Below are 72,089 nucleotides of genomic sequence, written 5' to 3'. Positions count from 1 at the left end.
TGAATTTTCTGGCACCCTGCATGAATTTACACATAAACATTCTCTCCCTTTGGTAGAAATGGAGGCAATCAAACCTATTTACAAACATTTGGCAAATCCTGAGCTACTAAAGAAGTGTTTACTTGCGAATGAGTCCTTCAGTAATGTCGTGTGGTGACGTATGCCCAAAAATTTATTTGTTGACCTTACGACTCTAAATTTAGCAGTGTCTGACGCTGTAATAACTTTTAATGGTGGGAACTATGAAAGACTTACGATTCTGGAGAAGTTAGAGGTAAGATTTGGACAGAAGACAGCTAAAGGACTGCGGGAACTGGATGAGCTTCGTGTACGTGAAGCAGAGTTAGCTGCTCAGCGAATGAAAGAAGAAACAAAAAAGAAAAGGGAGAGGCCAGTCCTGGAGTGCTGTGACACTGAAGAAGACACAGACTACGGGCCAGGGCAATTCTAGTACATAAAAGACGCAGAAATGTAAGTCTGTTTAAGAATTTGTTGTAAAAAAGTTTCAAACATCAGCACCTCTGAACTACACTTTTTGCAATAAATGACCCGTTTTCTAAAAAAGTACTGATGGTAGAGACATAAAATTTTCACAGCATGCCAAGTGTGAGATTAAACGCATTTGGAACTAGAATAATTAAAATATCCTGAGTATTTGTTTTTATGTTCATTTATTTACAAAATTCTGTCAAAAATTTGAGTGTTTGAAAAAAAATAACATGCCCAAAAATACAATTTTAGCACTAAATCTTGTTCATTGAATCTAGAAAGGTGCATTCAATAATTATGGAAAACTGTAAGTTGGTGTCTTAAAATGTTTCCAAGGTAATGGGTCAGTAAAATTCGATATTACAATATCCTCTTAACTGCAGCTGCAGCAAATGCAGCATCTCTAGGTTTCATATACTCAACAAGTCATTGGAAGTTATCACCAAAAATAATGAGCCACGCTGCCTCTACAGTCGTTCAAAATTGTGAAAGAGTTGTCGGTGCAGGATTTTGTGCACGAATTGACTTGGCGATTATGTCCCATAAATGTTCGATGGGATTCTTGTCGGGCGATCTGGCTGGCTAAATCATTCTCTCGATTTGTCCAGAATGTTCTGAGGAGGCGCATTCTCATAAATAAAGAATTCGAACGTTGTTTGGGAACATAATGAGTGGCTGCAAATGCTCTCCAAGTAGCCGAACATAATCCTTTCCAGCCAATGGTCGGTTCAGTAGGACAAGAGAACCCAGTCCATTCCAGGTAAACAGCAAAAACTATTATGGAGTCACCACTAGCTTGCACAATGCCTTGTAGACAACTTGGGTCCGTGGTTTCGTGGGATCTGCGCCACATTTGAATCCTACCGTCAGATCTTACCAACTGAAATCGGATCTCACCTGACTAGGCCACGATTTTTCAAGTTGGCAAGCGTCAAACCGCTATGTGACGAGCCCAGGAGAGACGTTGCAGGTGATGTCATGATGTCGGCAAAGGAACTCGCGTCGGTTGACTGCTGCCATAGCCCATTAATGCCATATACCATCTTATGGTATTAACGGATGCCTTCGTCTACTGTTGCTAGTCTATTAGCACTGACAATTCTACCTAAACACCGCTGCTCTTGGTCGTTAAATGAAGGCCGTCGGCCGCTGCGTTGTCCGGGCATGGCGGGAGGTAATAACCGACATTTGGTATTCTCACTACAGTCTTGACACTGTGGATCTCAAGATATTGAATACCCTAACGAACTCCAGGCGCCTACCTCCAAGTGCCATTCCACGTTCAAAGTCTGTTAAATCCCGACGTGCGGCCATAATCACTTCAGAAATCTTTCCACATGAACCACCTACGTACAGATGACAGCACTGCCAATACAGTGCCCTTTTATACCTTGTGTGCACAATATTACCCGCCATCTGTTTACGTGCAGTGTATTTTTAGCCACGCAACTGTGGTGCTGAAGCTGAAAGATCAATGTGAAGCCTGCACTGTCTTGTTTCGTTGTGTTTTGTGCGAATTTCATAACGGGCACTATTGTTTCCCAAAGTTCCCGTTCTATTTCCACAAATATCGATGGGCTGTTAGAGATCTGGCCCATTAACTAATGACCAGCCGCTGTAGCCGAGCGGTTCTAGGCGCTTCAGTCTGGAACCACGCGACCGCTGCGGTCGCAGGTTCGAATCCTGCATCTGGCATGGATGTTTGTGATGTCCTTGGGTTAGTTAGGTTTAAGTAGTTCTAAGTTCTAGAGGACTGATGACCTTAGATGTTAAGTCCCATAGTGCTCAGAGCCATTTTTTTCTAGGGGACTGATGACTTCAGATCTTAAGTCCCATAGTGCTCAGAGCCATTTGAACCATTAACTAGTCGCGGTTCTATCCACCTAGATGTCACACAATCTGATAGTAGGGCCCATGGAGGATCCCAACTGGGAATAAATGGGAGGGGGTATCAGTTCCAGGATTCGCATTACAACCCTTGGAAACCTCCTCAAAATCCTGCTCATAACTTCGAGACTGGAAACATACTAATGTACTTCTAGGACATCGCTGTCTTCTGCATGGTTATGGAATTCCGTATTGAGAGCATATGTGCCAACATCTTATTAAAGCATTCTGTGAGTCCATTCGTCTGTGATAGGTTGACAGATGTCACCTCATGGGTGGGGATGTCACAATGTGAAATCACCTCTGCTAGTAGTTTCGACTGGAAAACATTTCCACTATCACAGATGATCACATGAGCTGCTCGTTGCTTCAAAGTGACATTTTTTAAGGAACCTTGCAATTTCCACAGCTTCAACAGTCGATACAGCTTTGGTTACAGTGCAGCAGGTGTGGTAGACTGAGTAGAACATTATCCATCGCTTCCTGTTTGTTGACTTGGAGGGCCTCCCCAAGAGGTCGATTCCTGTTCTGTGAAATGGTGTTGCTGCAGGTGGAATTGGTATCAGATGCCCCGGAGGTAGCTGCGGCATGTGTTTCCATCGCTGACCTTCCTTATGGTGATTCACATATTGTCTAGCAGATCGGTATCTATGTCTGATGCAGACTATACTCTTCACGAATCCCAGGTAAGCAAATATTGGAACATTGTGGGCAAAATTTAGGATTGCTGGTCGTACATGAACTGGTATTTCTTTCTCAATAGATCCTATTTCCTCTTATACACCGTCTAGTTCATTAACAGAAATTTTCCTTTGCTGAGATAGACATTTTAAAGTTTTCTCAGAAATGCTGGATCGCCCCCTATTCAGCAGTAATATCGTCCAGTGCAGCAATGTCTGAGATCTCATCTATGCTGCTGTGTTCCGCCACTGGATTCTTTCAGAGGCATTCGGCGTCCCTCTGTTCGTATCTGTTTTTATACATCACTGTGATGTCATACTTCTGAAGGCTCATTGTCCATCTCGCCAGTAAACCCGACGGATCCTTCAAACTAGTCAGACAGCGCAGACAGAGACGCTTATTATGTCCCTCAACGTAGGTTAGGGAGAGTCCTAAGGCATGTCAGAGGCGGCTTCCCTACGGGGGACAACCCTGTTAGGAAACAGATCAGAAGGGAAGGTAGATCTTTTAAGCCCTGGTGCCAAACTACCTAGACGAAGATATTCTTATTTAAAACGCAGTCCCCTAGGGTAGAGGTTGTGCGATGAGTTGGTTACACATGAATATAAAAAAGAAACTACAACTCGTAAGTCTCTTAGGAATAAGCCTTATTATTTTGAAACATGAAGACAAGACCATGGTAAAGGAAAAAGAGCTCAAGTTAAAGAAGACTAAAAAAAAAGCTCTTATAACAGAAACAAAGGTGAAACTGAGCGGTACGAACGATTTGGATAATTACACATTAATTTCTATTGGAATCACACAAACGCAATGAAGAGTGAGCAGAGTAGGTATTCTTGTACATGGAAAATGGGAAAGAGAGATAGTTCTTTATATCTACGTAAATAAATGGAAGGATGGTGAATGCTACATATGGAATTGATAGAGGACATTTTTGTGTTATAAGGAGTACGTGCTCCTGAAGAACGAAAAGTGGAGATTCTGAAATATTTCTAACAACTGAGAAAAAGATAAATAAATATAATAAAACTGATCATACGTTATTACTGCGAGACTTAAATACACGAACAGGAAAAGTACCAAAGGCAGAAACAGTAGGCAATTTCGTGAAATAACTTTAAATGAGAATAGTAATACATTCATCTACATCTACATCCATACTCCGCAAGCCACCTGACGGTGTTTGGCGGAGGGTACCTTTATCGGTTCTCCCTTCTATTCTGGTCTCGTATTGTTCGTGGAAAGAAAGATTGTCGGTATACCTTTGTGTGGGCTCTAATCTCTCTGATTTTATCCTCATGGTCTCTTCGCGAGATATACGTAGGAGGGAGCAATATACTGCTTGACTCCTCGGTGAAGGTATGTTTAAACTTCACCAAAAGCCCGTACCGAGCTACTGAGCGTCTCTCTTGCAGTCTTACACTGGAGTTTATCTATCATCTCCGTAACGCTTTCGCGGTTACTAAATGAACCTGTAACGAAGCGCGCTGCTCTCCGTTGGATCTTCTCTATCCCTTCTATCAACCCTATCTGGTACCGATCCCACACCTGTGAGCAGTGGGCGAAAAAGTGTACCGTAACCTACTTCCTTTGTTTTCGGATTGCATTAAGAGATTTTGCTACATTTAGTCGATCGAAAATTACAGTTCCACTGTTTGGAAATAAATTAACAAGCACACCTGAATAAGGAAGAAGTTAACGATCAATAATTGATTACTATGAAGGTAAATAAACATAAGCTCTTAAATCCGGGATAATAATATATTTGCATATAATGATACAGGTCCTGATCACTTCCTAGTTCCTTCAAAGACTCAAGTATGGGAAAGATGGAAGAAACGAAGAAATAAAAAAAATAAGTTTATGTAATATGTAAAGGATTGTAATAAAACGGACAAAATAGGGGTGAAACAGTACAATCAGATTTAGAACTATTTTCAGTTAATGGCAAGACAGAAGAAAATAGAAGAAAATGAAAGTATCATGTTGACAGAATGACAGAAAATAGAATTATCGTCTTTCCAGAAAGAGAGAAAATTGGGATTCTGTGGTAAGATCTTACGGGTCCAAACTGCTGAGGTCATCGGTCCCTAAGCTCACACACTACTTAATCTAGCTTAAACTAACTTACGCTAAGGACAACACACACACCCATGCCCGAGGGAGGACTCGAATCTCCGACGGGGGAAGCCGCGCGAACCGTGACAAGATGGCTGGGACCGCGCGGCTACCCCGCGTGGCGGAAAGAGAAAACTAGGTAGACCTCGTAAGAGAGAAATGGATGATTGACCCGAACAGGTGGATACAAGAAACAGATGATGATGAATTTATTAATGCGCAAAACAAGTGCAAGGCATCCTTTCTCATTCGTGGAGCAGTTCATCATGGACTGGAAGAGTACTGTGGAAGCAACTTCAGCGCATTCCCAAATCTGAACATGGGCTATAGATACACCTACCATCTGTGTAAAGTTTTCCTCGGCATTCTCATATTCAGTGCTAAGGCTGGAGATGATTTTAGCCTTGCTTATGAACAAGGAAGGATCTTTCCTGCACCGTGTTCCTCGAAAATTGATGTCTACCTGCATTAATGCTTGCAAGGTATGCTTTGATACCGAAGTTGTTTATGAATCGTCAGTAATCTGAGCCCATTCCGAAAAAGCTTTCCACTTCATAAATGTGCAGTGTAGTCGAAAAATCCTTTAGTGCTCTTATTTTCTCTGTATCAGGGACGACTCCATTGCCTTTCACTAGGTACCTTCTTTGGTGCCGAAGAGTCAGTTTTTCATATTCAGGCAGAGGCCTGCAGTCTGATCACACACCAACACGGTTGTCAAGAAGCTTAGAAATTCTTCAAATATCTTTTGAAAAAATTACAGTGTCACGCTAATAGCAAACGCACAGCATCCATTTAAGGTGTCGAAGCAATAAATCCATCACATGTTCGAAGATGGCTGGATTGTTTCACATTCCAAACAACATAACTTTTAGCTCACTGGCCGTCAGAAATTATGAAGACAGTCTCCTACCTATCAGCCTTGTCGGCATTGATTTGGAAGTAGCCTTTCTGCATGTCCATAGTTGAGAAATACTTATCTCCTCTCAAACAGTGTAGAATGTCATCAATGTGCAGCAACTTGTAGACATATTTTTTGTGATTTTATTCAGTCTTTTGTAGTCGACACAAAAACGCCATGTGCCATTCTTCTTCTTAACATTGACCACAGGAGTGTTTCAAGGTCCCTCATAACTTTCAATGATCTATTCTTGTTGTTTTCTTCTTTACTTCTTCCCAGCCAGCGACACCCTACATGAAGGCTGGATAGTTGGTAGACGATCCCTAGTATTGATATGTTGTTTTACTGTAGGTCGCCTCGTCTCCCTATTCTCCACTGAAGATGTGAATGCATCTGAAAATTTGGGTAGAACGACTAACACTGGTCAACAAAAGCCCTCGATGAAGCCAAATCTCGTTAGTAGTACGTTGTTTTTAATGGCAGGAAAGGATGACTGTTCGTCGATGACAATAAGATACTCTTTGTGGAATGGTTCCGCTGACCCCATGCACGCAGGGATGCATTGTGGCTACAATGCTTAGGATCGACGCTACAACGCAGATTTCCTTCATAAGCTTGAGTACTTTTTTGCAGATGACAAAAGACTCAAAATTTAACTGAGTATCTCAAGTGACGACCTCAACTCGTCTCGTTGACGACGGTGGCAAAACTACGTCTTCAGCGACAAATAGCCACCTAGAGAAATTTTTGTTGTGTATGCTCTTGGAATATCTTCGTCAGTATAGTGTTCTGACTTTCCACAGTCTACGACCGCTTGTGATGCTGCAAGGAGTCTTATCCAAGAATAACGTTATGACTACATTCAGCTAAAGCAACAAATTCGAAAGGCTGTATTCTGCCATTTATAGCTAGTTATCCTTTTACTACATGTTCCTGCCGGCTCGGCATATTTTCCGTTTGCAACTTTCAGCGCAATCACTTTCGTATCACGGAACACAGTCTTCTTAAGTGACGATGATGAGCATTCGACACTGCTGAAAAGGAAACCTCTGAGTTGATTAGCCTGTGATCATGTTGGCCGTCGATGACAACGCCAGTGAGATATCCTGACATCCTAGTGACTCGTCCACGGAGGATTTTCATCTGTGGGGGCCTCACCTACATAGATATTCGGGACTCCAAGTTTTCCTGAATCCGGCAGCTAGGGGAGTAGTTGACACCTCTGTACTATGGTGGACAACGGCTACTGCCCATCCGCTGTTGGCTGCGTCCCACGGGTTGCCTACACTCGTCTGCAGTTGCTTGCTTAATAAGAAATGTTGTGAACCGTGCGACATCTTGCGGCTTAGTAGTCAACGAAAACTCGCCTTCATCCTCTGCAATTACGTACACGGTGCTCAGGGCGTTCACAGTGGGAACACGCCGGCTTGTTATTCTCCGTCCTCCAAGGTCTGTTCTTCTGAAGGGCACAATACTTGGCGGAGGAGTGGGTTGCAACTGCGTTGGTCAGGCGCTATTTCGTCGTGCAAAGGCTTCGGCCTAAGTGCCACGTGGCCGAGTTCATTTTTATTGGCGCATTCGACTAGTGACGGAGACTGATGCTAACGGTAGACCAACATCTCTTTCAAAATTCGCTAGCGTGTGTAGTCCACATTATGGCTGCTACCTACATAAAAAAAGTAAATGTGAATTCGTGGCCTAGGGACGCAGCGGTTTCTTTTTTCTTCTTTTCTTTTTCTTTTTTGGAAATTTGTGGTAAGGTCTTAAGGGACCAAACTACTGAGGCCCTCTGTCCTTAAGCTTACATATTTACTATCAAAAACAGTCTTGATCACAAATCATTTCTTCCGGTGACCGGTTTCGACCACAACTGTGGTCATCTTCAGACCAATGAGCGAGAACCTGCTTCTGGTGGTAGTGATTTACCACCAGAAGGAGGTTCTTACTCATTGGTCTGAAGATGGCCACAGTTGTGTTCGAAACCGGTCACTGGAAGAAATAATTTGTGATCAAGACTGTTTTTGATAGTAAATATTAGTAATAACACTGATCACCGGTTGTTCCCACAATGCATTCAAAAGTACTTAAGCTTGCAAACTATTTTATCTAACTTAAACTAACTTACGCTAAGGACGACACACACACACAGGCATGACCGAGGGAGGACTCGAACCTCCGACGGGGGCAGCCACGCGGACCGTGACAAGACGCCCTCGACCACGCGGCTACCCGCCCTGGCCGACTTCTTAGATTAAAGAATAAAAATAAATAAATAAAAATAAGGGTAACGCCTTGGATTATTAATCAAAACGACATGGGTACTAGGTTCGAAACCAGCCACTGCTTGAATTTTGAATCAAAATCTTCGGCAGTGGCAGCAGAAGACGTTCCGCAAAAAATTCACCCTCGCTCCGAAAACGGATTTGTCAAAGAAGGAGAAGGAGCGGAAATAGATTTATGGCACTCTCCTGCCATTGTGGTGAGAAACACCCCCCCCAAAACATGAACGAATCAGCAGTGGTCAACGGCATGAGAATTCAGAATGCACGTGAAAGCACTGCACGTAATGTTTCTCGACAGGTCACGTGGCTTGTTATTAAAACGGTATCATGAAGATCTCTTCTTTGACAAAAGATTCCGGATTAGCCTCCATTCGGATCTCCGGGAGGGGTTGTCATGGGGGAGGTGATCATACAAAATTATGAAATAACAAACAAACGGATAACTTTCAACGAATTGGAGCATGGAATGTCAGAAGTTTGAACGTAGTAAGAAAGATAGAAAATCCGAAAAGAGAAACACGAAGTCTCAATCTACACAGAGGTCAGTGAAATGAAATGGAAAGGAGACGAGGGGTTCCGGTCAGGCGACTATAAAATTGTATAAAAGGAATAGGATTTGTTATGAATGGGAAGGTAGGACAGAGAGTGTTTTACTCTCAACAGTTCAGTGATAGGGTTGTTCTCATCAGAATCGACAGCAACCCAACACCGACAACAATAGTTCAGGTATGCATGCCTACGTCGCAAGAAGATGAAGACTTCCTGGCAGATTATAACTGTGTGCCGGACCGAGACTTGAACTAGGGACCTTTGCCTTCCGCGGGCAAGAGCTCTACCAGCTGAGCTACCCAAGCACGACACAGGACCGGTCTTCACAGCTTCAATTCTGCCGGTACCTCGTATCCTACCTTCCCAAGTCCACAGAAGCTCTTCTGCGAACCGTACAGAACTAGCACTCCTGGAAGAAAGGATATTGCGGACACATGGCTTAGTCACAGCTGGAGGGTGTTTCCAGAATGAAATTTTTACTCTACAGCGGCGTGTGCGGTGATATGAAACTTCCTGACAGATTAAAATCAAGACTTGAACTCGGTAGAGCACTTGCCCGCGAAACGCAAAGGTCCGGCACAAAGTTTTAATCCGCCAGAGAGTTTCATAACAGCGCACACTCGGCTGTAGAGTGAAAATCTCATTCTAGAATATACGGAGACAGATAAAGTATATGAGGGTATTGAACGGGTAATTTAGTACGTAAAGGGAGATGAAAATCTAGTAATCATTCGGGATTGGAACGCGATTATAGGGGAAGGAATACAAGGAAGGGTTGCGAAGGAATATGGGCTTTGTAATAGGAATGAGAGAGGAGAAAGACTCATTGAGGTCCGCAATAAATTCCAACTGGTAAAAGCGAATACTCCGTTCAAGAATCACAACGGGAGATATAGTTGGAAAAGACCGAGAGACCTTGGAAGAGTCCAGCACGATTACATAATGATCAGACAGAGATTCTGCAATCAGATGGTGGATTTTTAGGCGCACCAAGTAGGAAACACAGTCCAGAAGAATCAGCGTGGAGGAAAGTGCGATATTGAACTCGCACGGGATGATGTAACGCGTTTGAGGTTCGCTGAGGATGTAGATCCTGCGATAAGGAGTACTTCAGTAGGACGTTCAGTTGAACAGTAGTGGACAACTCTAGGAAGACCAGTCACATATTATGGACTGTTAGACATAGGTACACAGGTACACGGAAAGTAGCTTCGAAGAAACCTCGGCTAACAGGAGAAATACTTCAATTAACCTGCGAAAAGAGAAAGTACAAAAACGCTTAAGGAAATATAGTTATATGGCAATATAAATGGCTTAAGAATTAAATAAACAGGAAGTGCAGGGGAGCCACAGCGAAAGGGCTGCAGAAAAAATCCGAGAAAATCTAAAAAGAAACTATTGCCAGAGGTACTGACTCAAACTATAGAAATGTCAAAACAGCCCTCGGAGAAATTAAAAACAAAGGTGGCAACATTAAGAGTGCGGTGGGAATTTCACTGTTAAACGCAGAGAAAAGTCCTGATAGGTGGAAAGAGTACATTGAAGGCCTCTATGAAGAGACGATTTGTCTGCTGATTTGTTAGAAAAACAGTGGAATCGATAAGGAAGGCACAGGGGATCGAGTGTTTCAGTCAGAATTTGAAGAACTCTGTAAGACTTGAGAGTAAATAAGGTAAACGAATGGATAACATTTTATTGGAATTTCTAAATCATTGTGGAAAATGGCAACGAAACGACTATTGAAGTTGGTTTGCAGACTCAATTAGACTGGCGATGTACCATAAGACTCTCAAAAAATGTCATCTACGCAGTTCCAAAGAGAGTATACGTAGATAGGTGTGAAAAGCATCGCGCAGTCAGCTTAACATGTCATGTATCAAAGCTGCTAACAAGAATGAAATACTGAAGAGTAGAATAGAAAATTGAAGCTCTGTTAGATGACGATTAATTTGCCTTTAGGAAGCAAAAATGCTCCAGAGATGCAGTTCTAAATTCGTGCTTCATAACCAAAGAATGAACGAAGAAAAAGCAGGAAACACTCACAGGTCTTATCGAAGTAGAAATAGTATTAGATGTTCTAAAGTCTGACAATAATTGGGGCAAAATAAAGGAATAGACGTGTACAATATGTACAAAAACCAAGAAGGAACAATTAGATTGGAAGAGGAAGAAAGAAATGTTCGGATTAAAAAGGTGTAAGATAGGGATGTAGTTTTTCGCTCCTATTGTTCAGTCTGTACAATGAGGAAGCAATGACCGAAACGAGAGAAGGAACGAGGTGGATCTCCACACAATCGACGAAGAAAAGAACATATGGCAAACGCTGACAAGAAGAAGGGACAGGATGACAGGACATGTGTTACGGCATCGGCGACTAACCTCTGTAGTGTTAGAGAGTTCTGTAGAGGCTAAAATTTGTAGGGGAAGATGGACAGGGGATTGAGGACGCAGTGTGCAAGTGTCACTCTGAAATAAAGATAACGGTGCAGGATAGGAATTCGTGGCGGACCGTATCAAACCAGTCAGAAGACTAATGAACCAAAAAATGAGTAAATAAATAATATATAAAAAGAAAGTCTAATACTTACTCGGTCCGACAGTTCTGGTTGCCATGGAATGCTGTGTCTCCTCCCGTACTAAATTGCCTGTGAGAGATGCGAGGTCGTGGTGGTCTTCCACAATTACCATACAAGAGGAGATTCTGTTGTCGCTCATGTCTGTCTTGCCTGACTTCTCACTGCTGCATATCCTTCATGGGTTGGTACCACTTCATGATTTCCTCCGTTATTGTTACATCCTTTGCCAGAAGAGCTCGGTAGATGTCTTTCGTAACGCCTTTCATCAAGTGCGAAATATTGTTGACTTCTGTCACATTCGGGTTCACAACGTGTGGCAGGGCCAAAAAGTTCTGTATATTCGACATTGTCGCTTCCCCCATGGCAATGGACGCTGTTCTTCGATAGCTCTGCAGCTAAACGGACGTGCTGCTGATTGTCACCAAATGTTTACTTTCGTTCGGCCTGAAATTTGTCCAAGCATTTGAGCCCTCATCGATGTTCTGGAACAACTCCCATAAATAAAGGTACACATTTGTCAGAAAACACAAAATGATGCCCTTCCTATAGTATTTGGCGATTTGGTTGGATTCTTCCAGCCATTCTGTCGGAGCTTGACCTACTGCTCCGGAAAACGCTGATGGATGCGTGGTGTGCTGCGGATTTGCTGCTGTTTCGGGATGTAGGCGATATCTTTCAAGTTGCCTCATTGGAAACACGGTGATGTAGACATTTCGAAGTACCGGCTTCTCCCCCTCCCCCCCCCCCCCCCAAAATGTATTCTTGTAACCATTCTAAGACTTATGAAATTTTTTGTGAATGAAAATCACCCCGATAAGAATCAGCATGGATTCCAAAAACAGAGATCGTGCGAAACTCTGCTCGCACCTTTCCTCTATCAGGTCCACAGTGTCGTAGACAACGGCGCTCAGTTTGATGCCCTGTTCCTTGACTTCAGGAAGACATTTGAGACAGTCCTTCACTGACGTTTAGTGAAAAATATACGAGGTTAACCAGAGACTGGATTGAAGACTTTCTTGCAAACAGAACTCAACACGACGCTCTTAACGGTACAAAATCGACAGATGTAAAGATGATATTCAGAGTACCTCAAAGAACTGAGACAGGATCTTTACTGTTTACAATACAGGGTGTTACAAAAAGGTACGGCCAAACTTTCGGGAAACATTCCTCACACACAAAGAAAGAAAATATGTTATGTGGACATGCGTCCGGAAACGCTTACTTTCCATGTTAGAGCTCATTTTATTACTTCTCTTCAAATCACATTAATCATGGAATGGAAACACACAGCAACAGAACGTACCAGCGTGACTTCAAACACTTTGTTACGGGAAATGTTCAAAATGTCCTCCGTTAGCCAGGATACATGCATCCACCCTCCGTCGCATGGAATCCCTGATGCGCTGATGCAGCCCTGGAGAATGGCGTATTGTATCACAGCCGTCCACAATACGAGCACGAAGAGCCTCTACATTTGGTACCGGGGTTGCGTAGACAAGAGCTTTCAAATGCCCCCATAAATGAAAGTCAAGAGGGTTGAGGTTAGGAGAGCGTGGAGGCCATGGAATTGTCCGCCTCTACCAATCCATCGGTCACCGAACCTGTTGTCGAGAAGCTTACGAACACTTCGACTGAAATCTGCAGGAACTCCATCGTGCATGAACCACATGTTGTGTCGTACTTGTAAAGGCACATGTTGTAGCAGCACAGGTAGAGTATCCCGTATGAAATCATGATAACGTTCTCCATTGAGCGTAGGTGGAAGAACATGGGGACCAATCAAGACATCACCAACAATGCCTGCCCAAACTTTCACAGAAAATCTGTGTTGATGACGTGATTGCATAATTGCGTGCGGATTCTCGTCAGCCCACACATGTTGATTGTGGAAATTTACAATTTGATCACGTTGGAATGAAGCCTCATCCGCAAACAGAACATTTGCACTGAAATGTGGATTGACACATTGTTGGATGAACCATTCGCAGAAGTGTACCCGTGGAGGACAACCATCTGCTGATAGTGCCTGCACACGCTGTACATGGTACGGAAACAACTGGTTCTCCCGTAGCACTCTCCATACAGTGACGAAACTAAAATGAGCTCTAACATGGAAATTAAGCGTTTCCAGATACATGTCCACATAACATCTTTTCTTTATTTGTGTGTGAGGGATGTTCTCTGAAAGTTTGGCCTTACCTTTTTGTAACACCATTTATATGTAAATTATCTAGTAGAAAGCGTCAGGTGCACTTTTAAGACTGTTTGCAGATTATGTCTGTAACAAGGTAGTAACACTAGACGTTGGGAACGATTTGCAGAATGACCTCCAGAGATTTGATGAATGTTGCAGGCTCTGAAAGTTTACCCAGAACGTAAACAAATGCAACATATTGCGCATACATAGGAATAGAAATCCACTACTTTAAAGCTGCACTATTGATCACAAACCGCTGGAAACAGTATCTACAGTAAAATAACTTGGAGTAACTATCCAGAGAGACCTTACTTCGAATGACCGCATAAAACAAACAGTGGGGAAAGCAGATATCAGACAGATATTCATAGGCAGAATCTTAAGGAAATGTAACTCATCGACGAAGGAAGTGGCTTATAAGACCTCAGACCGCTAGCATTTGGGACTGATAGAAGAGATAGAGAAGATCCAACAAACAGCGACGCGTTTCGTTACCGGATCGTCTAGCCAGCGCGAGAGCATTACAGAGATGCTCAAAAAACTTCATTAGCAGACGTTACAAGAGAGGTGTTGAAATTTCGAGAAAGCACTTTCTGGGAAGAGTCGGACAACGTTTTATTCTCCTCCCCCCCTTCACGTCTTGCGTGGTGACTACGAGGAGGAAGTTAGAGAAATTAGAGCCAATACAGACGCTTACCGACCTTCCCATTCGCTTTTCACGAGCTGAAGAGAGTTGTAGATGTCAATTACCGGTACAAAAAGTACCCTCCGCGACAGACCATTAGGTAGCTTGAGGAATATGATGTAGATGAACCACACTCATGTCCAAAACCGCAAGCAGGGTCGCCAATGATATACAACAGTTACAACTGAAACGACAATTATTACAAACACCAACGTAAAAACCAGAACAGTAATATATAACGTTTTAACTCCTGCAATTTATACAGACATAGAATATTCGACTGTATACAAACATTACAATTTCGAGATACTTCCAGAAACGACTAATACTAAACAAGAAATAATAGTTCGTTTACGGTTTTGAAGTGACGGCTCGCAGCATGCCAGCCATCGACACTGCATGTGGTACAGCTCTACGCTGTACTGAGGATCTGCACCAATATCTGTACTCCTCGTAATTTACTTTGTGGCATTACTCTGAGGATTAATAAAGAATAGTTAAATAAGTAGACCGTGCTAAGCAAAACTATAAATGTTACATTTCCGACTTTTGCCTGTTTCACTGTTATAAAATCAAATCCAGATGATGAATAGTGCTGGGTGGGTCGAACACAAGTTCCAGGGTGCAAAGAAACACAGCGGAGGAAAGGAAATACAGTACTAACCTCACACTAGCAGATGTTGAAAGTGAGCACCGTTCATCTCTTGGTAGTTTTGGGCTCTGGTCATCAAGTTGCTGAAGTCGGATCAAAGATGGATTTGTGGAATTGCTGCAGCCTCATCCTCAATGTTCTGCTGCAGTTCTTAAATACTTTGAGGGTTATTGCGAAAAACCTCAGACGTGACTGCTTCCCACACAAAGTAATAGCTATCTGACAAATCAGGTGACGTGGGTGACCAGCTAGGTCCGCGACCAGACTGACCTCTGCTAACAACTCTGCCAGCGTGAAGATTTTGTAAATGTGCTCCAAGGTTCGGCTGGCTGTGTGAGCAGCCACTCCATCCTGTCAGAAGTAACTGTAGGTCTTGCCGTCCTCCATTAAGCTTGCAACAAATAGTATCCACCAGTCCAGACCACTTTTATTTGTCTCACACTGTACTCGCTCGTATCCGCAAATAACTCAATTTTATTCATTCTGAGTAGGCTTACACTTACTTAATGTTTCGAAACCCGCAGTAGAACATTCATTCCACAATGAGAAAAAATTGTCGTCCTGAGACTCGTGAGCTGTTGACGTGGTAGATATTTCACATGAGAGTGCACATAATATCCTCAATGAAGTTCTGCAGATAAAGAAGATAGCTACAAATCGAAAAGATAGAAGAAACACATTTCAAATAGTTCCCACGAAGCTGAACCATAATCTGAAAGTTGTTTGGCCACGACGTATACTTGTAGACGAAATGTGCTTCGACAATTTTGTGCTGGAAGCACAACAGTCGAGAAATGGGCAGGAAAAAGTAAGGTCGTCATCGAAAATAGAGAAATCCGGTTTGAGACGGAAAATTCGTGGAGACCGATTTTAGGAATCTCAAGATATCATCATGATTAACCAACTGCCAAATATGGCCCATAAAATTAATTTTATCTTTTACTAAGAATCAAGTAATTTAGAAGTACCGAACCTCTTTATACGTTAAACAGTCACAAAGACTTAAAGAACATTTTTCACTGCAGTTCAGAAAATTATCACAATATATAGGCTATTCCACCGTGCCTGATATGTAATGTTTTGATGAAGGCACTCAAAAATTGCATCAAAGTTTTCTGAGAACTACCCATGATGTAAGCCACATTTTTCGCTCAAAATATTTGCGAACATAAGATTCAACCATTCGCTAAAACCAGTATCAGGAACTGTCAACATCAGACGGAAAGCTCATGCACGTTTCCAAGAGCACGCCAGAGAAACCGAAAACAACGAATTGGTGATAAGTGCAGATTTACGTTAATAATAAAGTAATATTGTAAACTTGCCTATACAGTTTACAAAGTCTGCATACTGCTAAGAGAGGGTAAATGAATCGACAAGTAAAGAAATTTCAATCCATGAGTCCCAGAACGTATTCCTGATGAGATTTTCAACGAACAAATTTTTGAGGTATCACATTAACACAATATATTTAAGGCGGAGTGTAATTGCGATACCTTTCTGAAAGAGAAAAATGGTCTGTAGCTGCTTTAATAGTTTAACATGTACATGAAGATCATTATTACGAAATTAGTTACTTTGGTTTTTATTTGTTTGTATTATTGCGTGTTGATTTTGATAAGAGACCATCGATAGTTATGAAAGCTATAATCAAGTTGGAGCATGTGGAGCATGTGAAATGACTTAAGAAACAGATTGGGGGGCAGTAAGGACAACAACGTGGAAAACGAACTCCCTTTTCTTGGCCACAAAAACGGGTTCAGCGAATTACCATCGATGGTTCGGAGTTCTGAACGATTGCAGATTACAGATAAGAGCCGCAAGAGCATCGGAGTTCTAGAAATCGGCTTCCTAAGACGAACATCAAGGCTCTCCCGCTTCTAAAATAGGGAAAAACACACAAGGGAGATAACATAGGATGAATTACAACGTAGACAACTTTTGTGGTCTGGACGCTTATTAAGAATGAGACAAGCAAATATATTTTTGAATGTAGGCCCACAAACAGAGGTCGCAGCTGGAGATTGCCACTTAAATGGATTCAGGGGATACAAAGAGATATGGCCAATAGATATTAGAGCGTAGAACACACAAAAAATGTGTTTGTATGGAGGCCGAGATGAGGGATGCGGCAGTAGTCGTAGGACGCCCGTCAATATGATTTAAAGGCAAAGATAAAATTTCTTTTATCGATCATATTTGTATGCTGCATACAACCTCACAGCACGAGCAGTTGATACTTTTGTGTTCTGGTACATTCCAAATGTAATACTGTACAATCAGTACTGTACAATACACACTGACACACCACTGAACTCGCCATACTAAAGCAAGAAAGTAGTTTGTGTCGTACCAACTCCTTAACGTTTCATCATGTAGCCATTATGCGTTTAATGTTGTCAATTTTATACTCGTGTGGCATACGTTCTACCTGTCCTATTCGATACTTTTATTTTATTATAGTGAATTTGGCAGTGAACACTTGAAAATGGCATAGTGCTGAAATTGTTCAATAGTGAATCAATAAATAGTTCAGTCAGTTTGGCATATGTGTTGTCACATATATATTTTATAAAATCGTTGATTATATATGAAGTGGTGTTTTTGTAACACATATCTTTTACGAAACTTAAAGCCTGGGCCTGCTTTTTATAAAACTTCACCAGAGCATACCAAAAATTCCGTAAGGGGTTACACAACTAATTCTGTTACTGCTGTTGTTACTGTCATTAAAGTCAGAATAATAACAAAGATTATGTGGTGTGTCGCTACTATCTCAGCGATCCTTTCGCTCCGCGAAGATAAAAATGTTTGCAAAATACAAAGCACGCGGATTGCGAAATTGTAACATGCTGGTAGAAGTACAGCAGCGGAAAGTGCTCCTGCCGGAGCACAGAAAAGGCGAATACGTTCCTGTTTGAATGACTCTGACATAAAAGAGGGGAACCAGCTGCCTCATTTCTCATCCCGCATGCTTTGCCAATAATTTTGTCACGCGAACATATACGCGCACTTTTAACACAGAACATTCTATATCGTTTCACCCAGTCTTATAACCCACTGCAGCTGTCTTCTCCCTTACGTACATTGCATCACTTCGCCTTTCTTCCCTACAGCCAATTTATTCATCATACTTTGGTAGCTGAAAAATTCTAGGTAAGTACAACTTATTTTTGCGCCTCAACCCACGTGTTCAAAATGCGCAATCCCCTGCAGGTACGTATTCTCTGGTCTGGGAGGGTTCAGGCCCCCAGGCCTATGTATGCTGTCCTCTCATCCGTATTTTTCCATTTCCACTTTCTCCTCTCTCATTTTGTCCCACTGTTTCTACTCGTACCTCTGCCTATTTCTGTTTCTCTTTTGCTGCCACTATCTCTCACTGAGCACTAAAATTTCATCTTTCTTTGGCTTTCAGTGCCACTGACTTCATTCATCTCTCTTTCTCTTTCCCTGTGTCTTTCTTTCTCCCACCTTCACTGTCCCCTCTTTCATTCTTCACCGCTGGCAATGTCACCTCCCTGTTCCACCGTCACTGGTTCTCTACTACAGTGCTTCAACACAAAAAGCACGAAAATCTTAGTACTCCAAAATTTTACGTGACGAAGAATGAATAAGGATTGAAGCAACCGCTTCTTCATTTTTCTCCGTGAAGGACGTATTCTCTTTTTGTGTGCTCTGACAGGAATATTTTCTTTTCCCTGCTACGTCGGATGTGCTGCTTCAATGAAGCAAATTGTATAGATCAGTAGAGTATGGCCAGTTTATTTATATACTTGGAGGTAGTTACATACATTTACACATATGAACAAATAATAAGTACGTATAATATATGCTGAAATCTGGTAGTGCAGGACAGAGCGGATCAGGTTGTGGAAAGGGGCAAAGGTCAGTTACCGTCAGTTACACAAGAACACAGAACTTTATTGCTCGAAAACACAATGCACAGTTTTCTCTTTAAAACAACAAGGGTCAATTCACGGCTGAGGGCCGAAGTAACATCTCAATAATAAAGATTAAATAATTCCTTTTAAAACACGAGGATTTAGAGAAACGGCTGAAGGCTTTACTTAAGTAAAATCAAAACATCCTTAAATAATTCCTTTCAAGGCACAAGAATTTAGACAAACGGCTGAAGACCTTACTTAAGTAAAATTAGAATGTCTTCTCAGCTAAAGGCCCAAATAATATTCCAGGTAAGCAAAGGAAATCCTGTAAAAGGCAAACATTTACCAACTTCGGCTAAAAGCCATACAAAGGAAAATTTAATTTAATTCCTCGGCTGAAAGCCCAATAACATTTCAACATAATGAAAGGCAACCTTTAAAGATAAGCAATTACACAGTACAACAGAAAGCCATCGTAGAAAACTTGAAATATCTTAATGGCTGAAGGCCCTAAGAATTAATCAAAATAATTAAAGACAAACCTTAAGATAAGCATTTACACAGTACGGCTGAAGGTCATTTTAAGAATTCAAGATAATTAAAGAGAAACTTTAGAGACAGGAAATACTTCACATAAGGTTCGGCTGACGGCCATATACTGAACAAAGAACAGACAAAATTAACACAAGGCTGAAGGCCTGGCACAGTACTTGCGACAAAAGAAAATCACCATCCAAGGGTCGGCCTGGGGAGGAAACTGTAACAACAGTTTAGGTGAGGCAGGCAGCCAAGCATAACACTAAATAATTGGGTGGCAGCATGACCCAGGGACGGCTGACCAACCAGCAACCTAATCAATTCCCTTCCACCCGACCAACGGCATGACAAGTAAAAATATCAGTGACGACAAGGATCGCAGCATGACTATGTCTTAATAATTGGCATCTCAACACAGTCAAGGCATAATAACCACTCAAGGAAAAAGGGAGAACAACATCAAGCTATCGAACTACACACTGTGCTGGACAGCATCAACACGCTGCTGCACTTAACTAATAAATTATAATCACTTCAAAAGTTAAACATCATCCAGGAAGACGGGTGCAAAATTTTGCCGACTCCAGCACACCATCACGTTGCTGCTTCTGGGAACAGTCGAGGAAGCAACAACCAGCAATCAACGAAGAGATGTTACAGCAGTTGAGATTTCATAACAGGTTCACTGATTACTCAACACCAGTATGCAGGTTCAGCGCCGGCCACTGTGACCGAGCGGTTCTAGGCGCTTCATTCGGGAACTGTGCTGCTGCTACAGTCGCAGGTTCGAAACCTCCCTTGGGCATGGATGTTTGTGATGTCCTTAGGTTAGTTAGGTTTAAGTAGTTCTAAGTTCTAGTAGGCAGATGACTTCAAATGTTAAGTCCTATAGTGCTCAGAGCCATTTAGTTCAGTGATAGGGTTGTTCTCTTTAGAATCTACAGCAAACCAACACCAACAACAATTCTGGTATACTGAACGGGAAAGGAGGAAGACAAATTGATTTCTGCAATAAGTTTCATCTAGTAATAGCGAATACTACGCTCTAGAATCACAAGAGGAGAAGGCACACACGGAGAATACATTAAATGAATTCGAAACTGCGAATAAGAACAACCATCAGCTGTAGTATGGAAAGACGACGATGAAAATTTATGCTGGACCGGGACTCCAACCCGGATTTCATTATTATCGCGAGCGGTCGTCTTACCGTTTACCTATCCGTGCAAGAGTCACGGCAAGATCCAAACTTCCGTATGTCATCAACCATGCGTCTATGATCTTTGAGTCTGGGCATGAGTCGCGCACTGATAGTCAAATGGTAAGACGTCCGCTCGCGATAAGAGGTAAACCCGGGTTCGCGAACCGGTCCGGTATAAATCCGGTATAAATGTCCACTGTCGTCAGTCCGTTCTATAGCTGATGGTTGTCCATATTTGCAGTTGCGAATTCATTTAATGTATTTCATAACGGCTGTAGTCGCCGTAGTGCTTGTTCCAAAGAAACATTGCATCGACGTAAGAATAACCCAAGTAATGCAATATCGTAAACACGTAAAGGGCTGGAGGGTACGGGAAAATTGAGGATACCTTACATAATGATCAGACATATATTCCTGAATCAAATACTGGATTGAAAGGCGTACCCAGGAGCAGATAAAGATTCACATCACAACTTAGTTGTGATGAAGAGTAGGCTGAAGTTTAAGAGAGTTGTCAGGACGAATCAGTGGGCAACAAAGTGGTATATGGAAGTACCAAGGAATTGAGGGATACACTTGACGTTCTCTAAGGCTATGGATACTGCACTAAGAAATAGCTTAGTAAGCAGTTCATTTGAAGAGCAATAGATATCTCCAAAAAGGACACTCACAGATGTATGGAAGGAAAACATGTGTACAAAGAAGGTAATTACTAAGAAACCACTGGTAACAGAAGAAATACTTCAGTTGATCGATGAAAGGAGAAACTACGAACATATTCGGGGAAATTTAGGATTACAGAAATACGAGTCACTAAGGAATGAAATGAATAAGAAGTGCAAGAGAGCAAGGCGAAATGGCTGCATAATTTGAAGAAATCGAAAAAGAAAAGATTGTTGGAAGAACTGACTTAGCATTTAGAGGAGCCAAAACAACCTTTGGAGAATTTAAAAGTAAGCTTGGTAACATTAAGAGTGCAATGAGAATTCCACTGTTAAATGCAAACAAAAGAGCGGTTCGATGGAAAGAGTACATTGAAGACCTATATGAGCGGAAAGACTTGTCTGATGTGACAAAAGAAGAAACAAGAGTCGATATAGAAGAGATTAAAAGACGTCTGGAAGATCAAATAAGGCAAAAGGGATGGATAACATCCCATCAAAATTTCTAAAACCATTGGGGGGGGGGGGGTAAGTGGCAACAAAATGACTATTCACCTTGGTGAGCAGAATGTATGAGTCTGGCGATATGCCATCTGACACTGGAAGAGTTGACATTCAGCTTAACAGCTCATGCATCCAAGCTGCAGGCAAGAAAATACTAGTACGCAGAAAAATGAAAAAGAAAATTGAGGATGTGGTAAATGACGATCAGTTTGGCTTTAGGAGAAGTAAAGGTACCAGAAGGGCTGTTCTGACATCGCGGTTGATAATGGAAGCAAGACAAAGAAACATCAAGACACGTTCGCAGGCTTTGCCGATTTGGGAAAAACGTTCGACAATGTCGAATGGTTCAAGATGCTTGGAATTATAAGGAAAATAACTATAGGGGGAGACGGGTACTATATGACACGTACAAGAGCTAAGAGCGAATAATAGGAGAGAAAGGCCAAGAACGAAGTGTTCGGATTAAAAAAGGGGTAAAACAGGGATGAAATCTTTCGCCTCCATTGTTCAATCTACACTCTGAAGAAGGAATGATGGACGTAGAAGAAAGGTGAAAGGATATCAATGATAAGATCCACTGATGACATTGCTATCCTCAGTGAAAGTGAAGAAGAATTACAGAATCTGCTCAATGGAATCTGCAGCCTAATGAGTACAGAGTTAAGATTGTGAGTAAACTGAAGGAAAACAAAGGTAGTGAGAAGAAGCAGAAATGAGAACAGCGAGAAACTTAACATCAGGATTGATGGTCACGAAGTACGAATTCTGCTACCTAAAGCGGACAGACCAAGGAGGACATCCAAAGCAGAGTAGCACTGGCAAAAAGGGCGTTCCTGGACAAGAGAAGTCTGTTAATGTCAAAAATAGGCTTTAATTTAAGGAAAAAAATTCTGAGAATGTACGTTTGGAGTAAAGCATTGTTTGGTAGCGAAATATGGACTGTGGGAAAACTGAAACAGAAGAGAATCGAACCATTGAGATGTGGTGCTACAGATAAATGCTGATAATTAGGTAGACTGATAAGGTAAGGAGTGAGGATGTGCTCCAGAGAATCGACGAGGAAAGGAATATATGAAAAACACTGATAAGAAGATGGAACAGGGCGATAGGACATCTGTTAAGAGATCAGGATATAACTTCCATGACTCTAGAGTGATGTGTAAAGGGTAAAAATTGTAGAGGAAGACAGAGATTTGAATACATCCAGCAAATAAGTGATAAGTGAGGACGAAGTTGCATGTACTACTCTGATATGAAGAAGATGGGGCAGGAGAGGAATTCGTGAAAAAAAATACAGATATTGAGATAATTACGACGTACAATGCGAAAGCAGCTGAAAACTGGTCTTTGCGGTTTTCTACATAAGCACTGTGACTCTGAACCTCTGGATCTCGTTAAGGGAGAACAGTAGCGGAAAAACGTTCGAAGTTCCCCGAGAACACATGACAAAAATTTCCACGACCTACTATGAAGAAAAATTATACAAGTGGCCATCACCACGATTGGTACCTTTCGTACCCAGGAGTCGTGGTTTTTTGATATTTTCTCGGAACCATCCATGAACAAATGGTGATTTTATAAGTCGCATAAGGTTCACCCTAGACCACACCTAATGCAAAAGAAACAACCCAACTGTTCAATTTGTCTCGGATAGAGGAAATGCGTAATACGAGGGGCGTTCAGAAAGTAAGCTCCGATCGGTCGCGAAATGGAAACGACTATGAAAATCCGATAAAGCTTTGCACAGATGTGTTGGGTAGTGTCTCTAGTATAACCCCAGTTAGCATCACGTCGCTCTTCTCATTTCTGAGTTCGCAGTGAGTGCGTAAAGATGTCTAGAAAATAGTGTCTGCCACCAAGTACGAGGGCCTGGTGAGAAATTTCGCCTGAAACTATGCAGCTAACATTACATAACTGTCGTGCTGTTTCTTCTTCAAGACAATTCTCAGCCGCATTTTTCAGGGGCAATGAAGATGCTCCTGCAACGTTTTCAAATGGAAATGTGAGATTACCCACAATACAGTCCGCAATTGTCTCCCCCTGAGTTTCATCTCTGGTCACATGAACCGCTGTCTTTGAAGACAACATTTTGACACAGACAACGAGGTGTAGGCCAGCGTGGAGAATTGGCGGAAAGCACTGGCGGCTGCCTTCTATGATGAGGCTATTGAAAAGTTGGTACAACGCTATGACAAAAGTCTAAGTCAGAACGGCGACTACGTAGAGAAGTAGCTGAAAGGTGTAGCTAATTGTTACAAGTAAAACATATCTGATGTTCACTGTGGTTTCAATTTGGCAATCAATCGGAGCTTACTTTCTGAACAGGCCTCGTATTTCCATTTTGACCTTCTTCTATAGGAGAGCTTCGTTATTCCCGTTCTTCCGATAAGTACACAAGTGTTTGTGTGGCAAATAGCGATCCTGAACACTTACGTCTGTGATCAAGAACCCGAGATATGACTCCCTGTAAAATCCAATTTCTGGGCGCGGCTTTTTGGAACATGTTGGTATAGTACACTGTCGTGCAAGGACCGATAGGTAATTAGCTGCATCGAACAGGTACCTTATAAGCGACCAAACGTTGGACGATGTGAGGAAAAAATTAAATGACTGAAGGAGTCGATACTGGCTGAAAAACTGAAAGTAAAAACGGTCTTTTTGTGTATGGTTTCCACAACTGCTATAGAGTTTCCGAAAGAAGTAGGGTTCCTGCTAAGGTTGCATTTTTTTTCTAAACAGTTTATTTTATTATTATCGGTTTTCTTTCGCCTGTCCCTAAGATATCTTAGCGTTACTGGGAGAAGATCTTTTGTACAACCGGAATTTCTCAAATACATATTTGAGCCGCAAATACGAAGTTCACTTTCATACACACAATGTGCATTTTTACTTCGTCCGTGCTCAAATAAGTTATCTTGCCCTTTATACGCTCGCACTGCAGCTTATGGTGAAAATTCTGGTGAACAGATCTGGATTCTCTGCTCTCCATTAACGCTTTCTTCGACAATCATTTCTTTTTCTCTTTCTTTTCAAGTTATTGTGCTGACCGCCAACATAAGATTACATAGAGCTGCACGGACGATTAACTGTTATGGATCCATTCTTGAATAACTATGACCAAACATTTTACGATATTTTCATGACTTTAGTGAGGTATTTTTGTGAAACAAGTCTTAAAAATCTTTGTCAGAGTTCTGTTACAGTGTAATATGGGCCTTGCTGAACCACGTTACAGGGCCTCTGCTCAGTAAGTTAAAGAAGCGACCAGGACAAGCAAAGCCGAGCTCGCCAAGGACAATGGACACACGTCGGGTATCGTGATGGTAAAATCACACAGATTTATCTACATACTGTCGCTCAACCAACGTATGTTGCAGTATATTGCCCGAATATTTGGCCCAGTAAGATATTGGGTTGGTACTTAAGTTCTAAGCGTTTTTCCGTGAGTTTAATAAAGATAACACACGCACGTAACAGAGACTTTAGTCATCAATAATGTTTTCTCCATCGCTATTTACAACGGTCTGCCAAAACAGGGGTAACTTTTCGATTCCGCGGCTGTAGAAATCACGTGGTTTTGCGGCGAAGAACCGGTCGAGCCCTGTTCGGAGCGTATTTTCATCCGGAAAGGTTATTCCTTGCAGGTTGTTCTATAGAGAGCGGAAAAGGTGAAAATCTAAAGGACGCAAGACCAGATGAATAAGGTGTGAATGATTTGCCAACCCTACTCCTGTAGAGTGTTTTTTGTCAGTGTAGCAGAATGCTGGCGGAAATCGTCGTGGAGTGGCATCACTTCACGCAGTCATTCTTCTTGGATGTAGGACGTCTCCGTTTGTTGACAGTAAATGTCAGCACTGATGGTTACACCTCCGGGAAGCAAATATTATTATTACACCACACCGTCACTGTTCCACCAGATCCACAACACTACCTTTTGTGGATGCAGGCGGGTCTTTGTACGTGAAGTTTCTTTGTTTTGGCTCATCCATTCCTTTCTTTTCCATAAGTTATCCTAAAGACACCATTTCTCGTCACCAGTAACGATACAGGATAGGCATTGTTCGTGTTGATCACGAGACGATTGAAGACGAGAGAGCAGAGAACCCGATCTGACCATTTTTGTGAATTTGGCTCAGGTCATACGATACCCATCTGTGCGGCTGGTTCCGGTGGAGATTCGAGTCCTCCCTCAGGCATGGGTGTGTGTGTTTGTCCTTAGGATAATTTCGGTTAAGTAGTGTGTAAGCTTAGGGACTGATGACCTTAGCAGTTAAGTCACATAAGATTTCACACACATTTGAACATTTTTTTCAACGATACCCATGTACCCGATTTCTGAACCTTCCCTATTGCTTGCAGATGTCTCGTGATGGTGAAATTATCACCAGTTCATCATGTTTGCCAGTTGTCGGGCACACTGACATGTGTCATTGTGGATCAATGTGTTTAAACGATCTTCATCGAACCCCGAATACCTTCCTGAACGCAGAGAACCAATAATGTCGAAGTGATCCCTTAAAGCGAGAAATCCATTCTCTTGCCGAGCTCTATGCACTGCCAATATCCTCATGCACGGTGCGAATGTTTCTGGCTGCCTCTACTGCTGCCACCCCTCTACTAAACTCAAACAAAGAATGTGCCGGAAATGTTCCGACAAATTGGCACCCCACTTTCTAGCGTCTGCAGCTCCACTTGCTATCTCCAAATGACTAAAACGAGAGCATGTAAACTCAAATAGCAAATGCGAAATACAAATAAAAAAATGGCAATCGATAAATAAGTTCATAGAATTCGAAAAAACAACAGTAAAACAAAAACGATACGAATTTATATAGCAACCTAATATTTCCCGAATTATAACCTCTACAGTAGGCTGCAGAGGAAACTGTTTACTTACTTATATGGATACGGTGTCTGTTCTTTAGGACATCGTAACACCATAGCTCTAATTCTGTACTGATTTATTTTGCTTTTGTTTCATTTAATGTTACATTGCTGTGCTTCTGTAAATGTGTTTGTTTGAATAGATAACACAAAACTATATACTCCTTTCTTTGTAAAAACTTTGAGTCATGGTGTGATTCGGTGTAGTATATTGTCGTTTAAATGCTTCGTCCCATTTTTAGGGAACAAAACTTACTGTATATGATTGTAATTTTGTGTGAATAATTTTTGGTAGAAATGTCAATATGTGCAAATGTTCTGTTTTATTTAATGTATTTGGTTGCTGTTATGTAAACTGCTGATCCTCACTTAGGATTCTTAGTTATTCAGTATGTAAAAGTTGTTGTGGTTCCCCTCGGGAACGGAACTGTGTAGCGCGAGCAAATTGTGGCGGGCCTGTGTAGAAAAGGTGGAACTGATAGTCAGTCGGGGACAAGCTACGAGTCGGGGACGAGCTACCAAACTGTGCACTGCCATGTAAAAGATGCATATTGTGCTGTTTCCGAGAGAGGCTTTTTCTGCTACTTTCCAATGCCTCGGATGGATGGATAAATAGCTGGAACTATTCTGGAATATGTATCTGTCGTCGCCACCAAGAAATGACAGAGTCCAGCAATTCTGTCTGCGAATCCACCTACCAACATGCAGTTGCCACCACGTTGCGCAATCGCTGTAACGTAATACTATAATGATGTACAGTGAAGGATCAGCTTAATGGATGTGCTAATGTGCTCAAATATAAGGTAATTTATATCTGAATTTATGTACCTACCCTGATTTTTCTCCTCACCATAACACCTCTCAGGTTCCTCTCCGTTTGAACTAAAGTGATTACCGAGTGTCCTTACTGAAAGTACATTAAAACCCAGTTTTCTAATTAATGCCTCTTGAACATAGTAAAGAGAAAGTTAAAGTTAATGTGGCAAGAGAGTTAGTTAAAGTTAAGGATGTTTGCTGAAATTAATTTTCCTAGTAAAACTGCTTATTAATGTGTTGTTGCCAACTTCAAATTAAAAGTTCTTAAGATTGAGGCTTATAAAGTTTTGCTTAGTAATTGATCACATTACTGCCTGTTGTAAATCGCAGAAGGTGAGTCAGTATCTCACATATATGTTAATTTTCTCTCTCAATGTAGTGAAAGTGGAAAACTGCAATGTGAAACGTTATATACTCATGTCTGCTAAGTGTTTGTCTCTCTGGTGTAGGCTATTGGAAGTGCATATTAATAATATAACAGGATCTACAGTTTGTCTATTGTGTTAATGCTAGGTAACAAGTAATGGGAAGACCACTAATTATGAAAATCATAATTTCTTTCTTCAAATGATAGTGAGAAGCAACCTTTCAGTGGATTCCAATTAACTTTCATTTTAAATAGTAAAGTATTTAACTGAGAGAGACATAACCTATATCCACTTAATGATTCTGCAGTGAATTTTAATAGTAATGTTATAAAGACCATTCAGTTTGAACAAGCCCTGAAAGTAATAGTGTGTTTCGTCATCTATTATAATTTTACAAATAGTTTGTGCTACTCTAGCTGTTTGTTTCAACCTTAACGTTAACATATGTATGCGTCAGAGTTCATTGCACTCGCGTGAGACAAAGTATAGGTTGTGTTTATTCGTTAAAATTATTAATAACTATTTTCTTAAACGAGAATGTTAATCATTCTCTTGCCTCGTTAGGCTGGCGACCGTTTTCTTTATGAGTTGAACAGTGCAGATAGGCAACATTTTGTTCGTACTGTTCAAATATTTACGTAATTCTGACTTTCACTACCGATAAGCCACCTCCGTTAGGTACAATACGGTCAACATAATAAAATTCCTCTCAGAGGGTAACACTGCTCTGATGCGTTATACCGTAATTACTCTAACAAAATAATTCTGTTTTGCAAACTGCCTCCAGCTTCGAGGTTATGGTATAGCAGCAGCAGACGGAAGTGTTATAACATGTCCGAAAGGACAGACACCATATCAATATAAGTATATAGTTCTGGTAACACCTTCTTCTTCTGTGCGGATGCACACATATTCCCCGAACTCTACTCTTACGGGACTTGGTAGGAATGTCTTCCACGAGTAATGAATGTGTTTGGGGTGGGACACTACGAATTGTAGTGTGTGGCAATACAAGGTGAGAATGTGGGTCACGCGGGAGGCGTGAGCGAGATAGTCCCTGCTGTCACGCAAGTCTCTGTGCCCTCGGTGGCTCACATGGATAGAGCGTCTGCCATATAAGCGGGAGATCCTGGGTTCGAGTCCGAGTCCGAGTCGGGGCACATATTTTCACCTGTCCCCGTTGATATATATCGACGCCCCATAACAACTGAAGGTATTGGCTCTGAGCACTATGGGACTCAACTGCTGAGGTCATTAGTCCCCTAGAACTTAGAACTAGTTAAACCTAACTAACCTAAGGACATCACAAACATCCATGCCCGAAGCAGGATTCGAACCTGCGACCGTAGCGGTCTTGCGGTTCCAGACTGCAGCGCCTTTAATCGCACGGCCACTTCGGCCGGCTAACTGAAGGTATTAATATAAAACTGTTTATTTGTTTGAGGAAGAAACTGATAACTTCTTGGACGCAATGAATTTATTTCGAGTTAGATTTCGTACTAAAAAGATCTTTTAGTTTTTAAAAAAGATATTCTCATATTTTCTTTCTAAAACCATCACTCCAGTCTTCGCATGAAACACACACACACACACACACACACACACACACACACACACACACACACACGGACATGGACACAAAAAGAGAGAACGAGAGAGAGTATGGGAACCGATTACTAACACTATAAGGGCCGTCAGAAATGTCATTGGACGCGGTGACGATCTTCCTGGAACATTTACTAAATATACAGTATCACAATGCCGAGAAATCATGTATCACCACAAAGAATTTCTCTGAAAATATTGTGTGAATCCGAGAAAATAGGTGCCAGGAATTCTCCGGAAATCTTTATCATAGGTTCGCTAAGTTAAAGTTTTTATGGTGCTGTTAAGTCCGCGCTACCGCATAAATACATTCGTCACCCTCCTGACAGCTTTTATCATGTCTAGATACTTCGCAACACCTGGTAACACTGGTTTCCGCAGGGAACTGTCATACAACCTGAAACACGGTTTTTCTATCCGGCCAAGTCAATTATCTTTGGACTTTTACTGACTCGTAAAATGTTAGTAATGACCTCGCACAAATTACACGGAAAATATGTAACGTTAGCACACCACTTATTCCTGATGTCGTGCCAGTAATGTAGGTCATATATAATTAAATACGACTGTACTGGATAAATCACATTAGTTTATCAGATGTAGTGTCTGTCGCTCAGACGTAACGCCACGCTTTGATGCCCCCAAGACCGCACTTTTCCGGAAAAGTGATTGTATTAACTCTTCCTACTAGTTCCAGATGGTGGGTGAGAAGGAGTTTTTATTATTTTATATGGTGGCAAAGATGTGTCTTCTGTTTGGTTAGTGGCCGCCCGCGTCGACTTCCTCTTCAGCACAGATTAGCATTTATATCCAACGTCTTCCATTATTTCTTGGGTAAATTGTAATTTCAGTCTTCCCTTACAGTTTTAGCTCCTTCTAGTACCATGCAAGTTATTCGCTGACGGCTTAACATATCTCCTATCATCCTGTCTCTTTCCTGATATTTCTTTCCTCAGTGATTCTGAAAAAAATATATCTCGTTTTTTTCAGACCACATTATTTTCATCAAGCTTCTATGGGCCACACTTCAGACCTTCGATTATCTGCTTTGTAAAACGTTCAAAAATTTGTGCCCCAAAGGTACATTTTCAGAAATTTATTTCTCAAAAAAGGCTTATGTCTTGTAAGAGTACAATTCTTTTACGAGGAATGCCTTTTTTCCTTGTGTTAGTCAGCATCCTCCATCCTCCATGTTTCATCCGTCACGAGATATTCTGCTTCTAAGGTAGCAGAAACCCATCATTTTATATATTATTTGGTACCTGACTTTTAATGTGACGTTTCTCTTTTCATCTACCTGTTCCCTTTAGGCGTTTAATTTCTCTTGGACTATTAACGTTGACAGGATTCCTTCTAATTTCATCGAAAGTTATTTTGACTTTTCTATATAGCGAATTTGTCGATGTGACATTTCGTTTTCGATTTCATCACATTTTCCCTGCTGCCATTTCGTATCAGTTTCGCTGCGTTTAGTATTCATTTCGTTCCTAGAAGAATTATATTGTTGTATGCTCTTATTTCTTGTCAAAATTTTTGTTCTACCTTCTTTCATCGGTCTACTAAGATATTTCGTCCGTCCTCAAGGTTTCTTCTCGTTTGCCTTCCGCGTATCTGTATTTGTCTCACCAACCTACCTGATTGCACTCGTTATAGATCTTTACTCCTTTTCAACGAAATTGCTACTGTGGACACACTGTCGCATTCTTTTTAGCCCGAGAGAACTTCAAACGCACACCGTCATTCATCCGTAGCCATCCCATTTTCTCAATCATCGATCGTGATGGTTCTGTTAAACGCCAACTAATTTTTCTACATTAAAAAACTGTGATATGAGGCTCTATCTGCTTCTGAGCAAGGTTTACAAGTCAATGTTTGATCCGGGAATCTCTGTGTGACCATGATGTAATCCAATCGATATCTTCCTATTTCTCCACTCCTTTTCCTTGAATACCTGCTGCTCTTGTCATTCTGGAACACAGCATTCGCTACTACTAACTGAAATTTATTCCAGAGCTCAAGAACTATTTCTCCCTTCTCATTGCTGCATCCGAGCTTGCATTTTCCCGTACTTCTGGCCTGTATTCCAATCCTACTGTAAGTACTGGGTCTCCATGCTCATCCTCAAATATTATGTCTCCATCCTCGTCGAGTAATGTTGGGTGTCTAGGAATCCAGCGTACTCACTTCGCTAGACAAACAGTCAACAAAGTCGTATTGATGAGTTGTACTACAAAATGAAATTTTCAGTACTTTTCAATACTTAACGACATAGATGTGTCGCAAGCAAAGGGCAACGTACAACGTAAGCAATTTTCTTCGGTATAAGCGATTCCAAGTCTGAGCTACATAGAGTGTACAAGCGAAGTAATGAGCGTTGACGCTTCAATCCAAGTCGCTGGTGTTGAAGTTACTATTCAACTGAGGCGTCGCCAGTCGGTCGCGGCGCTTATGTCCTCTTCACATAGGGGCCGCTGCTGTCGCGTTGCCGTGCTGGAGAGGGGTCGGTCCGCGTGCTATTGGCTGACGTCTTCTCAGAGCCTTCTCGTCTCTTTCGTTCCTTACTGGCGTGCCGGCGCTTGTTACAATATGTTTCCGATTACCCATCGCTCTGCATACTGAATTATCCATTAATGCCCTTGCATACCTTCTCTTTGCCTTATTGCTCGCTAGTGAGGTCCTCATTTATATCTAGCGTTGGTCTTCTGTCAATTCTGAAAAGAATAATCTTACTTTTAACTGTTTAGTTACCCATTTTCCATATCTTCTTTTGCATAAAGAACCTTATTCCCATTGTACCATCTTCTTCTGCTCCTGATAATACCATATATCGATTCGGGATGAATTTTTTATCGACTTCCTATGTCCCTTCACTGTTTGCTCCTACAAAAAAATGACTCTGAGCACTATGCGACTTAACTTCTGAGGTCATCAGTCGCCTAGAACTTAGAACTAATTAAACCTTACTAACCTAAGGACATCACAAACATCCATGCCCGAGGCAGGATTCGAACCTGCGACCGTAGCGGTCGCTCGGTTCCAGACTGTAGCGCCTAGAACCTCACAGCCACTCCGGCCGGCTTTCCTCCTACACTTTTAGACTTCTTCATTTCTCTTATCATATTTTTTAGCTTCCCTAACATATCAAGACTTCCGACGTTCTGCTCTCGGACTCGTAGAATGTTGCCCTTTTAGTTGTTTCTCCATCTTTTTCTCATAGTCACTTCTCCATTGACAGTCCTCTCCTAGGATCCAAATAGGAGACTAGTTAGTAATTTTTTGCTAATGGAGAAATTATCAAGATACATTTTCAGTTGCACGCTAGATTTCTAGTATATACGTTCCAATGCATTTTGAATCATCATGCAGTTGACCATTGCATATTTTCCTGTCTTTACAGGCAGCTTGCCACCGCAAGGACAAGACTGTCTCCACGATCTCTTTTCTTTCCTCCCCGCACCCTCTTTTACTAGGACGTTGCAGTATAAGGGTGACTCGCTACATTGAAATTCTTCGACAGGCACTTATAATTACTTCATTCGATTCTCAGTAAGAGGTGGCGCGAATTACTAGATGAGTAAGAATAATTTGGGCACAGCGGAGCAGGAAAGAGAGATGTAAGAGTATAGCAGGGCACCTGGAAGGGAAGCAGGCATTTAGCGCCACTTACAGACCACAACACTTGACACTATCTCCATAACTGGAATAAATATAAGTAAAAACATTACTGAATCAGTGTGAACTTTCGGCTCGACTACGCCACAAGGAGAAGAAGGAGAAGAAGAAGAAGAAGAAGATGATGATGATGATGACTTTTGCTAAACCAGTATTCCATAAGTTTTTGTAATACACTTCTTCCATTTCGCAAAAAATGTATGACCTAGCTCTAATGGTTTACAATATCGCTAATTTTTTAGGCTCCTGAAGATGAGCAATTAATCTGTTGAAACCGGTAAAGGGAGAAAGGAACATCATATTATACCTGTGTTTTTTCAGACTAAACATACAATAAGCGAGGTCTGATTTTGGCATTGGCGAAAAGAATAGCTACACGATTTCTTGGATCATTGGAATTCCGTACATGTGAATACGTTGATGTTTAACAAAGGATGCCTGTGTGAAGGGTATAGAGTGTGTTTAGTCAACTGCTACAGTGATATTTACCAGGGAAACTATGAAGAAAAATTATGAAGATGATGTAGAGATGTTAAAAATTTGTGGAATTATAAAAAAACACACCAAGGTTTACGAACACTTGAGGAATGGTGATACGTTGTAAAGAAGCTAATATGTCCTTGCCCTTAAGAGTGCTAGAATATATCACGAAAGAATGGCGGCAGAACATGGAACAATCTTTCAGGAAAAATGATTAGTCAGATATTACCAACCAAGTAAACTAAATCACGGCGTTGTTGTTTGTCAATGAAAACGCTATTTCTTCGTTATGTCATGTAGTGTATCTTTTAACTACGTGTCATTGATGGAACTATGTATTTGGTACTTTTTTTGCTTGTTTATGACAAGGCTTAAATGTGGGCAATCAAATTGTATGATTAGATACTATAGTGTCAGATCATATTATATCCGAGTGAATAAATACTATAATTTAGCGTGGATGAAAGGAATTAGCTAAGTCCTAAAATCCCTATTTTTCTAAAATTGATTATTTTTCTATTTTGGTATCTCACGAAAGTTTGCGAAATCTCACACATACAGCGTGGGATATCACAGTTAACAGTGAAATGTGACACGGGTACGGCTTAAAATAGTAGAAACAAAATCGTTCTTATAAATATGGGCCAACAACCGAGACGTTTGCAAGGTGTTGTTACATTCCACAATTGACATCACAATGAATTTTTTCATAGGTTGCAAAAACATATTCGAAATGTAAACTGCAGGATGGGGTACCAGAACATTTACTTGGTGTAAGATGATTTACCAACTACCAAGAAAGATGGGAAATCGTAAATGTAATCCTCAAGAAATGAAATTATTTGAACGTGCAAACGAGCAAAATGAGATAAGATATATAGGAGAATGGAAAATTGGAGCTTCGTAGAAAATTTTACGTTGAAAGACCAAGCGTAATTATATATACGGCTAGAGCACACCGTTAAGAGTGCTGAAATAAGATGATTAGGTCAGTATGAAAGAATGGTATGACCTAATGAAGATGTTAGCATTTGGCAGACTTCATATTTTGACTCAAACAAGTCACAAACATCGGTTCAAATCTCTTCGGATTTACGTGTTAGAGACTCTTAGAAAGTTACATTACCTTGTGTACAGAGAATTAGTGGATAGTACGCTGCTTGATATTTTGTTTTAGCTTATAAGCTTATTTCGGCTTTATCCCCTTCATTAGTACAAATTCTGAGGCTGTAGATGGACATGTGGCACTCTTAATAAACTGTTACTGCTGCCCGTAGTTGTTGGATGTAATATTTTTTCCAGTACCATTGTTTAATTATTTGATATTGCACGTGTATTACAATACGTTTTTTTTTTCAGTATTCAAATCTTTGGGTAAACAACTAGCTGTCAAACTTCAATTTCAACTACCGTCAAAATAATAAAGAAATATTGTAATATCCGTGCAACATCCAATTATCGAACAACTTTAAAACCGATACTGAAAAAAGATTACGTCTAACAAATAAGGACAGCAGTAGTAGTTTACTCAATGTTAACATATGTCCATCTACAACGTCAGGATTTGTACTGACGACGGCAATAAAGCCTAAAGAAGCTTTTATACTAAAATAAAATATCAAGCAGCATAGTGTCCACTATTTCTCTACATAACGTCCTACTGTGACACAATTTATGCTGCAGGTCCCACAATAAAGAAAATTATAGCACTGTGCAGCTTACCAAAATGGGTGCGATCGGGTAAACGCAGAACTGTCAGACCAATTGCTTAACATTCCATGCTTCCAAGTCGGTAATAAAATAAATTACAGAATTATTTTCACTTAATGGTATAGTAATAATTAAAAACAATCAGGAAACTTTGGCTTCGGAAGTGGATGTTCGGATGGTTTGATTCGAATAAAGTACGGAGAAGTAAATACAGAGCCAGACGAGAAACCCATATCTTTAGAACCAAATTAGGATAAATATTGTAAATGAAGAAAGACATGTTAATTTTCTGAAAGGTTTAAAGCTAGGCGGCAGCTAATCCCCATCATTATTTTATAACTTGTTTAGCGCAGATGCAATGATAGAAGTGTATTAAAATTTCAGGACAAGAAATAAAGTATTTGCGTTCAGAGGACATAGCCCTCAAACTGCTCCGCTTAATAATGACCGAATTTGGGCCTAGTCTATGGAAGACAAGAATAAAGATAGTGTGCACTAGTGAAACGCGTTCATAGTACAAGTTGTTGTTGTTGTGGTCTTCAGTCCTGAGACTGGTTTGATCCAGCTCTCCATGCTACTCTATCCTGTGCAAGCTTCTTCATCTCCCAGTACCTACTGCAGCCTACATCCTTCTGAATCTGCTTAGTGTATTCATCTCTTGGTCTCCCTCTACTGTTTGTACCCTCCACGCTGCCCTCCAATACTAAACTGGTGATCCCTTGATGCCTCAGAACATGTCCTACCAACTGATCCCTTCTTCTAGTCAAGTTGTGCCACAAACTCCTCTTCTCCCCAACCCTGTTCAATACCTCCTCATTAGTTACGTGATCTACCCATCTAATCTTCAGCATTCTTCTGTAGCACCACATTTCGAAAGCTTCTATTCTCCTCTTGTCCAAACTATTTATCGTCCACGTTTCACTTCCATACAAGTAAAAGTAATGAAAAGAGGTAAAATTACACAAGACGTACGAGTGGGAGATCATAATGAGAGTGGTATTGTTACCGAAGGTTTACATTAGCGAATGGAGCCCTAATTGCGGAGAAATTTCTGGTGCCGCACGGCTGTTACATTCAGTTGTGTAGCAGGGAAGTGTGGAGCGCAATAGAACACTACAAAAACAGACTGGTAACACATAAAGTGTGCTCCTATGAAAATTAGTTAAACATTAAAACCGATGAAAAATTATGTGCGCTATACTACTGCTGGTTTGATTCGTAACACGTCATTTCAATAGCAGCTGAAATTTATGAGTTGTTCTTAGACACAGTTATGGCCTACTCCTCTCGAATTGCGCCAAGGGGGCCGCCGAGTTTAACGTCCCCTTTGGAAGGATGGGTCAACATCAACAGTGTCACATGTCATCACTCCTTGAGAAAATGAGCAGAGGTTTCGAATTTAATCGGAGACATTGGCGCAAAGGCTGGTCATCACAAACTTTAAGCAACCAATTCTTCTTCCTTTGCTGTTAAAATACAGGAGGTGAAAATTTCATCCAACCGCATAAACTCCGAGTCGAGCTACACCGCAAAGACCTCAGTAACGGAGAAAAAGAAAAGACAAGAAAAACACTACGAACCGCGAGGGAATTATCTGAATGTGACGCAGACCAATAGATGTACGATTACAGAAGAACAAATGATAACAATTTAAGAAAAATTTATTGATTTACTGACGAGAAAGAGCTTCACAATTTGAGCAAGTCAATAACGCTTTGGTTCATCTCTGCCCCTTATGCAATCAGTTATTTGGATTGGCACTGATTGATAGAGGTTGTTGGACGTCCTGCTGCGGGATATCGTGCCAAATTATGTCCGATTCCCGCTTTGTACCGTCAAAATACGGAGATAGTTGGAGGGCCGTGCCCACAATCCTCCAAACATTCTGAATTGGGGAAAGATCCGGTAACCCTGCTGGCCAAGGTATGGTTTGGCAAGCACGAGGGCAAGCTGTAGAAACTCTCGCCGTGGGCAGGGGGGCGCTATCTTGCTGAAATGTAAGCCCAGGATGGTTTGTCATTAAGGGGTGGAAATCTCGGCGGAGAATATCGATAACGGACCGCTGTGGTGTGAGGGTGCCGTGGATGGCAACCAAAGGATCCTGCTATGAAACGAAATTGCACCCCAGATCTTCACTCCTGGGTGTCGGGCTGTTGTTCCGGGCGTCTCCAGACACGTTCTCGCTGGTCATCGGGGCACAATTCGAAGTGCGACTCGCCACTGAAGATGATTCTACGAGAGTCAATAAGATTCCAGGCCGATTGTGCCCGACACCACTGCAAACGATGTTGCTGGTGTGCACAGATCAATGGTAGTCGGCGCTAGGGGCATTGTGAGCTCAACCTCCTTTCTATACGGCGCCTATTAATGGTGCTTGTGGTCACTGAAGCACAAGTTGCTCGTCAGATTAATAATAATGTAAATGCCGTGTGACTAGGGCCTGCCGCAGGGTAGACCGTTTGCCGGGTGTAAGTCTTTCGATTTGGCGCCACTTCGGCTACTTGCGTTTCGATGAAGATGGAATGATCATGATTAAGACAACACTACACGCAGTCCCTGAGTGGGGAAAATCTCCGACCCAGCCGGAAATCGAACCCGGGCTCTTACGACTGACATTCCGTCACGCTGGCCACTCAGCTACAGGGGGTGGACATCGTATTGATGATAACAACGAATTGGGGTTCCTGAGTGCCTCTCTGACGATTGCTCGGTCCTCTCGCTCTATCGTTCGACTATAGTTCGCCCATTCCTGCTTATATCGTCGTATAGCGGCATCGCATTCAAATGCCTAGCAATTCGCCATTTACTCCAACCAGCTTCTTCAAGCTCAACTACACGTCTTCTCTCAGATCATGACATCTTAGTATATTGTTCACGAGCATGTCTGCTAGGTATAGTTACTGTCTAACTGACCACACGAAGTGAATTCGCAAATGCTATGGTGTCGCCACCACCCCTGCAGACTATCCTTACCAGACGCGAGGGGAAATTTCTCTGCAGCATTATCGGTTGCCTAAGCTAGCAGTTTTGCATTGTCCATCGCTACCGCTATGAATATCAGTTTGTGACCAATTTACGTAATTCCTTAGTGGTACTTTGCTTTTTTTTTTAGAACGTATGCATCATGCCTAACAAATCCAACTACCCATCTTTTAGTTGACACAATCCTGAATTTTATTTATACCTATCCCGAGTTTAGGGGATAAAATTCTGGTCAGAATCCGTGTCCTATATCTGCCCTTTCGACTCATATCTTCAGACCTACTTCATTCCGTGAACCTTTCGTTTCTCTCCGGTAACTTCGTCTCTGCTTCTGTCTAGTTTATGCTCCAGACATATTTGGCAGTCTCTGACGAATAATCTAATTTGTCTCCTCATCGCTAGATTTTCATATTTACCGTTTAGTCGACTGTGAAATTAGCTATTCCACAGTGACTTACAATACATACTTTCGACCTGTCTATAGCTTTTTATTCTTTCATTTGTAGCACCTCGCCTCAAAATAGACATCACCACAAATTTTGCAACGTCATTTAGAATTCTAAGTATCTTTCATTTTCTAGTTTTCGCGCTTTTATAAAAAAATGCAGTAGCTATCTGTACTCCACGAATATCTCATCACGACCTTTCTAAAATTCTGTATTGTTTCCTCTTCTTTCCACGTGGAGATGTCTTCGTCCACTCTGAATCAAAGATTAACTGTAAAAATTAGTACTGAGATATCGTAAGTTATGTTATCAGCTTCATTGAGTGATGATGTTTTCATCTCTGAGTTAAATGTCTTGTCCATGATAGTGTCAGCAGAAATCTTCTACATGTTTGCATTCAAACCTCAGGATTTACGTAACATTACATGACTGCACGCATCGGCACGGAAAGGAAACCAGGTATTAGGCTGTGAATACATAATATTCACTAAACATAACGTGCACTTGGCACGAAGCATTTCTTATCAGTTACGTGTCGTTTCCTGAAAACAAGGTCTCCAAGTACAGTAATTAAAGGTTACTCAATGACACACGGGCATAAATGTCATAAATGTGCATACACATTTCAAGAGCATCTGCACTTTTTCTTTCGCGACTCCACAATTATCGTTTCCTTAAAAGATGCGATCCTTCAAAGGCAGTATTGTCAGAGCGTCCGTATCGGAGACCTTGAAAAACGACAGCTCCCTAACGAAACTACTAGTTGCAAATAACTTACGTAAGGTGGAAAGTTTTGCAACATGGCTGTCGCACGTGAACCTCTGTGCCTCTATATAAACGGATGCTCAGCCAACAGCCATCATCAGTGGCATCATGGCGGTGAAGTCTCTAGTCTTGTTAGCCATCGTCGCCTGTTGTGGTAAGTCATTTCTCCAAAGGGCTTGCGTTTTCGGTGAGAGGGAAGTGTGTACAGTGTTTTTCTTCTTGCACTGTTCTTACTAAATCCTTTCACTAAACCAACAAATCAACAGTATGTAATTTCAACTGTTCACGTAGATCTGCTCTTAGAATTGCGTGAGTTTGGCTGGGAAGGCTACGTGGTTAACTACATACAGGTTCTCATAAGGCAATTCGATAGTAGCAATATTTCTGCACGATTCTTTTTACTTCTTGGACGCAATCGTTTCGGGATTTCACCAATTGTTATTCGAAGGGAATGTTTACATACTTTTCGATCTGTGAGAAAATTGTCGTCTAGTATCTGTTGCATATCGAGAAGTTAACTAGCTTTCTCTTTTATCTCACAGTTTTTTCAGTGGAACGTTTTAAGCACAAATTGCTCATTTGTTCTGTACAGCATTTCTACTGAAGCGTGCCGACATTGTGGCCATTTGGAGGTGATTTAAGATGGGTTTTAACATATAAAAAATGGTATGTTACAGTGAGTTCTTCATATTGCAACTGTTGCCGAGAAGGAGACGCTCTGATTCGCTAGCGGACTGCATGTGTAAAGAAACAATTTATGAAAATATGTATTGCGTTTTAAATAATTAAAATTGTACGTATATGAATTCAGGCTGAATCTGTGTATTTTGTCTTTCGAAAGGTTTTCGATACATTTTCGCAACGCCCCTCCAAAGGAAAAAAACGTAATTTTATTAGACAACTCCTGGTTAACACAACGCAGAATGTTGTTATTAATTGAAAAACACTGTCACAACCAACATTAGTCTCTGGTGTATCTCAAGGAAGTGTTGGATGACTTAAACTGTTCCCAATACTTATAAGCGACTTAACAGACAATATTTTCAGCTTTCTGAGGCTTCTGCTAGATGACTCAGCGGTAACAAGGGAGGTTACTTTTTCACAAAATTTCTGTGATACGCACGAAGAAGAGAATGAATACTTAGCACATAGCAGCTTTTTCTAAACCCAAAAAAGTGATGTAATGCGAATGAATAGACGAATGGATCTGATATAGTTTGACTAAATACTCAGCAGCTAGTCACAGGTGTTAAGCAACTGGGAGTATTTGTATGTTGACATTCGAGCTGGAACTATCACAAATTTCTAGCCGTGGGAGAGGCTGTCAGAAATATTCTAGGCAAGTGTAATTCACCCACGCTGGAAGTGGGGTAAAAAGCCCTCGTTAAATCAGTTTTCGAGTATTATTCGTCAGTTTGGGATTCTTGCGAAGCTGGATTAGCGTAATGATCGTAATGGAAAAATTAGAGAAGTTCGGAGTAACGTGGAGGTATGCCGACAGTAATGCTTCCCATACTTCATCCGAGAGTGTAATAGTAGGTTTAACTCATACTAGAGCATCATGTACGCGCCACCACACGCAACACGTCGGTTTGAGACGCTCTGGTGGTGAAGTACCCGCACTTTAAGTTAGCACCGCGCTGAGGCTCCATGGACAGGAGACTACCTATAAGTCGCCAAACACAGATCTTAATAGGGAAGAACTGAGTTCTGTCGAGTTGTAAGCACATCTCCCACCTTAATTGTAGGACGTAATAGTAGGGATGAAGTTGAAAAATCACTCACAGCAAACGTACTTTCGTTGTCTTGAATACCTCGTACTGCAGTAATTGGAATTCCTATACGTTTTTATGAAACTGTATCATACGCTATTGTTTATGAAGAGCTACTAAAAATGGCCAGCATAAGCAAATTGTTATTTTAGATTTGTTTCTTATAATATCACTCTGTGTTACTCATCTTTGACCTGAAGCAAATATTCACGTTTCTGAACTAAGTAACGTAATTGATGTTTCATTTCATAGATATAACTCATGCTTTACAGTGTAACCGCTTCTTGACATTGCTGAATAACTTTTTATCTTACACGTACTTTCTTCTGTGTTTCAGGATTCGTCCACGCCCAGCAGGTAAGGGTCTGGCTATGCGGTTATGCAGTACTAGACGTCATTTTACCTCGTTACGCTAGACTGTAGCCCAAGCATCTGATAGGAGGGTGATGCCTGAACTGTGGCCGTCGCCCATAGAGTTAGCAAATTCGTGGAGCAAGAGACTTGGCTTCACTGGAAATGGGAGGTACTGCTTCATGCTCTGGCTATTTTGCAGGAGATATGTAACCATGGACACATTTGTTTTGCCATCAAGAGACTCAGGTACGAGGTAACACACGCAATCAGTCTACAACAAGGTAGTGTTTTATGGCGCTTGAGAACCCGTGTGCGATGGTCGCTGCCGTGTAGATAAAGATCCTAAGAGCATACGAGTAAAGTGACACCATGTTTCGTAGTTTGCAGATATTTTTATTATTCACTCAATCTCCAGCCCACGTCTCCAGGCACTGGCGTAATATAGCAAAACGGCAGTTTTCTTTTGTTTTTCTGTTTCTTTCTTCTAAGTAAGCAGTCTTGCGATTGGTTTCACATTGTCTTCCAACTTATTATCGATATCGCTTTCAAATGCACATACGTCTTACAAACAGCATCGCTGATATTTTGTTTTGCATATTATAGACATCTAATGATAATTTTCTTTGCCCTCTAGCTTTTCTTCTGAGTACTTTAATAGTTATCCTACTAAACTGTCCTTCCTTCTCATTAGAGTGCTCCTTAAAGCCCTCTCTCCTCTTTTCTATGTAGCACTCATTGATTTCCTCATATAATAGATGCAGTGTCACGATACCATAAATCAATTTTTGTTTGTCCCGATTTGCATTGTGTACCAATCTCATGTGCTGGTCTTCGGTGTCGAGAAGGTAATATTTGAAGTCGGTGGACACTAATCTTTAACTACCAATTTCCGTCTTTACGCAAGGTATCAAAATTCATAGATAAACATTAGATGCTTGTTCCTCACACCAGATGAAATAAAAAATATTATGCCAACTAATCTGCAAAAGTTATTCATTATTTCATGCTATACTAGAGGAAAGAGGTAACCTGCTAATGAACAATATGAGACCTTCTGCCGAAAACAGGAATATCATTGAAGCAACATGAATCTACGTGCCAGAACGCACCGTTTATTCTGAATTAGGAATTCAGATAAATATTACGTCAAACTATTTTTGTGTAAGTCCCATTTATATCGTACAAGATTACCACACTATAGACCTCTCATACCCAGGCCACTTAGCCGTATCAGATAATAGATTTTTAAAATTTGAAAACACGCTTCATATATCTGTGCACAATTCTTTTGTCCAGGCGAGCGACTGCGCCAGCATGTGCAAGAGCATCGCACCTCCTGGATTCCTGATTCCATCGCAGCCTCAGTCAATTTTTGGTAAGATATTCTGCCTATGTTGCATACATATAATGTATCTTAGTTAAGAAATTCACTACAGTTTTATTTCTTGGCACTAGTATGCTGTACGGAGAAAGAGCTTCACAAATTGAGCACGGTAAGGTGGCTTGTGGAGCGTACGAGGTGTGCTCAGAAAGTACGTTCCTTTTGATAACAAACACATAAAAGAGCACAGATGCAGAAAAAACTGTTTAAGGGAAAAATTATAAAAACTTGACCTTACTTTCTACAGATCTCCCACCATTTTGCCGGTACTAGTCATAGCGTTCCACAAGGTTTTGTAGGACTTCGTCATAAAACGTTGCCACCAGCACTGTCAACCACGATTGACTTTAGTCTTTACTGGTAACGCAGTAAGCCTCCATCCCATCAATAATCGTTTCGACTGAGGGTACCACAAGCGACCCAAGTCCAACGTCCGGTCAGTACCGTGCTCACAGAACCATCACCATCTCTGCCGTAATGTGCCAAAAAGCCAAGTGCACTTCCCAGACGCTAATTTGTGTGTTGCAGTGTGATAGATTTAGGCAGCCAAAGAACACACAATTCCAGAAATTTTTTTTCATAAATAATTTAGTAAAGAAGTGGTTTTGAAATTTGTGGGAAGTTCCTAGAAAGATCAGTGGCTATAAACTTAAGGTTTTATTTTACGTGGCCCAATTCTTCGTTAACATCGACTTCGTTCGTCGTAGTTAACTTGGTCACGTCCTTCACTGAACTGTCGGACCATCTTCTTACCGTTGAATCACTCATTGCGTTATCTTCGTAGACCTTGCAAATCTATTTATGAATGTCGACACATTCAGAAAACGAATTACTGATATAATTTCAGGTGTTACAAGCATTTTGCAGCATTAACAACACACAGAGAACTCAAAATAGTGTCATTTCCTTCTCTGTGATTCGAACCAATTACAGAGCAAGCTCCGAATAGCGATTCTAGTGCAGCCGCGGAATGAAATACAAATGGAACTTACTTTCCGGACATATCTCGCACATTCAAATGTAGGTGTAGATAGTAAGATATTCAGGATTATATTATTGTTGTATGTTCCCAAAGTTCAAAAAACATAACTAAATTAAGATATATATCATATCTGTCTTGCTATATATGAGGTTTGGTAGTGAAACTTTCATCGACGTTAACATTTATCAATTAATACAGCCATTGTCTGGCATTAAACACTTGAGCTATGAGATAAAAGATGATTTTTGTTATTTGACGGAAATAGAGAAGATCAAAAATATCGAAAATCGAAAATATTTTGTATAGTTGCATGTTTTCGTACTGCGTGAGGATGGAGTGTCAAGAAAAATACACCAAAAATCTTGATAGGTATAAGGGCAGGGGAGGGAGTGGAGGGTGCAGGATTGTGAAGGGTGTGTTGGAAGGTCACTTTCTTGCTCGAAAACTGTGGCCTCCAGCAAAAACTAAATTAAAGAGTTGTACTGGGTATTTCGCTATGTCGTATGCGACTTCGTACACAGTGATAAGGAGAATTGGGCTATAGAGTGGTGCTATCACTGTCGCTGTAGGAAACTGGACAGGAGCCCAATTATTACAACAGCAACAACGATGAAAATCTCTGAGCTAAGCACGAACAGTGGTGTTGTAGCGAAGAGGTTCCTAGTGCACATGGGCAGTGTGTTTGGCGCACGCCGTACTATGTTGTGGCAGCAGAGGGTGTTCGTCGTAATGTGCCGTTGTAGGCATGGCTCAGTGGGCACGCACCACTGGTTCCTCCAGAGCTCGCGCGACCGCTACAAGCGTCTGATGGAAACATGCAATTCCCTTGGGAAATTGTGAAGCCCACAGGGTGGTATCGAACGTGATACCGTACTCTAGGAGTTGTGTCCAGAGAACGGGGAACACGAAAATGTCGCGTGACGCTCATGCGCCGTTGCATCGGTGATGATAATGATGTTGGTTTGTGGGACACTAAACGTCGGGGTCATCAGCACCCGTACAAGCTCCCAGTCTTTCCATTTCCAATCTCTCCATGTCTCTAACGATAATGGTATGATGGTGAGGACACACAAACACCCAGTCCCTGGGCGTGATCCAGAGGCATCAACGCCAGCCGCTGGACCACGAGCTGTGGATGTAGCGTCGCTGGTTTTTGTTAACCAATTTGAAGTACTTGGCCTACTTGACAGACCACAAACTTCCTCTATAAAATTATTTGTCTTATCTCCTTTACACCACTTTGTTACCTCGTAAATATCGTCGTTTCTACTCTACGTGTATATGCACTTATTCCTCGTACCTTGTAAGCCACTCGGGTCGCAAGGCTATGGCCACAGCGCGTACGACAGTTAGCAGAGAGCAGCAGCCACGGACTATCCAACTGTGTGTTGCAGGTTTCGGGCGCGCCGGCCACGCTAAGAAGCACGGCGCAGCGCAGCGCTCCTCGGTGCACCAAGGAGCGGCCAGCCGCCAGAGCGGGACGTCCAGCACCGAAGCCTGCGACAACCTGTGCAAGAGCCTCGAGCAGGGTATGGGCAATGCACGGGTGAGTGCTTCCCTCATTTTAATCTGTATTTCATAGGCAAATTTAATATTCCAAAATGGGTCATCATCTCATTCCTCCACAATCACTGTATCCACAGTCTTCCACCTTCACCAGTAAGTCTTCCTGTGTAATGAACAATTCCCGTGAATTTAAGTCTGCCGCAGACTTGCCACAGGGTTCTGTCGCTCTTTACTCCAATGTACCCTGACCGAAAATTATCACAACACAAAGTTTCTGGGAAAGAGTTCCGTGCCTGTTGCACTTTGTCGGTCAATAAAGGGATGGGTAATTATGCTTGTGTATGACGTCGGAATTGTCGTCCGATGGTGTCCCATACATGCGAAATTCGAGATAGATCTGGTAGTCGAGCAAGACAAGGTAACGTGTCGACACACTGTAGGGCATGTTGCGTTACAACAGCTGTATTTGGTCGAGCGTTATCCTGTTGGAAAATACCCCTTGAATTGATGCGTGAATGGCAGCGCAACAGGCCGAATCGCCAAACTGTCGTACAGTTTTGTAGGTAGCATCCGTGGGACAATAGCGAGAGTGCTCCTTCTGTCGTACGAAATGGTTCAAATGGCTCGGAGCACTATGGGACTTAACATCTGAGGTCATCAGTCCCATAGAGCTTAGAACTACTTAAACCTAACTAACCTAAGGACATCACACACAGCCATGCCCGAGGCAGGATTCGAACCTGCGAACGTAGCGCTCGCGCGGTTCCAGACTGAAGCGCCTAGAACCGCTCGGCCACACCGGCCGGCTTCATACGAAGTCACACCCTAAGTGATAACTGAATTTGGAGGTCATGCGTGTCTAGCACGCAGACAGGTTGATTGCAGGCCTCCTTCTTACGAACATACGGCCATCACTGCCGCCGAGGCAGAACCAATTTTCATCGGAAAGCACAACAGACCTCCACTCTGGCTTACAGTAAGCTCTCGCTTGACACCACTGAACTCGAAAACGGCGGCGGTTTGTGGTTACTCAGGATGTCTGTCTCAAAGTTGTCCTCGAAGTAACCGACTTGTAACAATTCGTTATGTTACTGTGGTGCCATCCGCTGCTCAAATTGCTGCTGCAGATGCAATGCGATGCAACAGAGCCATAGGTCGAATACGATGTTTTCTTTCTCAGTGGTGCCACGTGGCCGTCTGGAGCCGGTCTTCCAGCAACCGTACAGTCTCGTTACCACCGGTGGCAGTAATCATGTGCAGTGGTTGCATTCCTGTCAAGTCTCACTGCAGTATCGCAGAAAGGACATCCGGCATCTCGTAGCCTTATTGCAACTCATTGAGTTGCTGATAATGGTGTCTTTCTCGTCTTGAAGGCATATTTTACTAACATCAATTCGCAACATCCGGCCTCAAAGGTAACTAACTCTCACGACCGTTACTGCGTGTATTCAAAACAAATCTTATCTGCATCCTCATAAGGGTGCTACAAGCACCATTCGTATGCAGCTGGCGTGGAATGTGAATAGATACCATCTTTTAGAAGTAGATACACGCATACCAACATTCATCAATGTCGTACAACTTCTAGTTGGTGTTGCGATTTCTTTCCAGTGGCTGAATATTCAGGATGTACTATGTGTCTGACCACTTTAATAATTTTTTGATAGCGAAGCAAAGTAAAAAAGTGTGAAACGGATGTTGTTTAAGCTACCGTGGTGACATTAACCTGCATCAAGTCTGCCTTACAGCTTTGATTTTTACGAAGTAATGTAAAGCAGTACGTCTTTTTGAATGGCACACTGCATCTTTTATTCAGTTATACACGTGTTCTCCTCGCGACCTGTTCGAAAAGGGTATCGCAGTGTACTACTCACTTAAAAACGAGTTTATTTAAAATGTAACACATAACTGACTCTGGGTCCCCTCTGCTAGCACACGCTGCAAGTACTTGCGGTAACGGATCTCGTTCTCTTTCTGAACTGAGAGTAGAAAATTGAAAGCCGAGAAAAATTCGCAATCATGATACGGTCAACAGTCTTGAGTTGAAGTTTTGCGTCAGCGCAGTGTACATCAACGAAGCGAATCCAGAAATGCCATTAAACCAAGGGAAATGTAATGGGTGTTGGACACGTTCGCTTCTCGCAGAACCAAACAAGGTCGTAACACGCGAGCACCTTATGCCTCTCCGTACCGTCTCATACGGTGACACACGGTTGCAGTTATCCGTCCGTCAGACCAGAAAGATACGCACACCTATCGTTTAGTGCCACTGAAATGTGTCTTTCGCTGGTAGTAGATTTCATCTTTTGTATTCCTACTCCTCATCCTCGGCAATACAAAGAAGATTCAACAAACTAGCCATACTTTCTTACTGTCACCTATACTAAACATATAAGAAGCCATAGTGTCCAAGGGCAGGAAACCTTTCCAGTTAAGTGATTGGTCTCACGCCTTAGGGTCTCATAAACAACAATACGACCTTTAATTTAGGATCTGCGAGGCTGATAATAGAAGTAAATACTGTTCTTTTTTTAGTCATCAGTCATCTGACTGGTATGATGTGCCCCGCCATGAATTTCTGTCCTGTGTTAACCTCTTCACGTCAGAGTGGTACTAGGAAACCAGAAACATTTAAAACAGTTGCATGCGTGGAATTGAATTGTAGTTATCCAAACCGGGTGGTTAAAATGCGCAACTGGTAGCATGTGACCCACGTAATACAATGATGCAGGATCTGGGTCACAGTTGTAATGTATCAGGAAACTCCACTGTAGCTGGGAGCTTAAGGTTTCATTGTAGTATTCAAAATCTAAGAATGTAGTAGAATTTTCATCTAACCTTCAAGATTCATTACTGTGCCCTTATACGTTTCTTTTCAGGAATTCACTTGTCCAACCTTCTGCAATGGTTTCAGCGGGTCTTCTGGGCGATCTAATCCCTCAGCACGAAGCATTCATAAGCATGGTAAGAACAGAAACCTACTATAATTGTCTTTTTTATTGCTCACTCCTCATGCCACAACAACTGGTCTTAACTCTGCGAGCTAGTACTATAGTGCCGTAGAACAATTTCTTTCATTAATAAACACTGCAGCACAAATAATTTCACGGTTTATGCGACAAAATGCTATTAAATAAAAAAACGTTATTCATAGAATGTGACGATACTTAGACAAAGCGCGTAACAGAAGGTACGATACAAATACCAACAGTCAAAGGTCTGGAATTTATATTTGGGCACAGGGACGTAGGCGATGTGGTTGCAACTCGCAGTGTGCTCACACAGAGCAGATATATTGTAGGGGATGTGAGCGCAGCGTTCCATTTGCAGATCTGCTCTTGCGGGCAGGGAAGGAAAATGCACACATTCTGTGCGGTGCTGTTAGTTGGAAATTTATCCCCTAACTATAATGCAGTATATTTCATAATGCAATATGCACTTCCAAATAGGCAATGCAGTCACTCCTTTTACGCTGCGTTATAACTGCAGGCAGTATACAATACTGTCAATGACTGCACAGCTAATGTCTCTTTCTTTCTTTCTTGTTATAGTGAGGGGATCTGTTATTTTCTGCAGCAGTGAAAGCTATCGAGCTGGCTCGCACAACATAGAAGTTTATACAAGAGGACAACAATGGCTTATAATTGTATTCAGAAGTGAAAGCTGTCCTACGGAGCAGGTAGCAGACGGGGATTTTGCTACATTCCACATCACTTCCTCACTTTTCTTTGGCAACAGATATCCTTCGCAGTTTGGGCAGTAGATGATGTCTCACAACTGTCCCTCCTAGTTAACTACCCCAAGTGTCTTCTTCGACGAGAAACTGAACAAACTGTACCTAGTTACGTTCAGTCAAACCAGTTGACCTGTCACACCAAAGGTCTTCAGTTCGTGGTTTTTGTGCTATACTACTGTGTAAACAACACAGTTTTCGTATCAACTGCTTCAGACTTTTACATGTCATAGCTATTTCGTTCTCTTTCTTTATGTATGCTGACCCTCTTTCCTTGCATCGATATAGTGCTGTGATGGATCTCTAAACATATAGGAAAAAATACTGTGCAATAGTGTAGAATTTAATAGACTGATGATAACGAGATGATGACCGAAGAGAAAATAATGCTGTGAAGCTACGTATCGCAGTGACTCTCGACACCTCCTGTGAATCGAGGTTCAGGTTAGATTCCTGACCTGGCAGCTCGTTTTAAACTGATAAGAGGTTCTCAGACAGTGCACATCCTATGCAGAATGAATTATTGGTTCAAATGTCTCTGAGGACTATGAGACTTAACATCTGAGGTCATCAGTCCCATAGAGCTTAGAACTACTTAAACCTAACTAACCTAAGGATATCACACACATCCATGCCCGAGGCAGGATTCGAACCTGCGACCGTAGCGGTCTCGCGGTTCCAGACTGTAGCGCCTATAACCGCAAAGCCACACAGGCCAGCTAATGAATTATTCAGTCAAAAGCTGCAAGGTGTGTAGAATGTACGATTTAGCAGCTTGAATTCAAAATTTGTTTTCTAGTTGCTATGTTCTTCTGTACTGACGCCATCTTGAAGTTATAATACGTGCTGTTATTACATTAGTCTTGAAGACTTTAATATTTGCAGTGTAGATGGTCACACAGCGACCGAAATCGATTAGCTCTATCAAATTATTTCGAACTTCTTACGATCGATGCTGCCACTTTTGTCCCTTAAAAAGAAATACTACGTACAAACTTGATACTAATGCGCCGACTGTGAGTACTGAATGACATAAATGTATGCGGCGTAACACAACTTACAGTACTGAGGAAAAAGATGATGAAAAATATTATAAAGCATAAGATCCTAAGATTGCAACATACTCGTGCTATTAAATGTTTTACTTGGAATCTTCGCATTTGAAAGTTTCTTCAGAGTCCACATCACTGCAAGTCGCCACCATGCTGATACAATGTCAGGAGTATATAAATTGATATTATATGCTAAATAATTCCTCTTTTTATAGAAATGCCTATCTTATTATTTCCATTCTGCATTTAATATCGTCTTTGTTTCATCCATCATCAGTTATTTTACTGTCCAAATAGCGAAACTCGTACACTACTTCTTGTTTCTCGTTTCCGAATCTAATTCCCATAGCGTCCACTGACTTAACTCCATTACATCCCATTATTGTTGTTGATGATAATCTCATAATGTCTTTTCAAGACACATCTATTCTGTTCAGCTGCTCGTCTAAATCTTTTGCCGTCTCTGACAAAATGACAATGTCATTGGGAAGTCTGAAATTTTTTGTTTCTTCTCTAAACTTCAATTACTTCTCCAAATTTATCTTTTGTTTTCTTCACTGCTTGCTCAGTGTACGAATAGAATAACGTCTTGGATAAGCTCCAATCTTCTTTGACTCCCTTCCCAGTTACGGCTTCCTTTCACGTGCTTCAACGGTTTCTGTGCAAATTATAAATAAACTTTCGCTCCATGTGCTTTACGCCTGCTACTTTCAAAATTTCAAAAAGTGTAGTCCGCGCCACACAGTCAAAAGCTTTCTCTAAATCTACAAACGATATAAATGTATGTTGCCTTTCTTCAACCTGCCCTCTAACATAAGTCGTAGGCTCATTTGGGTTCGTATACCTAAGTTTCTTCTGAACCCGAAATGATCATCCCCAAGATCAACCTCTACCAGCTTTCGATTCTTCTGTGAATAATTCGTCTCATTACTTTGCCACCATGACTTAATATGTTTAGGTAGTATTCATACCATCAGATCCGGTCTACTTGCAGTTATTACGATCTTCGTGAAGTTGCAGACCATGTCGAATAATTCTATTACGCCCGGGTCCCCCAAGGATCTTAGTAACTGCGAGGGAATATGGTGATATAATTTTAAATTAATTACAGTAATTTGCGGGTTCTGACAGTTCTATATAGGGATCCTCAAACAATGTTGAATTTTTTGTTGGAAGAGGTATCGTCCCCATGTGAAAGAGTGCCATTGCCTACCGGGATTTTTTTTTTCTTCAACCACACCATGAGTCCACATGCGTGGGCAGGTCCTCAGTAAAGGAACTGGAAAACATATGGCTTCCAAATTTCTAGAATTCTTGTCATTTTCACAACTTCATTTTCATCCTAGTTTATTCTCAAGAAGTGTGCAAAGAAATTTGGAAACTGATGTGGGTAAAAATATAGCAGCTTTAAGTATACGGTTCTTTGGAAGGAGAAGTGTTTGGGAATACGACTCCCCTGCCCCACCCCCATTATATATGCGACTGCTCCAGGTATAGGCACCTTGAAGGATGTACACAGGGTGTCCCTCCTAAGAGCCGGCAGGCTAATTTTCTCTGGTGTTTCAGCAGTGTAGCTAAAGTCAAAAAACAAATACAGCTCATCACATATATCAGTGTCGACGGAAAGCGTTGTTGTGTTTCCCGTTACAAACAGAACAATGTTTGCAGCGGAATTTTACGAGTCCATTCGATAGAGCGGTCTAGTGCGATAATTGTGTTAACTGAGACATTATAACTCGAAAAATAACCAGCAGCGACAGAGCCCCCCTGGCCTACTCTAACTACTACCGCCAAGCATTCAACTCTACTTATTCGCTACTGGATTGTGGTTTATTCTTCGTTTTTTACTGTTTCTGTTAGTACATGTGGAGAAAATGAATATCGGACTATACTAATTTGATTCCGATTTAAAAATAATTTTGTTAGTAATGGGAAACAAACAGACGCTTTCTGTTGGTACTGTGTGTTGCATGAGAGACTTGCCTGGTATTAATTGTTTGGGCTGACTCCAGCTACACAGTGCGAAAGTATATTCTCTGATACAGACAAAAAAAAACTTTAGCAGTGTTCTTTATGCACACAGCGTAAAGAATGTGATGATGTACTGCAGAAGTTACACGTTGCCAGTACAGCCTCCTGTGAGTTGAAGTTTGTAATGACCAGTGTTTCTCCTTCTCTCCCACAGACAGACACACACACACACACACACACACACACACACACACACACTGCACGCATCACACACGCAGGCACGTGTATTACTACTGTTTCTCTGTGGACGTACGCAAAAGGTTGAGGGTTCAGCTGTACTTGGACTGGAGAATGTCTGCATCCACATCACATACGTGTACGACAGTGGTGAGAACCCCATTGCCTCTGGTCTGATTAACATGGGCTGTCACGTGTTACAGCCGGTAGCCGCTCGGCTCACGCCCTGAAGAAGCACCGCAGCGTACGTTCGGCGATGCCGCTCCCACTCGCTGCCCAACAATCCCGCCAGCAGCGACAAGAGAACGGCGCAACGGAATTCTGCAACGCCGTGTGCCCTACGCTTACGGTAAGCAACCTTGCTTGATTGACAACCACTGCCCATCGATCCGTGCGCATTGTGATACTAGTGCAACACACGAGAGCTGTACTCACTTATATCCCTTATATAACAGAGTACGCAAATACATTAGTTTATTACATACAGTACATAGGACTTACACAAAACTAAAAAACTGAGCAACAATATAGTTAGAAAGAAACTCCCACCAAAAGTACTGCTCATTATTCTGAATGTTTTGTGCTAGATTAATTCACATTGAATTTCAGCATGAAAACTTATCCAAGACGAACAAAAAATATCTCACAGCAACTTAAATTACAATATGGTTATTAGAACTGAAGCAGTACTACTCACACATACATCAAAAAAGTTTTGCATTACCTCAGTTCCCAGAACTGCTGAAGATAGACGTTGACTGTCGATATTGTATCACAGACACAGTCTCTTTGACTGTTCATAGAGTCACTAAACCGGCCCAAAGATGTAAACAACCACGCATGAGCAACGCCTATTAGATGGAGGGGGTCCGACGGCCGACCAGATCCAGTCATTCCACCACGAAGGAGGTACACGGCTCGTGTTGTCTGTAGTTTAACCATGCCTAGACGGTCAATACCGCTGTTCGATCATGTCCGCATTGTTACTTTGTGCCAGGAAGAGCTCTCAACAAGCGAAATGTCCAGGCGTTTCTGAGTGAGCCAAAGCAATGTTGGTCTGGCATGGAGGAGATACAGAAAGATAGGAACTGTCGATGACATGCCTCGCTCAAGCCGCCCAAAGGCTACTGCTGCAGTGGATGACCGCTACCTCGGATTATGGCTCGGACGAACCCTGACAGCAACGCCACCGTGTTGAATAATGCTTTTCGTGCAGCCACAGGACGTCGTGTTACGACTAAAACTGTGCGCTATAGGCTGAATGATGCGCAACTTCACTCCCGACGTCAGTGGCAGAGTCCATCGTTGCAAACGCGACACCATGCAGCGCGGTGCAGGTGGGCCCAACAACATGCCGAATGGACCACTCAGGATTGGCTTCACGTTCTCTCCACCAATGAGTGTCGCATATGCCTTCAACTAGGCAATCGTCGGAGACGTGTTTGGAGGCAACCCGGTCAGGTTGAATGCCTTAGACACGCTGTCCAGCGAGTGCTGCAGGGTGGAGATTCCCTGCTGTTTTGGGGTGGCATAATATGGGGCCCACGTACGTCGCTGGTGGTGACGGAAGGCGCCGTAACGGTTGTACGATACGTGAATGCCATCCTCCGACCGATAATGCAACCAGCTCGGCAGCATATTGACGAGGCATTCGTCTTCATGGACAATTCGCGCCCTCACCGTGCACATCTAGTGAATGACTTCCTTCAGGATAACGAAATCGCTCGATTAGAGCGGCCGGCATGTTCTCCAGCCATAAGCCCTATCGAACATGCCTGAACAGATTGAAAAGGACAGTTTATGGACGACGTGATCCACTAAGCACTCTGAGGTATCTACGCCGAATTGTCATTGAGGAGTGGGACAATCTGGACCAACAGTGTCTGGATGAAATTGTGGATAGTATGCCACGACGAATACAGGCATCCATCAGTGCAAGAGACGTGCTACTGGGTATTAGAGGTACCGGTGTGTACAGCAGTCTGCACCATCACCTCTGAAGGTCTCGCTGTATGGTGGTACAACATGCCATGTATGGTTTTCATAAACAATAAAAAGGGCGGAAATGATGTTTATGTTGATCTCTATTCCAATTTTCTGAACAGGTTCCGGAACTCTCGGAACCAAAGCGATGCAAAACTTTTTTTGATTTGTGTATTTCAATAGCTATTAAAATATTGGTCGTTGCCCTCGTTGACGATCCCTCTTAGCAAAAGAAAACGTCAATAACAAAACTGACGAAACAATTATGCTACAATTACGTTGTGATAGCTTTATAACACTACACCATTGCTGCTTTCAGAAAAGAATTGAGCGTTAAGTAATCGGGTGCCTTCCTTGGTCAGTATTACTGTTCATTTACAGTTATAACGGACCACTTCTGCTCCATTACTTATGCTGTTTTCTAGATTATAGTGTAGTATGATGTGAACTGTGCAGTGCTACGAATGTTGACTGTCTGTTATTTCTGCAGGAGATTTTTTTCCCGGGCTTTCTAATACCAGGCGGATCAGCAGGTGGATCAGGAGGAACAAGTAGCTCAGGTGGTTCCTATGGGTCTGGCGGCTCATCTGACAGTTCAGGTGGGTCAGGTGCAACCACTGGTGGAGCAGATGACTCTACTGGCTCTGCAAATGGCCAAAGTGGCTCTACTGACGGATCCACGGAATCTTCAGGTTCTGGTGTGACTACTGGTGGTTCAAGCGGATCTGCAGGCGGTTCTGGTGGATCAGAAGACTCTACTGGCAGTTCTACTGGGTCCACTGATGGTTCTAGTGCATCTAATGATGGAACCTCCGGATCTTCAACTTCTGGTGAGACTACAGAAGGTTCCGGCGGATCGACAGGCGCCTCTGGTGGATCAGGAGGCTCTACTGGCAGTTCTGCTGGGTATACAGATGGCTCTGGTGCATCTAATGATGGGACGACCGGATCTTCAAGTTCTGGCTCGACTACAGAGGGTTCAAGCGGCTCTACAGGTAGCTCCGGTGGATCAGACGACTCTAGTGGTAGTACACATGGTTCAGGTGGGTCTACAGGCAGCTCTGGTGGATCAGATGATTCTACTGGCGGTTCTTCTGGGTCGACTGATGGCTCTGGTGCTTCTAATGATGGAACGACCGGATCTTCAAGTTCTGGCTCGACTACAGAGGGTTCAAGCGGATCTACAGGTAGCTCTGGTGGATCAGACGACTCTAGTGGTAGTACACATGGTTCAGGTGGGTCTACAGGCAGCTCTGGTGGATCACACGACTCTACTGGCGGTTCTTCTGAGTCGACAGATGGCTCTGGTGCATCTAATGATGGAACGACTGGATCTTCAAGTTCTGGCTCGACTACAGAAGGTTCAAGTGGATCTACAGGTAGCTCTGGTGGATCAGACGACTCTAGTGGTAGCACACAAGGTTCAGGTGGGTCTACAGGCAGCTCTGGTGGATCAGACGACTCTACTGGCGGTTCTACTGGGACAACAGCTGGATCTACTGGTTCCAATGGTGGATCCACTGAATCATCAAGTTCTGGTGGGAGTACAGATGGTTCAAGCGGATCTACAGGCAGCTCCAGTGGATCACATGACTCTACTGGCAGCTCTAGTGGGTCTACAGATGACTCTAGTTCATCTGATGATGGATCCAGCAGTTCTTCAAGTTCTGGTTTCACTACAGAGGGTTCAAGCGGCAGTTCTCATGGGTCAGATGACTCCACTACTAGTTCTAATGAATCTAGTGGTGACATCACAGGATCATCAGGTTCTGATTCAACTACAGATGGTTCAGGTGGAACAACTGGTAGCTCTGATGGATTAGGTGTCTCCAGCAGTGGGCAAGGTGGATCTGATGATGGATCAGTCAGTTCCGGTGGTGGAGAGAATTATCCTGATATCGACATCTGCCTGTTCGAGCCGAGGAAAAGTGCAGGTGAGCGCATAGCAGCATCGAAGTCAAGTTCGTCAGTAAAATCTACAGCAACAAGACATGGAGGAAAGGAAAGGAAGAGAATAAATGCGGCTGCCAGGTCTGGTCACAAACATGGATCGAAAACCTCAGCTTTCAGAGCACATCGAAGACAACATACAGCACATGGTCACTAACTTTTCAGTTCAGTTATTCCATGTTTACCCAGTTACTGTAGCACATTCTTATTTCTATTCTCATTCCTGTTCTCACTACAATCACAAAAAAAATACATATTAGCTTGTTCACAAGCTATGTTGGATAAAAATAAATATTATTTTTCAACATTTAGTGGCTGATTGAATGCATAATTTCTGACCGAATTTCGTCCCTCACTAAGAACCCTAACGTTGTCTCATAACATTAAGTCTTATGCTATACGGTACATTTCATTATATCTCACGTGGAATATTTTTTAACAAAGGAAATCAAGATGGTAAAACATCTGATATCCTGCTAATCCGGTTTAAGAACTCCCTAATAACATAATGCTGGTTAAAGTAGAGTCTCCTTATTGGAAACGATACTTCAATGTCTATTAACTAAAGATCCAAAGATAACGCTGAAACTTCCTAAAGCATCCACTTTCTGCAGAACGCAAAATATATTATGGTTTGCCAACAACAAAAGCAATTATTATTACGGATTTGAAGATTCATTAGATAAATCCAACGAGCAGGGAATGCAATGTACATTCATGTGCGTACAATATAGACCAATTATGTATTTGTGTATTCTCAGCTGCGGAAGGAAGCTATGATTAAGAGGAAGTGGCGATGGAGAGGGATGTAGGTGATAAGATCACAAAAGGGGGGCCAAGCAGGTTGCCTCCAATTGTCAGTGAAGTCAAAAGGTAATCCCACGACGAGTGTTGTAGGGGCGCTCACGTACGCGCAAGCGCACACACACTCACAACACATGCACACCTACAGATACACACACGCTGTTCCTGGCATACATCGACCGATCTATGAACGATTTTGCACATTTGAGGTTATACACTTTTATTTGCTTGATTCTGATCCCTTGCACTGTAATGTACACTGCTAACCATCACTACCTTACTTCGGTTGGTTTACTACACGAGGTACGTGGATCTGAGCTACATAACCGATAAATTTTCGAATTACATTCTCATAAATGAAATATTTTTTATCATTGTGAAGTATAGATGTTAAAAAATACACACATACAAGAATACTGATGCATACATACACAGTTCTGCACATTTACTAACGTAAACTTGTTAATCTATGCACACTGATCATGTATGAAAAGACAATGACATTTCAATCAACACCGATTTTAAGCGGAATACTTCGCGCCTGCAAGATAAAAAATTAAGAACTACGCTTTTCAACATCAGTTACAGGAAAATAAAGCGAAATAAATTTGATACTTAAAATAAATTTCATGTACTTAATCAAGTTTACAATGATAATCTACAGAAGTACTCTAAAGTTAAATACAATTAAATATTTCGTTAATATGCTTACAGTCATACAGTTTTTGTGACCATAAAAGCATATATCCATTGTCCATAAAACTGTGACTATCACTGAAAATGAGAATATGATGGAATAAGTATATGACAAACTTTAATAACGGTCTCATCAAAGAACCTGTAAAAGAAATCATTATAATTCCGCAAAAATAACAGGATTAAAATACTTACAAACGATAAACATGTATGAAACACGAAAACATCGATGAAAATAGATTACACATAATACTTCTGGTTTATCATGTATGGAAAAGACCACCTGATGGAACATCAGTTGGAAAAGCCCAGCATTTTGGATTGACAAAGGACACTGTTTTATTATGTAGCATAAAACTACTATATTATTTAAAAATTAAATGCTGTACAATGAGTGGAAATTGAGAATCATGTTGACAACTGATAATTAACACTGAGTTATGCATGACATTACGCAAGCTACCTTTTGTCTTGATAGAATTACAGGACACATTTTCAACTAATCAACACACACTTCAATCAAATTACTAAGCAACCATCTCTACTGACAAACTGATATCCACTGAACATTCTGAATCCATTAATCGCAATACACTTAACTTTGATGTTGATCTGCTGCACCATGATGTCTTTTGCTCTATTTCGACAAGAAATAGATTGCATTTCATGTAAAGAGAACTACTTCATCCTAACTAGTTTATTTTGTATCACAAAAGTGCAATACAATGCAACTATATTACTAAATTCAAAATACATAGTTCCAGATACAGACACTTCAAAAGCACCCAGCACAGCAAAAAATTGAAGCCCTTTGTAGGCTTCCCTGGGAATATCTGAACTAAGAATGCTGCACCTAAGTCTGAGAGGCCTATATCTCTTAATGGGTACTTTAGTTAATGGACATTGCCTTTTATTTAATTTTGTTCATAAATATGTTTTTATTTCTTCATCTTGTCCAAAAGTAGCAACTCACACTTGCACTCTGATCATGCTGTGATCTACTGAATACAATTGCCTCCATCTACAGAGCATGATAAGCAAAGAGTCCTGATACTATACAAACGTACCAACCTTATATCTGTAACATGATGTCTATGTGGTGCTGTTTCACATCGATAGATAACATACATTTATTAAATATACTGAATGAAAGAAACCGCTACACCAAAAAATATGTAATGTAGAGCATAAGGTTTCAGGAATACATTTCTCTAGGTGTGATACTTAAGTGATTAACATTGCAAGAACACATGCCAATGTAAGATCGAGATAAGCCACTGGAAATGTAACGTGCTGGTACCTTAGTAACCTCTGTATCCTCCAGAATGTAGAGACCAAACATGAAAACGTGCTTACATTGCAGGAGTCAGGTTTCAGTGTGTGGGATGGAGTTACGTGCCTGTTGAACTTGGTCGCTCAGTACAAGGACGGTTAATATTGCAACAGTTTGACACTCTGAAGAGATTTTGGGCTACAACAGTGGTAAGTGGGCGAGAGATGTCTTGTTGGTAACACCCCCTGTAACGCAGTTCATGAATGACGGCACAACAGATCGAATCACTAGATTTACCTACGAATGTGCAGTCAGGACGATGGGATAACCACGACAGTTCTCCTGCTGTCATACGACATCACGTCCGAGACTATGACTCAAGGTATAGGTCAAGTGTGTCTACCACGCACACATGTTGGTTGTAGGCAATCAACTGGCCTCCTTCTAATGAACACACAGCCGTCACTGTAAACGAGGCAGAACCAGATTTCATCAGAAAAAAAAACACAGCAGATCTACATCCCGTCCTCCAAAGTGTTCTCGCTTGAGACCACTGAAGTCGCAAACGGTGGTGATTTGGCGTCAGTAGAATGCACGCTACAGTACGGCTGGCTCGGAGCTGCCCTCGAAGTAACCGATTTTTAAGAGATCGTTGGGTCAATGTGGTGCCAACTACTGCTCAAATTGCTGCTGCAAATGCAGAACGATGTGGCAGAACCATAAGCCGAATACGATGGTGTCCCCTTTCGGTAGTGCCTGGAGGCTGTCTGGAGCCCGGTCTTCTTGCGACCGTACATTCTCGTGACCAACGCTTCTAGCAGCCATGTACAGTGGCTAATTCCTGCCAAGTCTTTCTGGAATATCGCAGAAGGAACATCCAGCTTCTCATAGACCTATTACACGACTCGTTCAAACGCAGTAAAGTGTTGATAACGGCGTCTTTGCACCTTAAAAGCGTCCCTCACCGACATCAACTCACCATGTCCAATCTCAAACGTAACTAATGCTCAAGACCATTACGGCGTGTATTTAAAGCAACTCCGATTTGCGCTACTAACATCAACTTTCGAATTTAGAAACATGTCTAGCAATTATCGCTTATTCTCTACAACTGCCTCTTAGTGTTGCGATTTTTTCCGTCAATGTATTTAGAATTTGTCCTGTATCATTAATCATTTAAAAAAGAACTTACGGATGTCACCGACATCTTATCAAAGTTTTATTCACGAGAAATTTAAGTCATTAATTAGAGTCTGTAAACTTAACGGATCAGTGCGACATACCGCCATATTGAGACGTAACAAGCAACTTGGCCGGACTATTCAAAATGAATGAAATTACAATGAAATCCAGACTGTTATCTACTTACAGGCGTTGATAAATATCAACGGGAACGGATGAAAATGTATGCCCGGACCGGAACTCGAACCCTGGGTCTCCCACTTGCATTGCAGACGCTCTATCCGATTTTTTGTCTCTTTTTTTCATTTTTTATGTAGTAGCACAGTCAGCGGCAGGTTGGAGGAGGCAAGGCGGGTAGGGTTCGAATGCAGAGGCCTAGCCACGATATCTCTCCCCTCCCACCACTTCAGAGCATCAGCACGTAATTTTTATTTATTTATTCGTTTTATGTAAAAATTAATAAAAATAAGGGAGCCATAAGCCAAAAATTACGCCGAAAATGTGAACTAAAAGGGCCAACTTTCTGGCTGGGATCCCCTTATCGAAGCGGGCGGCCAGTAACAGGCGGTCGTCATTGCAGTGGACATCACCAGTCATATCATCAACCGTCTGCGCGCCCGGGGCCGCTGCATAGAGAGAGAGACAGTTTCTGTTACCGTAGGGGACTCGTGGAAACATCACGTCTGCAAGTCAATTTCTTCTCACGCCCGCCACACCCCAGGTGGGTGGTGGGTGCACGAATGACTATCCCAAATGTTTGGTAAAAAGGTTCCGGTATACGGTTCTGTTCGTTAAGACCAGGAATTCATCTGTCATGTATTTGCTACAAATCGAGGACTTCCTTTTCGCCGTCACGGTACATGTAGTGTATCGCCATCCCGGATCATCGGGATATAGCCAGCATCGGGATGAAAGTGATCCAGAGGCACAATCGAAACATAGGGGCGGCGTAGCAGGAAAGCCAGTACCTGGCGGATTAGTTTCCAGCACTCGCGTGTGGGGCCACAGTTCAATCTGTGTTCGTCCGTGTCTACCGTCGCGCAGCGGGGGTAAATAGGGACGTCAGTTAGGTGAATGGCTTGTAGCCTCCGTCGGGTCGTAATTTTCCTGTTAGTGACCACATACCACGTCGACCACGTGGATGGCTTGCCAAACCCGCGTCCAGTCGACCGTGGGGTGGCGTCGTACAATGTCGTTAGCCGCATTCCAGCGTTGGAGAACACTATAATAAGTATTTGCTGTCGGATTCCATGTCTCCGGTATAACCTCCAACATGTAGCTGTATTTGGTGGCGAGGGCGATAAATGTCCGACAGGTACCAGTGGCCACAGCGTGTGTGGAGCCACCTCTGCTATCAGGAGGCCAGGAAGACTGTCTGTTGGTGAAAGCCAGAGTCGCCGCATTGAGCGAAGGTACAGCGCCAACGTTCTGTGCTTGACGTGAGTGAGTCCAACACCTCCTTTGTGGAAAAGCAAAGTAAGAGTAACAAAACGAATCTTAAAAACGGCACCAGCGTTCACCACGTGTCCAAACACTGCCTGTATCCTGGAAGCCATCTTGTCCGTCATCGGTAATATGTGGGCGTAATGGTTAAGGTGTGAAGCCATGTACACATTGACCTATTGAGCGCGTTGAAAAATGTCCAACGTCGCCCTGTGTGGCCGAGCGGTTCTAGGCGCTTCAGTCTGGAACCGCGCGACCAATACGGTCGCAGGTTCGAATCCTGTCTCGGGCATGGATCTGTGTGATTTCCTTAGGTTAGTTAGGTTTATGTAGTTCCAAGTTCTTGGGGACTGATGACCCCAGATGTTAAGTCCCATACAGCTCAGGGCCATTTGAACCATTTTTTATCCAACGATCTGAATTTATTGAGGCGAGCCTCTATATGGAGTCGTCGTAAGACCTACCGATATGTAAAGGCCGCCGTGCGTTGTATTTGTAGATGGAGCGATATCCCTAAACATTTGAGCATTGGGACCTTTGTCAGGGGTACATCCAGTTCTGCCGGCCGAAGTGGCCGTGCGGTTAAAGGCGTTGCAGTCTGGAACCGCAAGACCGCTACGGTCGCAGGTTCGAATCCTGCCTCGGGCATGGATGTTTGTGATGTCCTTAGGTTAGTTAGGTTTAACTAGTTCTAAGTTCTAGGGGACTAATGACCTCAACAGTTGAGTCCCATAGTGCTCAGAGCCACATCCAGTTCTGCAGACATGTCTCGTCCCACCTCCATGTAGCGTGATTTCCGGAGGTTTATCACACTGCCTGCCACCGCCCCATACTGTTGTAGCCAGGAAGGCGCCGTTTGTATTTCGTCACCAGTCCGTGCTAAGAACATCACATCGTCGGCGTATGCACCACATCAAAAGGTCACGGAGTCCATGAAGAGCTTGTTCTAGGGCAATGGAACATGGCAGACCCTGCCTGACGGACCTGTTGACACGGACGGGAGTGAGCCGATAGCCGTTTACCGTAATCCTCATGACCGCCCCATGGACCAAACGAAGCACAGATGTATTGCGCGGGATACCGATGTGTTCCATAACTGCTCGCAGGAAACCATGTTCAGCGTGATCGAAAGCATGGTCAAAATCTAGTGCAACAAGGGCGCCGTGGAGGTGTCATGTCTGCATGAGCGCCACCACGTCTCTATAGTCGTAAACACATTAGTGTCGCCTCCGAGGCTGGTTTGGTCAGTGTGAATGGCCGCCATTACCGTAGGGTGCGTGACAACAGCTTCTAGTCGATGTTTTGCATTGTCAATTGGCGGCAATCAAGTGGGCGACAGCCTCCTCCTGGTCTGCTCACCGGAATCAACAGATCTTCAGTGAATTTAGTTGGTACCTTGTAATGGTCGCCTAGTCGTAGATATTCCTAATTGCTATAATCGCACTATTTCACTCCCATTTACGGAGCTTGTTGGCACTTGATGTTAGGTTGGCACCATTAAAATGCATTGTGGTAATCGCTGCTGCTTGCTGGATCGCTGCTGGGTCTCGATGCTGATGCTGGCTCTAAATCTCGTTGTCTAGGGTTAAAAACATGAGGTCCCGTGTTTTTTATGTGCTTTTGATGATAAAGAACGAGCGAAACCAACAAATATGTAAACTTCAAATATTTATTACTTTGGTGACCATCTTAATTCCACTGTCCACCAAAGACCATGACACAACACAAAGTGGTACTTCCTTTACATGTTCTTTGCATTTTTTATCCACCTCAAACAATAACACACAAACACATTTTACCAAAGTGACATTCCGACTGCGCCCTCGACCCTTCTTGCTGCTGATATTTATAACATTGTCAAAGAACTACTAAAAAGAGATATAGTTTATAACTCACATGTACATCTGTCATCATAATTTGTGCAAAAAAGTTATTAATTTGCATCGAGTGACATAATTTAACATGTTATTAAAATGACGGACAGATTTGTTGACTTGACAGAATAATTCTTTGTTACAAAAAGGCCGTTTTTTAGAAGTTTGTCAATTGACTTCTCTAATTTGCATAGTAAGTAACATGAATTATTAAAAATTACATTGGTTTTCGTCTAAAATAGGATTGATTACATGAATACTGAGTGAAAACGCTCCTAGTGAACAAATAGGTTTCACTGGGTGATTTTTATTTAAGGAGATCCAAAATACCTAAGTTGGCCACTATTTTTCGTACTTCATATTAATTATTTAAGATGAACTTAGTGTTTTAACATGATGACATTTGCTGTATCAGTGATCAAGTGATATTAACTTTTGTGTGGGTCAGTTATTCAGTATAATTTAATGGGTTGACTGTTTATGGAGACATGTTATGCAATCATTATTAACACACACAATAACTTTTCTATAATCATAAATACTCGTTAAACTGGTTGAATTTGGAGGGTGTCGCATACTTCGGTAAAGTAAAGCCTTTAATATGTTCCGTTACAACCTGAAAATCAGGGTTCAGGAGTTCTCTGTACATGCTGATCCACATTGGGCCCATGAAATCAATAAACCTTTTCTAAAATTCAAGAGGGAGTCTGTCAGGGCCTCGCGTTTTGTTGGGAGCACCACGCAACATAGTCTCTCGTAGTTCTTCCAAAGTCACCTCCGACAAGAGCGTAGCATCATCTTGTGGGTTCCGAGAGGTGGGTAGGTCAGACAGGTCTTCCCTGACTCCTACATCCATGTTGTACTCTCGCTCGTAGAAAAGTGTATATGAATGTGTGAACCCACGGAAGATGTCCATTTGCATGTCAACTTGTCGTCCATCCTCAGACTCGAACTCCGCAATGAGATGCCTTTTGCGTCTTCTTCTATCTTGAATGATGTGGTGGAGGGAAGGTCGTTCTCCATTAACATCATCAGTTGTCTTCGCTCGCACCCGCACACCCGCGAGACGTGCGGCTGTGATACGTAGCAACTGTGCCTTGATGTGGTGTTGTGACGATTGTCGTTCCGGCGACGGCGGTTGCACAGCCAGTTCGCGAACCGCAGTGAGGTAGAAATCAGTGGTCGCAGTATACCAGCGCGCTCTATCTCGTCCATAGCTGGCTAATGTTCGGCACAAGGTGGGTTTGACACATCGTAACTACCACTGAAGTACGGAACCGTAGGCGGGTAATAACCGGTAGCATTTGCTCCATGTGGACTCAACTTCGCGTCTGCAATTAGCATCATCATGAAGGGCCACACTGAGGCGCCACGTACCTCTACTTCGTCGAAAGCGTTGGCGGTGGAGGGTCAGAGTACACACACATACGCTAGGTGATCCGTGAACGCTGCCGGCCACATCTCAGCGTCGACAACTGCAGACCGCAGGCCGCATGTGACGTAGAGTCGATGCAAACGGCTCGCTGAATGACTAGTAAAGTAGATGTATGCTTTTCGGTCGACTTGTTGTATGACCCACCAAGTCCTTTACAAGTGCCTGAAGTACTGAGCAGGTGGTATAGTGCGGCACCTGGTCGGATGGTCTGAGCACAGAATTGAAATCTCCGCCTACTACCAAGTGGTCGGCATTGCCCTGGAAGAGCAGAGCTATGTCTTCGGCAAAAAAGGAACGGCGTTCTCTCCTTCCGACGGTGCTGGAAGGAGCATACAGGTTCACCAGACGAACTGTACCAATCGTGAGTGCGACCCCCCGGGCCGACGGTAAATAGAAGACGTCAGTTGCCATAATCAATTCCCTCAGTCGAACTGCCGTACCTCCGCCTCCCACATCTGAAGGCATACTGTAGGCGTCATATCCGTAGGTATCGATACAGAGTCCTGATCGGACTTCATAGAGGAAGATAACATTCAGATCCGCAGCTCGTAAAGTATCTTGCAGCATATGGCTTTTGACAGAAGAAGTAACGCCGTTGACATTGATCGTGGCGAGACGGTATGCCTGTTCCATCAAGTCGCGGAGGGTGTCCTTCGTATCACAGGTGGGCAGTAGTCGTGGTGTAGGGCGCAATTATGGCGTAGAAATAGGAAGCGACGAGTGTGAGTCATGACGTCCTAGGCGTCTGTCGCCGGCAACATAGACGCTGCCAGCGGCATCGGTGTATCGTTAGGGTGCTGAAACGCATCCTGCATCTCCATCTCCTGCGCCCAGTCTCCCAGGGAGATCAGCACCACTGAATCTCGAGAGTCTGACGTAGTCGTAGGTGCATCCCCGACGTCGGGGCTTCGGTGATCTCCCGCATCCCCACAGTGCACAGACCCACCGGTAGTGGGAGAACACGTCGAGCCGTGTGCTACTTTTGTATCCTCCGTGTCGGATCGGTATATCGGCTAACGCACCTCATCATCCATCGTTGCCGCCGCGGACTGTTCTATTGCGTCTATTGTTATGTGCCGTTTCTTATGGCGCTTTGGCGATTTCTGTTTACGCTGTCTCGCCTCTCTTTCCGGCTTAGGGCAGGGGGAGGACGTTGCATCCTGTTCTTAGACTTCCACCGCACCGTCTGCTTGTTGTTGTAGTTGTGGGCCTGGGCTCGACGAGAGACCAATAGAAGCATCGGCGCTGGAAGACGCTCTATCATCTGGTTCGCAGGAGAGCTTCTGTAAATTTTGGAAGGTAGGAGACGAGGTACTGGCAGAAGTAAAGCTGTGAGGACGGGGCGTGAGTCGTTCTTGAGTAGCTCAGATAGTAGAGCACTTACCCGCGAAAGGCAAAGGTCCCGAGTTCGAGTCTCGGTTCGGCACACAGTTTTAATCTGCCAGGAAGTTTCATATCAGCGCACACTCCGCTGCAGGGAGAAAATGTCATTCAGGCTGAGAAGTTTGTCGCAGGCCTTATCGTCAGTGATCTTAAGATATACAACGCTGGAGACAATAGATAAGTGGACACCTAACAGCTCGTTCGTGTCATCATGTATAGTGTCGCGTAAAAATATCTCTGCTTCGTGGGCCTTGGGTCTAGAGTACGTAGTGTCGAACTGCAACTTGATCGTGGCCTTTCGATACGAAAGAGCCATCGGATGTCAGGAACGTAACTACAACACTTAACACTAGCGCGGTGGCGTTGTAAACAACACAACCGGAAACGCGACACGGAGCGGCCGAGACGTACAGCACCGCTCCACAGCCTAGGGCAGACTACGATCCGATTGAGCCATCGAGGACACACTGCATAGTGCGACTGCTGGGACTTATCTCTGGCACGCTCCACGTGACACCCACATTTCAAACTTACTGTCCATGCACTACATTTGTAGTGCCCTTGCCCACCATATTCATTACTCGCGGCAGTCATTCTACCGATTCCTATAAGAGTTTGAGCAATGTGAGTGCATCCGCACTTAAGAAAATCATCGGCCTGTAAGCCTTATCTATATGAAGATGACACATGTTCGACTGCGGATGCATTCACGTTGCTCACTCTTACGCAAATCGGTAGATTGACTGCCGCGAGTAATGAGTATAGTGCGCAGGGGCACTGCATATGTAGTGCGTGGACAGTAAGTTGGAAACGTGGGTATGACGGGGAGCGTGTCAGAGATATGTTCCTGCACTCGCACTGTCATCTGTGTCTTCGATGGCTCAGTCGGATAGAAAGTTGGCCATGTAACCAGGAGATCCAGAGATCGAGTCCCCATCGGGGTATACATTTTAAACTGCCCCCGTTGATATTTAAACGCCTGTAAGCAGCTAATGATCTGGATTTCTTTGTAATTTCATTCTTCGAGAGCTGCAAGATCACCAATGGTATCTGCTCTTTCTTACATGTCCGAAAGAACAGATACCATTTTCATATAATCATGTATTCTAAATGATGTTGTGAGCTCCAAGAGCCGGCGAATTACTTTGTACGGCTGGAACAGGGATTGTGTGAGTTGCGGCGAAGGCGTAGCTTACATGAGGTGGCAAGCAGCTAACCGCACAACAGTCGTGGTGTTTTCTGGGTACTGGCTTTGTCATTAGGACCCGCGTGAGTGAGGAGCGGTAGCCGTCACTGACTAACGAATGAAATATTGGGATGGCATTGCTATAGATTCACATAAACTGTTGAAATGCAAGTGGGCTATAGGTAATCCATAGAGATTTTTAAATCCGCCAGAAGCTATAGAGTCCAGGAAAATTATCGCTGAAGTCGTACGACGTACGCTTTAAGAACTATGCTTAAGCCGCAGGCGGAGAACCAGCGACCCGCGGGCCGGAAAGCGCAAGAAATTCGTGGGAGAGTCAGCGAGACGTTCGCAGTTTACATCGACCGGGATTCGTTTTCGGATATTTCGACTCATGTTCGGCTCGCTATACCTGAGTGCTGCCTTCTTACTGGCTGTACAGTCTGTAGGAGTTTTAGTGAGCGCTGCTGCCGTGGGCTTGAGCATTTTCGGCCATTCCGTGGTGTGCTAAAAACAGAAGGTTCGTGCCTATCATCTGCAGTGGTAGAAATGTCACGCGAAAGTTAAGAGGCCCTAACTACTGTCGTCAGTATGTTAATGTAATGACCGTCAGAGTGCGGCTATCGACCTACTGTCAGTACTACAAGTGTTGAAGAACAATATTGATGCCAAACAAGATGTTCACAGTATTGTCAGTACGTACTAAGCGTATGAGGGCGAGTGTTATCGATTTGGCAGGTCGTCATTCTGTTGTTCACATTTATCCAGTTTGGAATATGTATAATACAGCCGATGTTGTTAATCTGAAGCGAATTAGACCATTGTACGTTTATAAAAGAACTAAGAAATGATGGCTTAATTTATTTAGTCTTACGGAAACAAGCCATGCCTATGCAGTCAGCCAAGAAAATTATTTTTTTACAGCTATTTAAAAATGTTTGTTAATAGTGTTTGTAGATATTACCCCAATAAAATTCAAACTCTCGAAGTCCTACCTGTGAGCAAAAATCACGAAGTTACTCCTAATGGTTTGTCGTCTAGGACTGTCTACCTCATTGGAGTATTCTTTCACAGGTTATCATCAGTAGATAATCTTTGTCCGTTGTGGACGTATAAGAATGCCGTAGTTGCTAAAAATGGATGTAATTTACAACTGATTAGTTGCAACCAGTTCCCTCTATAGGCGTTTATTTTGTCATGATGAAAATTCAAAATGCCTGGCATCCCATCTTCAGGTGTTTACATTCATTTACGTGCGTAAACATTGTTTCTTCCCTAACGTTGCTACCGAATTTTGCAACAAAAATTTTTATAATAACTACCGTGAAATGCGGTAAGTAAAAAAAAAACAATGTTCACGACACGTAAATAAAAGTAAACATTTGGAGATAGGATGGACATAAAACGAATTTGCTCTCACAAATCTGTGTTTTGAGACATATTTTGTTAATGTGGTGCGACGCGAAAGGGATGCTCCTCAGATCGATGCGTTACCTCTTTAACTTGAAGCTCACGGACGCTATAGTTTTGACTTCTTGCGATAGGAGCGCCGCTGTCGCGCCATGTGAGAGGGCGCCCGCGAGTTTAAGTATTTATGTGAATCAGGCCCACAGGTCACCAAACGTTGCCCATGCCTCTGTGATATTCCTGGCTGTGGCTGCCAGTATTTTATCTTGCTAGAAGCTCCCCTTGATGCAGCTTCATACGCGTGAAGTAGCATATGGTACAAAAGTGGAGTGAGATACAAGCAGCAGATGGTACAGTATGTACTATCACCCTGGGTGGGTCCTCCAACTGTACTGAACTTGCTTTTGATTGGTCAGCACATTCGGGTTTTAGGCACCAAAACGCCTAACTTCTCTTATTCATTATTTATATACTCTTCATTCTATTTAACCCAGTTTTCAGTATGATAATCTCTCATGGTTACCCTACGAGTCTAATGTTTTTGTTTATTAAATTTCACTAGATTTGAGAAACATAACAGTAACGATATTACACCTTCCGGTCGCTTTGGCGAGCCTGGGAGACGATGTACTTCTGCTGCGCTAGTCAGACTGTTTCGAGGGTTCTTCAGAGCAGGATGTGTATGTCTGTTTCGGACGGACATGCCGTACTCTATATCGGAAGTTGTCAGAAAAGTTACCGTACTACTAAGAAACCTGTGCCGAGTGTAGTAGAAGACAATGTAAAAACTGATATTTTAAAATACACTCCTGGAAATGGAAAAAAGAACACATTGACACCGGTGTGTCAGACCCACCATACTTGCTCCGGACACTGCGAGAGGGCTGTACAAGCAACGATCACACGCACGGCACAGCGGACACACCAGGAACCGCGGTGTTGGCCGTCGAATGGCGCTAGCTGCGCAGCATTTGTGCACCGCCGCCGTCAGTGTCAGCCAGTTTGCCGTGGCATACGGAGCTCCATCGCAGTCTTTAACACTGGTAGCATGCCGCGACAGCGTGGACGTGAACCGTATGTGCAGTTGATGGACTTTGAGTGAGGGCGTATAGTGGGCATGCGGGAGGCCGGGTGGACGTACCGCCGAATTGCTCAACACGTGGGATGTGAGGTCTCCACAGTACATCGATGTTGTCGCCAGTGGTCGGCGGAAGGTGCACGTGCCCGTCGACCTGGGACCGGACCTCAGCGACGCACAGATGCACGCCAAGACCGTAGGATCCTACGCAGTGCCGTAAGGGACCGCACCGCCACTTCCCAGCAAATTAGGGATACTGTTGCTCCTGGGGTATCGGCGAGGACCATTCGCAACCGTCTCCATGAAGCTGGGCTACGGTCCCGCACACCGTTAGGCCGTCTTCCGCTCACGCCCCAACATCGTGCAGCCCGCCTCCAGTGGTGTCGCGACAGGCGTGAATGGAGGGACGAATGGAGACGTGTCGTCTTCAGCGATGAGAGTCGCTTCTGCCTTGGTGCCAATGATGGTCGTATGCGTGTTTGGCACCGTGCAGGTGAGCGCCACAATCAGGACTGCATGCGACCGAGGCACACAGGGCCAACACCCGGCATCATGGTGTGGGGAGCGATCTCCTACACTGGCCGTACACCACTGGTGATCGTCGAGGGAACACTGAATAGTGCACGGTACATCCAAACCGTCATCGAACCCATCGTTCTACCATTCCTAGACCGGCAAGGGAACTTGCTGTTCCAACAGGACAATGCACGTCCGCATGTATCCCGTGCCACCCAACGTGCTCTAGAAGGTGTAAGTCAACTACCAGGCCAGCAAGATCTCCGGATCTGTCCCCCATTGAGCATGTTTGGGACTGGATGAAGCGTCGTCTCACGCGGTCTGCACGTCCAGCACGAACGTTGGTCCAACTGAGGCGCCAGGTGGAAATGGCATGGCAAGCCGTTCCACAGGACTACATCCAGCACCTCTACGATCGTCTCCATGGGAGAATAGCAGCCTGCATTGCTGCGAAAGGTGGATATACACTGTACTAGTGCCGACATTGTGCATGCTCTGTTGCCTGTGTCTATGTGCCTGTGGTTCTGTCAGTGTGATCATGTGATGTATCTGACCCCAGGAATGTGTCAATAAAGTTTCCCCTTCCTGGGACAATGAATTCACGGTGTTCTTATTTCAGTTTCCAGGAGTGTATAAACAATCAGGATACATGAATGAGAGGTATCGCCTACTATCATTGTCTATTGCCCTCTGAAGATACAGAAACTAACCTGGGCAAGTGTCATCCCACAAAATAAGCACAAACACAGGTTCAAGTTCGAGATGACACCATAGCAGCCTCTGCCGAAGAAGATTCCAAGACCGACGACCTGTCTTCTGTGCTGGGGACACAACTGTAGAAGATGACAGGTTGGTGGAAAGAACGGTTACGGACTCTTATTCAATCTCTACAGATGTCTTCAGCTTCGAGATCTGACTTCCAACACGACAACGCGTAATTTATATGTCGTTAAAATATATATCATATGAAACTTCCTGGCTCCGCTGCAGAGTGAAAATCTCATTCTGCATATATTATATGTTACAGTTGTTTACAGACAAGTTAAGGACACGGTTGGCACACCAATGAAACGGTACTGACGTCAGTTACACGGTAAGAAACGTTGGTGATGCAGTTATTGTACACGTAGGTTAGTTAATTACTTATTATTTATTGTTGTTAAACAACTGGCTGAAACGGAGTTCTCCACACGGACACTGACTATTTGTAGCACTTTGTTCCATGTCCAAGTACCGTCAGTAATTATTAGTGCAAATATCAACAGTGTTTTGTTTGACCGGTATGGTGCTGCAAAAATACGCAGAAATCAGTCATATATCTGACTTGAAATGGGCCATCAGCACAGTACAATTGGAAG

At 42.7% G+C, this 72,089-nt stretch overlaps 1 protein-coding gene across 2 annotated transcripts; it reads left to right on the top strand.

The window, feature by feature from the left end:
* Nucleotides 1-39,635: 39,635 nt before the first annotated feature.
* LOC124711278 (uncharacterized transmembrane protein DDB_G0289901-like) lies at nt 39,636-56,765 on the top strand. 2 transcript variants are annotated; one of them, XM_047241274.1, is made up of 7 exons: nt 39,636-39,687; nt 41,643-41,662; nt 42,956-43,034; nt 45,417-45,568; nt 48,408-48,492; nt 52,725-52,870; nt 54,995-56,765. In XM_047241274.1, exons 1-7 carry the CDS (start codon nt 39,642-39,644, stop codon nt 56,609-56,611), a joined length of 2,145 nt encoding a protein of 714 aa, XP_047097230.1. In that variant the 5' UTR covers nt 39,636-39,641; the 3' UTR covers nt 56,612-56,765. The 2 variants fall into 2 exon arrangements, with proteins under 2 accessions (XP_047097230.1, XP_047097229.1); XM_047241273.1 differs by having other exon boundaries at nt 52,716-52,870.
* The last annotated feature ends 15,324 nt before the right edge of the window (nt 56,766-72,089 follow it).

The sequence above is a fragment of the Schistocerca piceifrons genome, chromosome 8, assembly GCF_021461385.2.
Source record: "Schistocerca piceifrons isolate TAMUIC-IGC-003096 chromosome 8, iqSchPice1.1, whole genome shotgun sequence".
Lineage (NCBI taxonomy): Eukaryota > Metazoa > Arthropoda > Insecta > Orthoptera > Acrididae > Schistocerca > Schistocerca piceifrons.
Note: the sequence above shows the minus strand (reverse complement) of the source record. Positions and strands in the feature narration are given on the sequence as shown.

Bases quoted from the DNA above. Each gene is read 5' to 3' on its own strand.
- LOC124711278 (XM_047241273.1), top strand. From the start codon at position 39,642: ATGGCGGTGAAGTCTCTAGTCTTGTTAGCCATCGTCGCCTGTTGTG. The intron at 43,035-45,416 runs GTAAGATATTCT...TGTGTGTTGCAG, and splicing joins GCAGCCTCAGTCAATTTTTG to GTTTCGGGCGCGCCGGCCAC. The intron at 52,871-54,994 runs GTAAGCAACCTT...TTATTTCTGCAG, and splicing joins CCGTGTGCCCTACGCTTACG to GAGATTTTTTTCCCGGGCTT.